This window comes from Ambystoma mexicanum, chromosome 3p (assembly GCF_040938575.1).
Source record: "Ambystoma mexicanum isolate Mex_15411 chromosome 3p, UKY_AmexF1_1, whole genome shotgun sequence".
Classification (NCBI taxonomy): Eukaryota; Metazoa; Chordata; class Amphibia; order Caudata; family Ambystomatidae; genus Ambystoma; species Ambystoma mexicanum.
This window is the reverse complement of record NC_090925.1, coordinates 36,963,753-37,035,841: the sequence shown is the minus strand read 5'-3', so window position 1 is coordinate 37,035,841 and position 72,089 is coordinate 36,963,753.

Here is a 72,089-nt window from a genome sequence, read left to right as displayed (position 1 = left end):
CACAGGTGCAGTGCCTGAAATATAGTTACACAGAAAAACTGCGGGCCTCATTATAAGGCTGGTGCTCCTGGAATGAAGGGGGCCGGTACAGCACCGGCCCCCTTCATTCCGGGAGCGCTGATTACAAGCTTCCCATCGCGGGACCCGGATCGCAAGCCTGGTAAAACCAGGAATGATTTCCGGGTCCCGCGAGGGGAAGAGGGAGGCAATAATGGGCCAGATGTAATCTGCCCGTTATTACCTCCCTCCCCATTCCCATTAAGCCCTATGGGGGCACAAATGGGAATGGGGATGGATGCCTGCATGGAGGATTTACCGGGTCCTCCTATCTCGGAGTAAACCGGTAAATCCCCATTACAGGAACCCGGTAATGGAGCCCGGAACGGAGGCAGCATTGGAGATAATAGCTCCATGGCTGCCTCTGTTCTCGCAATGAGGCACTGTGACTTTTGATCGCTTAGTTATTGTACATCACCTGCTAAACTAATCATATGGACACAGTCACTACTATATTATTAGGTGCTTCCAGATCTAAAGCGTTAAGATGGCTCTGTGCTGAACGAGGTATGTCTACCTCTGGAAAAAAAAAAGAATGAATCCCAAAAAAGTATAGATTGGGAAGAGAGTAGGATTGTGCTCTACCCTCTTATGATAGTGCAGAATCTGCTGGGGCTGCTCCCAGTAACAGAGAGAGAGGATGAGGAGGAGGATGCACAGTCCATGTATCATTGGTCTATTCTGACGCAGAAGTCATGCTACAGCGTAAGAAACAAAAGCTTAAACTCGCAGAGAAGGAGCTTGAGTTCAGCATGGGCAAGCTTACCTTGGAGAAGGTAGAGGGACAGAAAGATGGGGATCACCAATTGAAGCTTGCCAAGTTATAGGCCACCAATGGTTCCTTACTAGGGTCTGGGAATGGTTCTGGCGCCTCTGCAAATCGTAGGTTTCCTAAAGATCTGCTCAGAGTGTATGATGAAAATGGTGACATCATGGACTGGCTGACTGTGCTTGAGTATGCTTGTGAAGTACAAGAAGTAGTGGATGCTGATAAGAATGCACGGTTGCTCAGTCGATTACCACACTCTGGCTGCAGTGCTATTGTGGACATTACAAAGGCTGATAGAAAAGACTTTGCAAAATTGAAGCAAACTCTCATCTTAAAGTTTGGGACGACTCCTGCCCAATATTTGACTTGAAGAGATTTAGAGCATCCAAGAAAAAAGAAAGTATGACCGATATGACTTTCTTTGCACAGTCCTTAAAAAAAATCATGTGTGGCTGGATAGAGGGTTATGAAGTAACTACCTTTGAAGGCATGATTCCTTTGGTCATGCTTGAACACATTTTTTCTTCTTGTTCCCCAGAGCTTAAGCAACATTTGGCTGACTGTAAGGAGATTGGTCCTAAGAAGTTAGCCATTTCTGCTGACTTATGGGTATTACATAGAGTGTCCCATAAGTACAAGCCTGTTTGGGTAAGCAGGAGGAGGGAAAGACACAGAAAGAGATAGAGGGAGGGGGTGCAGATAAAACTGTGTCCAAGAAGTCCCAGAAAAGGTTTAATAAGGGGAAGTCACAGGAGCCAGTTCAGGGAAGTGGGACTAATTCTCCCAAGATTGAGAGTGGTTTCTCTAAGCCCTCTATGTGTCAAGGCCCATTGGGACTTTTTACAATTATGGAGCCAGTGACCAAGTCTAAGGTCAAGACCCTGGGGGGTCCACTCTGCAAATCTGGCCTTTCCTCAATATGTGGAAAAGGTGTCTGCACGGGTGTCCTTCCCTTTGGGTTCCTTCCCCACAGGTGAAGAATCTGAATTTCCAGATTCCTTGGAAACTAGAAGTGCTGGAGCTTCTTCTCCCATCCCAGTACTGTCCCTTAGTCATGTTTCTTCTGAGGATAGTGTTCAAGTAGCAGGTGTAAGTATCTCTATTGTTAGGAACACTGGGCCCATCCTACTTAGGTAGCTTCCTCCATGTTAAACCCACAGGCTTTTGCCAGAAGTCCTGTAGGAGATACTCAGTTGGCAGGTACCCCCTCTCTCGATGTTCCAGTAGCACCTGTCAGGAGGGCTGTGGATAGTGAAATGGTCAGGGCATCTGTCAATATTAGGAGAACCGTTCTTAGAAGAGTTCTGGGTGAGCTCAGCCTCCAGAGCACTGGGCCTCAGAATCAGGCTGCCTTAGTCAAGTCTATGTGAAAGCCTAGGCCTAAGGGGATACCCATAGGGAGAGGAGTCAGATAAATAGGCAGAGGGAAAGCAAATATTCCCCTTGTCATACCTACAACATCTGTTGAGGTAGTTTGTAGTGTCCTCGAAGCAATATTGGAAAAAGGAATGCCAGGAAATCTTGGATCATATGGGAATCTTGAACTACCCAGCTTGCTGGTAGAGGAGATCCCTAGGGGAGAGATTACTATGGGCTAACAAGGAAATAAACCATCCTTAAATAGGAGGGGTACCCTCCAGTGAAGCAAAGAATACAACAGGAAGGGGGGGGGGGTACTGGAGGATGGAGGTTCCTCAGGATGGGTGACCCTTCCTTCTACAGTTGGTGTATGACACTACCATGGTGGTTCTTACTGATGTCAGTATACCACCAGAGTGGTCTAACGTATGTTCTTGCTGGGCCAAGATGCGGGTTGCTTGCTGAACTGGCTGTTGCCTGATACCCACAGATGCCTCCCATCTTGAACTCTGTCGCAGGAGCTGCAAAGCATCCTGGAACCGACGGGAGCCTGTCGAGCATCAAGATCATCTCAAACACCTGGTACATTGTGGTTCTGTCCCCCTGGTGCTTCTCCAAAGGCCCCTAGGGACATATACGACCCCTTGATCCCTTGGTTCTGAAACCAAATAACCTTGAACAGTTAAGGCTGATTGCTTTACAACTACCTTCCTGTCAGTATCCAGAGTGCATCACTTTCCTTCATGAAACTGTCTGTCCTCTGTTTTCCTTTACAGGGTGGGATGTATTTTTCAGTGTGTTAGAACTGTCTGTTGTAATAATAATAATAAAGTAGATATGTGTATACAACCTTGACTGTACAGTCACTTTTATCATTGGGTAATAAATGTATTTTCGCTGTGTTGCAACTAAGCAACGATCCACAACCGTTCGGAGATAAGCCTGCTGTTCAGTCCACATTACCAAAATTGGACAAGGAGGTTTATAATTTACTTGTGATTCCAATCTGTTCAGATCCCTTCTGGTGTACTAGAGGTGTGGGACTGATTGATGGCTTACAAACTTATATTCATCCCTAGAACATTCACAGCCCAGGCATTGATTTGTCACAGCAGCACACTAGAACCTAACAGGATAATTGTGCTTTACAATATAATTTATATGTGGTCTAACTTAAATAAAATGTAGCACATTTCTATTGGGCAAAAGAATAGACTTGCACCGCACTCATTATCTCTAAATCCCCTGCGCACTTTCCCTTCTAACAATATTTTAGCACAACCAACATTTAATGAAATAATGTCTCAGCATATAATGAAAACCTTTTGTTTGCCACTTCATTCTGAGAATATCCCCATTCACTTTGGAGTTTCTTACTCACTATATAGCAAGTGTGTGCATTTAAATCAGTTATTTTCACTTTAATTAACACTGAAGGCACTTTTCTGCACAGTACTGGCAGAGAGATTCAGTTTACCATTTGGAACCCCTTCTGCTTTCATGCAGAGTTCGGGGAGTTTAGTTTAGTTTAGTTTATTATTTGTAGAGCGCACCTAACCCTGAGGTATCTGGGTGCTTGAGCATGGGTAGTTGGTACAGGTACATACATATAGGAACAAAGGACACATGGCTTGTTGACAAGGGTTACAAATTAGTCGACGTGCCATCATAGTAAAAATAAAAAAATTTAAAAAAACATGAGATACAACAAAAAAAGTCAGCCAAGATATAGCGTGGTCGACGAGTCAGGACCATCTTGGAGCAGAGGCCAGACTTGGGACCAGAAACAGCAACCTGATACGGTAGCAGTAGCCTGACACGGACCCTCTAGAAGGACACTGGTGCAATCGTTGCAGGAGATTAGGGGATGTGACAGGCAGGTACAGAGACAGTAGAGGTTGATTTTTAGTGTTGCTTGGCAAAGAGCCAGTCTTTCACTTTAGCTCTAAAAGACCAGAAAGAAGGTTCGGCTCTGATGTCTGTGGGAAGAGAGTTCCAGCACTTAGCAGCTAGAACAGGGAAACTACTTGCAGTTTTTAGCTTGTAATTCTGGATGCTGAGGCGGTGTGAGTATATGGTTCTGGAGGGTCTGACAGGTTGGTTCCTAGAGTACTTGCCATCCACGTATTTGGGGGCTGAGTTTGACAAACATTTGTGTGATAACTAGAGTGCACAGCTGGATTCTGTCTAGCACTGGGAGCCACTGAGTATCCTGTCTAATGACTGAGATGTGCTTGGATCGAGGAATATTGAGGGCCGGTCTAAGGGCATTGTTCTGTAGAACACCTAGAATAGGGTATTACAATAGTCCAGTTTCGTTAAAATCAGAGCCCTGGCTATCATAACGCAGCTGCTGGTAGACTAGTAAGGTTTGCAGGCATTAATCAATGTATTTGTGTATGCAGTAGTTTAGGCTGTAGCATTCACTTGTTTTTTGAGGGAGAGAGTGGAATCTAAGTAAACGCCTAAGGATTTGATCTTGTTGGTGACTTTAATGATGTTCCCATCAATACTGAAGGTCTTGTACCGTGTATCCAGTCTGTTTAGACGCGCTTGGGAGCCAATGATCAGGAGCTCCGTTTTATCGTCATCAAGACAAAGCCTCTGGGCAGCCATCCACGTCTGTATTTCAAGGTAGATATCATTTAGGTGTTTAGAATCTTTGTCGTAGTAGCGAGTGAGCGTGATGAGGACCTGGGTGTCATCTGCATAATTTGTGTAGGTGACACCCAGGTTATCAAGGTGATCAAAGAGCAGCTTTGTGAAAATGTTGTAAAGCTTCGGTGAGATGCAAGAACCCTATGGTACTCCGCAAAGGATAGTGACTGGATCTGCAGATGCTGATGATGCGAAGACCATTGTAGTTCAGTTAGAGAGAAAGGATTGGATCCAGCTAGCGGCGTTTGGAGAGAGCGCAGCAGCTGCAGACAAATGTTTGGTTAGGATCTGATGGTCACCGAGATTGAACGCTGCTGGGAGGTCCAGTAGGAGAAGGATGGCCAAGTTACCTTTATCTTTGGCTTCATCCATTTTGATTCTTAGGTCCAAAAGGGCGGTTTCAGTACCGTGCCTGGGTCTGAAGTCTGAGTGACACAGGCTTAAAAGGTTGTTATCCTCCAGGTGTTTTTGCATTTGAATATAGGCCACTCTAGAATTATTAGAAGGAATGGAACAGTTGTTATTGGTCTGTAATTGGTTGGTATGTTAGTATCTAGATTGTTTTTTTTTAAGGAGTTGCATAACCCATGCCTCCTTAAGATTGTTAGGGACTGAGCTGCTTTTGAAGGAAGAGTTAGTCAGGGTGGCAATGAATGGAGCTAGGACTTTTGCTCCTTCCTTGATAACTGAGGCAAGGCAGATATCTCCCTGACACTTTGAAGGTTTAGGGCCAAGGATGATGTTTTCCACTTCCTTATGGGTGACCGTAGAGAAGTGGAAATGGTGGCAAGACAGAGATTGTGGGTCAGGTGAGTTACCAGTATTGGTGCATGAGGCAAGGCTGGTCTTTTTAGTCTCTATTTTGGCTTGCAGCAAGGTTATTTTGTCGGATAAGGCCTTCTGAATATTGGCACACCAGGCTGCATCTTTGACGCAAGCTTCTGTAGGTGGTGCTGGGGACTCCAGTTCCCTTAGTATAGTAAAGAGTTCTTTCGTGCCAGATTTCGCATTTATAATTCTGATGTTGTAGATCTCATTTTTAGTGTTGAGGATGGCTGTTTTGTATGCAGTAGCGGCTGACGAGAACATTTCCTTGTTGGGGATTGAGGGTGATTTCCTCCAAGTGGTTTCACTGGCTCTTTTGGCATTGCAGAGGGTTTTTAGGTTAGCAGTGAATCATTTATTTAGATGAGCTGCAGGTTTAGCCTTTCTTAGTTTAACAGGGGCGATGTGGTTTAAGGCTTGTTCTAGAGTACAGTTATACAGGTCAACTAATGTCGCTGGGTCCAGATCAAGGTTTTCTGGTAGGTACGTAATTGGGTGGAGTAAGGGTCGTAGGTTTTCTAAAGTTATGTTGCAGTTATTTCTAGATAAGGTTTGTGGGGCAATGGAGGTGCGAGTTGTGGGGTGAGTGCTCACCGGAATAGTGAAGGTGATACAGTTGTGGTCTGGCCAGGCACAGGGTTCATTTTAAGTATTGTGGTAGTGCAGTTGAGGTCTGCCAGCCAATCCAATGTTCTTCCCTTGTTGTGAGTGGGCTCATTGATGCAGTGTTTGAAGCCGAGCTGAGAGATAGTGTTTTCAACAGAGGTGGCATTAGTGTCATTAGGGTCATGAATGGCAAGATCAATATCTCCCAGCAGAATGATTTGGCGTTTTGGGTCAGGAGAAAGGTAATGTCTTCCTCAAAGGAGCAAATAGAGCCTGGGGGCTGGTATATTAGGTGGAGTAGAATGGTACGGGTAGCTGGGAGGAGAAGTTTAACTGACAATAGTTCAGCAGAGGGGAAGCACACACTGGATACTGCTCTGAGGATAAGGTGCGTTTTTGCTATGAAAGCCACTCCACCACCTTTGCCAGAGTCTCTATTCTCTCGGATGATTGTGTAATCATCTGGGAGAGCTAAGAATGGGCTGGTCCTGCTGCAGAGTATAGCCACGTTTTGGTGATGGCAAGGAAGTCTAACTGGTTGGTGGAGATGGTGTCAGCAATGGCGAGGGCATTAGCAAACACAGAGTATGCATTGATGAGGGCTCATTTGATTGCTAAGATGTCTAGGCCTGGTACTCCATGTGTGGGAGTTGTAGACACAGATGGGCTAAGATGTGTGTTGGATTCCGAGGACAAAATAAGTAGGGCAGATGGCTAGGTGGGAGTTGGATTATTCAAGGTCGAGGTACCATGGTGCCTGGTTATGGGCTTATTACGCAGGAAGCGAGAACCCAGTCTCTCATTCCTTGAATTTACTTGGCATGGGACTAGTGGCGTGGGTTTGGGAGGCGAAAAGAAGGATCCATTCCACAGGGCTGAAGGGACAATGGTCATTGTTGTCTGGGAGTGAGTTGAAATCAGGGTGGAATGCGTGTGGGTGAAAGGGGGGTAGGAAATTAGTTGGTGTTATTGTGTGAAACAGAGGTAAGATTTTAGCCATGGTGATTGCTACTCTTCATAGGGTGGCCATGTGGTTGAGTGCAGAAAGGCCTAGGTTGGGATGCTGGGTCGTTTGGAGCAACACCATAGACTCAGTGTGACAACGTAAGGTAGGTGCAGCAAGAAATGATATGCAATTCAATCAGAATGCACCATGTTTTAGGTAAGGAGCACCTAGACAGCAGTTCAATGCTAAGATCACAGTGGGCTAAATGCAATACACTAAGTGTTGAACAATTCTTTTTTTTTTTTAGCTGAAGCCCTCCGATTAACAGGATTTTTGTGGTTGTCAAAAGTGGAATAGGTAATTCACAATTACTTTAAAAACGATATCATTATCTGTGCTGGGAGAGAGGGAATGGCTATGTGGGAATTAATTAAATTATTAATTAATATTTACAACACTAGCAATCTACTTATGTATGCCCATCACCAAATGTCTATATAGGGAAACATAATTAATTCAAATAAAACTTTACTAATGGTTTGTTCTGTTGGAATTATGTACTTATTTTAAATCTCTCTGGTTGTGTGCATAGGAGTAGTCACATGGCATCCTGGCCTCACATGGCATCCTGGTCATCTCATTAGAAGCAATGGGACCTGGTTATAGATGGTACTCCAAATGTCCTTCTGTTTACCTCTCCTGGTTTCTGGTTATGGATGGTCCCCAGCCTCTGCCCTTCTCCTTACTCCACCCAAATTTTAGTTCCACCTTTCTTCTTGTCTGATATGGTTGTCTCACTTTCTGAAGATCCCCTTTTCCACTGTGCGTTTGTTTTTATAATCTCCTAACCAGACCCATAAATGTCTAAATTAAAATATAGTGGCTCATTGGTTGATTATCCTGATTGGGCAATGCTTGCTCATCCTTCTAAACAAGACCTATAATCTTCCCTCTAATTGGTCCATAGGTCCCCAGGCCCCATTTGTGGGAGTTCTTGCTCGACTCATCTAAAGAATTGCATTTCTGAACAACTCAATATGAATTTCTAAATCTTCAACATGTCACTTTTTTCAATTCACTAATAAGGGTCATAACCCATATATTTCTCAACTGGTCTGATCATACTGATACCAATGAACCATGTCTGACGTCAACAGGTGAGTGGCTTCACAAATGACAGACTTTTGTGATTTACCCAAAATGGATTACCTTTAAAATCTTAATCTTTTACAGACAGATATCCGATTCCATTCGCAAAAATATACCTGGCTCTTTGATCTGTAATTTATTCTGGGGAGATCAAATCATATTTTGTCTTATAACTTGGGTTCCCAAGTCTGGATTCTGAGGGGATTCCTGGCAATGTATGTGCTTCCTAGGATGGTACGAACCATCTCTGTATCTGTCACAGTCCCTCCATTTATGAACAAAATATGATTCTCTGTATAATCCCGTCGGTCCCGTTTAAACATATGCATACATTTCACTCAATAAACCATTTCTGTTCCAAACACCTTGATGTAGAGCTGGGCATCGGCCTTCTGATGACATAATCTGTAATAAAGCCTTTTATAATTCTTCCAAGACTAATGACCTGTGCATGTGTTACCTTATCTCCTTGAGCAGAGGGGTATACCTCAGCCCCTGGAATCATGTGATATCCTCTGTTACACGTCAAAACTGTCAGCCAACTCAGCACCCCTCCACAAACTTAATTCAATGTTGTGTATTTTGCAAAGTTAAAGATCCGTGCGCTGCTTCATTGTTCACTCAGCGGTGGTCATTCCACTCTAATAAACCTGTGTCTCAGCCCAAGCTTATCCCCTTCCTGGCTATGCTGAGCTTCAAAGGGGTTCACCAAATGGTGATGTGAAGGAGTGTTGACCTTTTTAATATGATGGGTGAAGTTGTTCTTGTGTAGCCCAACACAGCCTTAATTCAGATCTTATGAACAGAAAACAATATGGTGCTTTAGAATGTTGGACTTTTCACATTAGATCTGCTTTACATCTCACATTAAATACAAGACGTGTCTCTTAATTTTCCCTCATGCTACTTATGTCAGTATTTTTCAACAGGCTAACAGAGTCACAACCTTCATTAAAATGTGCCTTTGAATTACTCCTGGAAATGGAGGTTCATCTTTTTAATGCCCATTGTTCCATCAAAGCTGCAGAATGCACATATTTCCCCATGCAGCTTTGTTTTAGCAAAGCTGCACTTTAGTGCATCTTTCAAATGTAGTGTGAAATAGGTCTCTGACTTTTGGCCTTGTCATTTGAGCACAGGGTACAATTAGTGTTCTTTTTTATTGTGTGAAAACAATATGTGTGTGTTTGGCAGTTGAGAGTTAAATGCTAGACATTTGTCTGGCATTCAACAATTCACTTTCCATATTCCTGCAGCATTCAGGCAGATGCAGTTCACGTATATCCTGGGGCGATAAAATACCCAACTCACTCCCTCAACACAAAACCCACACCTGCCACCCAACCTCCCACAATACAAGATCCATGCCTGTTGTCCTGGTGTCCCACTCTCCGAACACAAAACTCACACCTGCCATTCCAATGTTGGTAGATACTGCAGAGTGAAATACATGATTTGCCCAGTATCACACACTTTAATGAAGAGGTGATTCTGGGATTTTAACCCAGTCTGCACATGAGCGACTGATAAAAATATGTCTAAATGTCTGGCTTTAAAGAGCCAAAGTGTTACTGTTTTACAGAGATTACTTTAAACGTATTCAAATCACATCATAAACCAGTCTTGCTAATATGCTTATGAAGCTTTTGGTTACCTTGAATGTACAACTGAAAGTACCAGAATGCACAGCGCGGTCAAATTAAAAAGCTGTTCTCTGGGTTTTGCAACCGTATTTTCAGGCACACAACACAACGGTGTGACACGGTCTCATTGTGTGACTCAGACATGCAATTTGTAATCATGCCTGGCGTGAAGAAGATGTGATGTTCCATAAAAAGCAAACCATGTTTGTGTGTGTGTCAAACCAGTAGTTGCTATTAAAGAAACGATGGCACAGGGAATGCTAAGCACAGAACATGTTGGCAGGAAAAAGTCTCTCCCCTGAAATGCTGCTCAGGCGACTACTGCTTCCTTGTGCATGCGGTGGCGTTGCCTCCACTTGTCAATATTTCTGGACAGAAAATGATCAGATTAATAATAATTGAAACCTCAATAGAAAAACACAACAGACACAATTGAAGTTTAAAAAGGTTAATTGGCAGCTGGCGACACATGGCAATAGTTTTCTTTCAAGGTAATGTAGAGACATGCATACAGTTTACAAATTGAAGCCATTTGATATGCAATTTGAAATGCAGCATTGAGGCAGGCTTTTGCTTTTCTGTGTTGTGAACATTGCCGGTGGTGTGTAACTGTCAGGGTTGAGCGCAGAGCTGCCTGCCTCTTTGGCAACAGAGCAGGTGAGGCGCAGGCAGGGTGTCTGCCCTTATTCACAGTGGTGTGGGGGTGTAGCCTGGTTTATCCCATCCCGATTTCATATCCAGGGGAAGAGGAAGGTGGCGTCATTTGGGAGTGGCGCCCTTCAAAAATGCAAGACTAAGTACAGGTAGGTTTTGACAGAGAGAGGTTTGAGGCTGTGCAAAGGCTGCTTTTCAGTAGTGCTCGTTTTGCAAAATGAATGTATCTTTTTGTTTTGCCATGCATAAGTAGAAATTAGGTTCTGCAATTAGAAGATTGGTGTCTGATTATAATGTTAAAATCTTTTAGCATTCTCTATTGCTGTAAAATCTAGTGTAGTATTACTTTATGTTTATTTAAATAAATTGCACATGTGTACTGTTAATCTTGCTGACTTTATTCATCAAAAAGTCTTTTCTGGTGATGGATTGTCTCTGACTATGGAGTCATATTTGTAAATGCAGCACCATTTGGAATGTAAAGTTAAAGCACTATTTCTGACTCTCTTAATTGCTTTTGAGATCACATTACCTTTTTTCTTATTTATTCAGTAATACTGGTCAAAACTACTAGCCACATGAAGTAACTTATCAATCACTTCTGTCCCACACTAGCATTTTGTGGTTTTGGTTCGGGCAATGCCCTGTTGCCATATGGGCCAGTACAAGCCTACGGGCTCCCCACAGGTGCACACAGGCCCTCTCTGTACACAGCAGAAAGTGGCAAGAAGGAGGGTGGTGTGTTTGTGCTTGGGGGCAGCGGGAGGTGTTTGGTGACCAGTGAAGGAATTTTGGTGGTTGGGGGAGCGGGAAATTAGCAAAAATTCGTAAGGCAGCAGGGAGTGGGTGAATAAAGTAGCAGTCTGCAAGGTGGAGGGGGGCGGGACTGTGTATTTGAGGAAGTTAAAGAGGGAGTTGGGGTTCCGAGTGGAGGTTTTGTTGGGGCGGAAATGGGAAAAACCCTTATGCAAGGAAAAAAGGGAGGGTACATATTTTTGTTTAAAATACCTACATTGAGAATGTCAGGGTTGAAAAATAAATATTTTTCTTGAATTCATCATGACATGTGTTTCCTGGGGCAAGTAGTTTGCACTCAAGTCAACCTGGAGCCGACTTAAGTTGAGCTGGCCTGAGTCACACCTGGCTCACCCACCAGGCCGTCTTTAACTCACTGTCAGACACTGATACGCTTACGCAGATAGCAGTCCCCAGTGAAGTTACCTACTCAAATCTATTTTCTTCTCAACCTCTGACTGGAGTCCAGTGTCAGGGAGCCCTGAGCGGGACGCCTGACTCAGATGTGGGCTATTGGCAGTGGTTGCCCTCAGTATGCAAATTTCACTTGGTAACGATGTCTCGATGACATCCAGATAGCACACCTATTTAGTGAGGATGGCTTTATATCTTATATGACAAACTGGAGGGTAAACACCTGACACTCAGAATGTATCGGATTTAAATACACATATGGTGCTCTATTATGGAATAGAGGAATCTATTTAAGAAAAATTCAAGGTGCAGGGGAGAAAAAATATCAACCCTGGCATATGGGTTGTACAATTACACAAAGACCAAAAAAGAACCCTAATAGGGAACTCCCGTCCCCTGCACTCTATTAATCGCTGAAACAAGCTGAATGAAGGTATATTCCCAAGAGGGGAATAGGAGTACATAGAGTAAATCAATTGAAAGTTAAATGTAACAACATAGTAATTCAAAATAAGATACAATTGAGCAACAAAGTAGTTCACAGTATACGTTTAACGTCAAAGTCTATTAATCAGTTCAAAAGAGAGTTGGTTGTCCAATCAGGATTTATTTTTAAAGAGCAAATGCCCAACGCGTTTCGAGAAAAAATGTTCTCTTCATCAGGGGCTGTTGTTGTTCGTTGTGTCAATCACAGTAACTCTAGAGCAATATATACAAAATAATAATAATTTCAGTTTACATGATAATAACATAGACTAATTGTACAGAGACAGTAAATTATCCAATCATCATATGCATTTTTAAAGCAGGAAGTGGCTCACCCACTATAAGAGTCCACAATCTAGTTATAAAGCAACAAGGAGCTAGAGTTAGTATCATTTTAGCAGTGTCATCATTCTATCAGACAATTGTAATTTATAAAAAGAACAGTTACAAATACCCCTAGGTGTATCAAGTGTAAAAGGTGTAAAAGACATACCGTATGTTACATTTAAGGATGAACTGGGTCAAGTTGTTGCATAAGTGTGTCATCCCAACAAGGTGTAGCTGTCTGAATCCCCTATAGTGTAACAAAAAGAGGCAAAGATTGCTAATGGAGCATTGTGGTTTGGAGTGGGTAGGGGTAGGAGAAAAATCTGTGGACTTACTTAGTTAAACCGAAATCGCTAGCATCTGAAGCTCAGAAAGGTTCAGGTGTCATATTGATGTCAATGGAAGGCAGTAATATCAATCTGTGCGCGGTTCCTACAAAATGAAGACGCCACTCGTTACAAATAGAACGATTAAGTCAGTCAAAAGTTTCAGGAATATACGTCAGAGTTGAGTGAAAGTAGCGAAGCCCTGTTCTAGAGTAACTTACTGTGGTCATAGTAGGGCAGGTAAGCCAGGTAAGTGCAGCGGAAACCAGTAGTCGCAATAAACAACCGTTAAAAAATGGCGGCTAATATATACGTCATTGTTGTGACGTCATTACGCTGCAGCGCACCGTAGAACGCATGACGTCGCCAATGTCAACACTTTATACACGTCTGTTAAGTCAGTTACAAATAGAGCGACTGATACAATTACATAAGTATATATCAGGGTTAAATTGAAGTAGTGAGGCCCTGTCCTAGAAAAACTTATTGTGATCTTAGTAAGGCAGGAAAAACAGGTAAGAGAAAACGAGCAGTCGCTTCAAACACCGTCAAAGATGGCGGCTAATATATGCGTAATTGTAGTGACGTCATTATGTACAAGTAAACACTGTATGCACGTCTGTTGAGAGTGACTGATTCGGTCAGGGAACACGGGAAAGCACGTTCGAGGGGGGTCTACCCAGAGATGTAATGCAAAAACTATTGTCATGGAACATTCAAAGGAGAATGGCCCAAATATTTGTTTGAAATGATCAGAGAAGCTGTATGAATGGGAGTGTATTTAAAGAACTAGTGTCAATGAACCTTTCAAGATCCATAGCCCGAATATTTGTATGACATAATCATAGGAAGATGTAAATGCATTAGTAGCCAGGTATGTCATGTTATACATAGAAGACCTATACATTGAAAAATGTAAACACGGGGGAAAAAAAACATCCATAAAAATACAATGAATAAGTAATATCAATCTGATCAACAAGGCACATTGTACTCTGCCTCATGTCTAATGAGTGCACAATCTGTTGAGAAATGGATATGATTAGCCCAGATGTGAACCCTAAGCTAACTAATAGTAACTATAGGGGGAAGTGATAACCTAAGTTTAAGCTCAAAAGCTAGCAGTACGTGAAGCTTAGAAGGAAGGCGATTCAAAGGAAGGGCCCTAGATAAAAATCTTCATTCAGACCCTTAGGGTTAACCGAGTCCAGTTTGTGGATCCAGTACAGTTCTCTTTGTGCTAACTTCTTAGCAAAGTCTCCTCCTCTTGACAGGGAATGTACAGTTTCTAAAATAACCCATCTGAGTTGTGCGATGTTATGGCCATTCTCCTTGAAGTGTCTAAAGACTGGTGACTTGTCATTCTGTGTTCTGATATTAGACTTATGTTCTGTCCAGCGTTCTTTCGCTTTCCTGATGGTTTTGCCTACATAATATTTCCCACAGGGACATCTTAAGGCATAGATGATATTTTTGCTGTCACAAGTAGCATGATCTGATAGGAATATTTTTTTACCATTGCTGGGGTGTCGGATGTATTCACCTTTAATTATATTAGGGCAATGCTGGCAGTGTAGACATGGGTAAGTTCCAGGTTTTTGTTTTCTCAAAGTCGTTTGTGCTGGTGATGTTTTCTTTTCTGCTTTAACCAAACTGTCCCTCAAGTTCTTTCCTCTCTTGTATGCCAACATTGGCGGTTCTGGGAATAACTTGTTGAGATTAGAGTCAGCTTTGATGAGGTCCCAATTCTTAGTGATTATTCTCTTGATCTGGTAACTCTGACTGGAGAATTTCAGTGTATGAATGAGTCTAGTATTGGTCTTCTTAGGTTTTTCTTCCAGTAGGTTAGATCTTGTAAGGGTAGCGGTACGTCTGATAGCTTTATCAACGATGGCATCAGGGAAACCCCTATTGATGAACCTTTGTTTCATCTCATCATATTCACCTTGTAATTTAGTGGTGTCAGATGTAATCCTTTTAAGACGTAGCATTTGACTAAAAGGTAAGTTGTCCTTCAAGTGAGTTGGGTGAAAACTTTCAAATCGTAGTGTGCTGTTGCAGTCCGTGGGTTTCCTATAAATACTGGTTTGTAGATTGTTACCAATGATCCCAATGTTAATATCCAGGAAATGAATGTTGGGTGTGCCCATCTCTAGGGTAAAGGTAATTCTTTCATGGCAATTGTTTAGATAATGGAAAAACTGGTTGAGTTCATCTTTGGTGCCTAGCCAGATACCGAAGATATCGTCTATGTACCTTTTCCACAGAGCTATCTTGGTTTTCCACGGTTCAGTATTCAATACATAAGTCTCTTCAAAATGGAACATAAAAATGTTGGCATAGGATGGGGCCACAGGTGATCCCATCGATGTGCCTGCTGTTTGTAGATAGAATTTATCATTGAACCTAAAATAGTTATTGAATAAAATGATGTGAATAAGTTCTATAGCAAATACTTTATGGATCTTGATGTTTCTATGTTTCAAAAGAAACCATTCCAGCGCTTCTATCCCTTGTTGATGTGGGATGGAGGTGTACAGGCTATTAACATCCAGTGTAAATAGGATAGATGTGGAATTGTCGATTAGTGTTTCATTGATGACTCTCAGAAAATGAGCAGTGTCTTTCAAGTAAGTGGATGTCCGTTGTACCAATGGTTGGAGTGCTTGATCCAAATAAGTAGCTAAGGGGTGAAACACACTTTCAGTCCCCGCAACAATAGGTCTGAATGGTGGTTTGGTCTTATCTTTATGGATTTTTGGAAGAGCATAAAATACCGGGGTCACAGGAAATTTTTTAATTAGGAAATCACACGTATGATCAGAGATCCAATCCATTTCTGATGCTTTCTCCACGGTTTTTTTAATAATGTCTTTGATGGCCAAGATAGGGTCAGAGTCCAATACCAAATATGTGCCTTGGTCATTCAGTAAATTCAGACATCCAGAGTTGTAAAAGTTGGTATCCATCAGTACTAAGGCGCCGCCTTTATCTGCTGGTTTCAGTGTGATAGATGGATCTTCCGCCAATTCTTTTATCAATTTAAGTTGATGTTTCCTAATGTTGATTTTCTTAGGAGTATTGTATTTGAGTCGTTTTAGTTCTTTTGAGGTTTTAAACTTGAAGAGATTAATGACTGGATGGTTTAATTGAGGATGAAAAGAACTTTTATTTTTTAATTCAAGATATTCATGTTTCTTGTGTTGTCCAGTTGATTCAGGAAGTGAGTCAAAGAATACTTTGAGTTCCATTTTCTGTATAAGTTTGAATAAATTCACTTCTTCTTCAAAGTTGTTAGTGCTAGATGTAGGAATGAATGATAGGCCCAGGTTCAGTGTATCCATTTGCGATTTGGTTAAAGTTTTGGAGGAGATGTTTAGAATGTTGGAACTTATGGTTTGTTCTTTTGCCTTGGTTTTCTTTTGGCTTCTTCTGGTTTTCCTCCGCCTAAAAAAGGCGCTGTGGATGTTGTGGGAATGAATGTGTCCGGTTGTATGGGTGGTTCCGTGGGATCTAAAGGTATATTTGTAGGTGCGGATGAGTGTATTGGATTCAACGTATCTTGTTCGCCACTGGTTACGTCGCTGCTGTCACTGTTGTTGATTGGTGCCGGTGTACCCGGTTGTCTAAAGGGTCTAGTAGGACCAGGTCGGGTGTTGTTGTAGAAATCTTGCCAAGTGTAAACGATGTCACGAGCGTAGTCTAGTGTGTCCCGTCTGAACTTCCTAATCTTCCTTTGTTCGATGTCGCGTTTATAGCTCTCCAGTTTGCGATTGGTGTCTTCGAGGATGGTTGTTAGATCCTCTGCTGTTTTTAGTTTAGACAGTTGTGCTGTTAAATCCTCGATCTCTTGATTAATTGATGAGAGAGAGCCTGCTAATTCCTCAATAGTTAGAAGAATCAAGTCCAGTGAGCATTTGTTGAGTATTTGCTCCCAACGCTTGACGAATAATTGATTGTCCCTACACAATGTAGGTCTAAGGTAAACTCTTAATCCACGGGGGATTTTTTTACTTTTATAATATTGTGCTAAAGTGGTAGCATGCAATTTTTGAGATATTTCTCTTCTTATCAATTTCTCAAGTTTAAAAATTAGTCTTTCTGGGTTATCGTCTCCTGCCGTTTCGTTGTCGGTATCTTTTATTAGGCTAAGGATCCTTTTAGCCTCCTCTTCTGTAAATGCTAGTGTAGTAGCTTCTTTATTTGTTAAAGTGTTGATTTTAGAGAATGACATACTTTGGTGTTTGGTGCAGGTGTTAATTTATGCCAACCCGTAGAGGGAAAATAAACTAACAAACTGGAGGGTAAACACCTGACACTCAGAATGTATCGGATTTAAATACACATATGGTGCTCTATTATGGAATAGAGGAATCAATTTAAGAAAAATTCAAGGTGCAGGGGAGAAAAAATATCAACCCTGGCATATGGGTTGTACAATTACACAAAGACCAAAAAAGAACCCTAATAGGGAACTCCCGTCCCCTGCACTCTATTAATCGCTGAAACAAGCTGAATGAAGGTATATTCCCAAGAGGGGAATAGGAGTACATAGAGTAAATCAATTGAAGTTAAATGTAACAACATAGTAATTCAAAATAAGATACAATTGAGCAACAAAGTAGTTCACAGTATACGTTTAACGTCAAAGTCTATTAATCAGTTCAAAAGAGAGTTGGTTGTCCAATCAGGATTTATTTTTAAAGAGCAAATGCCCAACGCGTTTCGAGAAAAAATGTTCTCTTCATCAGGGGCTGTTGTTGTTCGTTGTGTCAATCACAGTAACTCTAGAGCAATATATACAAAATAATAATAATTTCAGTTTACATGATAATAACATAGACTAATTGTACAGAGACAGTAAATTATCCAATCATCATATGCATTTTTAAAGCAGGAAGTGGCTCACCCACTATAAGAGTCCACAATCTAGTTATAAAGCAACAAGGAGCTAGAGTTAGTATCATTTTAGCAGTGTCATCATTCTATCAGACAATTGTAATTTATAAAAAGAACAGTTACAAATACCCCTAGGTGTATCAAGTGTAAAAGGTGTAAAAGACATACCGTATGTTACATTAAAGGATGAACTGGGTCAAGTTGTTGCATAAGTGTGTCATCCCAACAAGGTGTAGCTGTCTGAATCCCCTATAGTGTAACAAAAAGAGGCAAAGATTGCTAATGGAGCATTGTGGTTTGGAGTGGGTAGGGGTAGGAGAAAAATCTGTGGACTTACTTAGTTAAACCGAAATCGCTAGCATCTGAAGCTCAGAAAGGTTCAGGTGTCATATTGATGTCAATGGAAGGCAGTAATATCAATCTGTGCGCGGTTCCTACAAAATGAAGACGCCACTCGTTACAAATAGAACGATTAAGTCAGTCAAAAGTTTCAGGAATATACGTCAGAGTTGAGTGAAAGTAGCGAAGCCCTGTTCTAGAGTAACTTACTGTGGTCATAGTAGGGCAGGTAAGCCAGGTAAGTGCAGCGGAAACCAGTAGTCGCAATAAACAACCGTTAAAAAATGGCAGCTAATATATACGTCATTGTTGTGACGTCATTACGCTGCAGCGCACCGTAGAACGCATGACGTCGCCAATGTCAACACTTTATACACGTCTGTTAAGTCAGTTACAAATAGAGCGACTGATACAATTACATAAGTATATATCAGGGTTAAATTGAAGTAGTGAGGCCCTGTCCTAGAAAAACTTATTGTGATCTTAGTAAGGCAGGAAAAACAGGTAAGAGAAAACGAGCAGTCGCTTCAAACACCGTCAAAGATGGCGGCTAATATATGCGTAATTGTAGTGACGTCATTATGTACAAGTAAACACTGTATGCACGTCTGTTGAGAGTGACTGATTCGGTCAGGGAACACGGGAAAGCACGTTCGAGGGGGGTCTACCCAGAGATGTAATGCAAAAACTATTGTCATGGAACTTTCAAAGGAGAATGGCCCAAATATTTGTTTGAAATGATCAGAGAAGCTGTATGAATGGGAGTGTACTTAAAGAACTAGTGTCAATGAACCTTTCAAGATCCATAGCCCGAATATTTGTATGACATAATCATAGGAAGATGTAAATGCATTAGTATTGTCACTTGAAGGACAACTTACCTTTTAGTCAAATGCTACGTCTTAAAAGGATTACATCTGACACCACTAAATTACAAGGTGAATATGAGGAGATGAAACAAAGGTTCATCAATAGGGGTTTCCCTGATGCCATCGTTGATAAAGCTATCAGACGTACCGCTACCCTTACAAGATCTAACCTACTGGAAGAAAAACCTAAGAAGACCAATACTAGACTCATTCATACACTGAAATTCTCCAGTCAGAGTTACCAGATCAAGAGAATAATCACTAAGAATTGGGACCTCATCAAAGCTGACTCTAATCTCAACAAGTTATTCCCAGAACCGCCAATGTTGGCATACAAGAGAGGAAAGAACTTGAGGGACAGTTTGGTTAAAGCAGAAAAGAAAACATCACCAGCACAAACGACTTTGAGAAAACAAAAACCTGGAACTTACCCATGTCTACACTGCCTGCATTGCCCTAATATAATTAAAGGTGAATACATCCGACACCCCAGCAATGGTAAAAAAATATTCCTATCAGATCATGCTACTTGTGACAGCAAAAATATCATCTATGCCTTAAGATGTCCCTGTGGGAAATATTATGTAGGCAAAACCATCAGGAAAGCGAAAGAACGCTGGACAGAACATAAGTCTAATATCAGAACACAGAATGACAAGTCACCAGTCTTTAGACACTTCAAGGAGAATGGCCATAACATCGCACAACTCAGATGGGTTATTTTAGAAACTGTACATTCCCTGTCAAGAGGAGGAGACTTTGCTAAGAAGTTAGCACAAAGAGAACTGTACTGGATCCACAAACTGGACTCGGTTAACCCTAAGGGTCTGAATGAAGATTTTTATCTAGGGCCCTTCCTTTGAATCGCCTTCCTTCTAAGCTTCACGTACTGCTAGCTTTTGAGCTTAAACTTAGGTTATCACTTCCCCCTATAGTTACTATTAGTTAGCTTAGGGTTCACATCTGGGCTAATCATATCCATTTCTCAACAGATTGTGCATTCATTAGACATGAGGCAGAGTACAATGTGCCTTGTTGATCAGATTGATATTACTTATTCATTGTATTTTTATGGATGTTTTTTTCCCCCGTGTTTACATTTTTCAATGTATAGGTCTTCTATGTATAACATGACATACCTGGCTACTAATGCATTTACATCTTCCTATGATTATGTCATACAAATATTCGGGCTATGGATCTTGAAAGGTTCATTGACACTAGTTCTTTAAGTACACTCCCATTCATACAGCTTCTCTGATCATTTCAAACAAATATTTGGGCCATTCTCCTTTGAAAGTTCCATGACAATAGTTTTTGCATTACATCTCTGGGTAGACCCCCCTCGAACGTGCTTTCCCGTGTTCCCTGACCGAATCAGTCACTCTCAACAGACGTGCATACAGTGTTTACTTGTACATAATGACGTCACTACAATTACGCATATATTAGCCGCCATCTTTGACGGTGTTTGAAGCGACTGCTCGTTTTCTCTTACCTGTTTTTCCTGCCTTACTAAGATCACAATAAGTTTTTCTAGGACAGGGCCTCACTACTTCAATTTAACCCTGATATATACTTATGTAATTGTATCAGTCGCTCTATTTGTAACTGACTTAACAGACGTGTATAAAGTGTTGACATTGGCGACGTCATGCGTTCTACGGTGCGCTGCAGCGTAATGACGTCACAACAATGACGTATATATTAGCCGCCATTTTTTAACGGTTGTTTATTGCGACTACTGGTTTCCGCTGCACTTACCTGGCTTACCTGCCCTACTATGACCACAGTAAGTTACTCTAGAACAGGGCTTCGCTACTTTCACTCAACTCTGACGTATATTCCTGAAACTTTTGACTGACTTAATCGTTCTATTTGTAACGAGTGGCGTCTTCATTTTGTAGGAACCGCGCACAGATTAATATTACTGCCTTCCATTGACATCAATATGACACCTGAACCTTTCTGAGCTTCAGATGCTAGCGATTTCGGTTTAACTAAGTAAGTCCACAGATTTTTCTCCTACCCCTACCCACTCCAAACCACAATGCTCCATTAGCAATCTTTGCCTCTTTTTGTTACACTATAGGGGATTCAGACAGCTACACCTTGTTGGGATGACACACTTATGCAACAACTTGACCCAGTTCATCCTTTAATGTAACATACGGTATGTCTTTTACACCTTTTACACTTGATACACCTAGGGGTATTTGTAACTGTTCTTTTTATAAATTACAATTGTCTGATAGAATGATGATACTGCTAAAATGATACTAACTCTAGCTCCTTGTTGCTTTATAACTAGATTGTGGACTCTTATAGTGGGTGAGCCACTTCCTGCTTTAAAAATGCATATGATGATTGGATAATTTACTGTCTCTGTACAATTAGTCTATGTTATTATCATGTAAACTGAAATTATTATTATTTTGTATATATTGCTCTAGAGTTACTGTGATTGACACAACGAACAACAACAGCCCCTGATGAAGACAACATTTTTTCTCGAAACGCGTTGGGCATTTGCTCTTTAAAAATAAATCCTGATTGGACAACCAACTCTCTTTTGAACTGATTAATAGACTTTGACGTTAAACGTATACTGTGAACTACTTTGTTGCTCAATTGTATCTTATTTTGAATTACTATGTTGTTACATTTAACTTTCAATTGATTTACTCTATGTACTCCTATTCCCCTCTTGGGAATATACCTTCATTCAGCTTGTTTCAGCGATTAATAGTGTGCAGGGGACGGGAGTTCCCTATTAGGGTTCTTTTTTGGTCTTTGTGTAATTGTACAACCCATATGCCAGGGTTGATATTTTTTCTCCCCTGCACCTTGAATTTTTCTTAAATAGATTCCTCTATTCCATAATAGAGCACCATATGTGTATTTAAATCCGATACATTCTGAGTGTCAGGTGTTTACCCTCCAGTTTGTTAGTTTATTTTCCCTCTACGGGTTGGCATAAATTAACACCTGCACCAAACACCAAAGTATGTCATTCTCTAAAATCAACACTTTAACAAATAAAGAAGCTACTACACTAGCATTTACAGAAGAGGAGGCTAAAAGGATCCTTAGCCTAATAAAAGATACCGACAACGAAACGGCAGGAGACGATAACCCAGAAAGACTAATTTTTAAACTGGAGAAATTGATAAGAAGAGAAATATCTCAAAAATTGCATGCTACCACTTTAGCACAATATTATAAAAGTAAAAAAATCCCCCGTGGATTAAGAGTTTACCTTAGACCTACATTGTGTAGGGACAATCAATTATTCGTCAAGCGTTGGGAGCAAATACTCAACAAATCCTCACTGGACTTGATTCTTCTAACTATTGAGGAATTAGCAGGCTCTCTCTCATCAATTAATCAAGAGATCGAGGATTTAACAGCACAACTGTCTAAACTAAAAACAGCAGAGGATCTAACAACCATCCTCGAAGACACCAATCGCAAACTGGAGAGCTATAAACGCGACATCGAACAAAGGAAGATTAGGAAGTTCAGACGGGACACACTAGACTACGCTCGTGACATCGTTTACACTTGGCAAGATTTCTACAACAACACCCGACCTGGTCCTACTAGACCCTTTAGACAACCGGGTACACCGGCACCAATCAACAACAGTGACAGCAGCGACGTAACCAGTGGCGAACAAGATACGTTGAATCCAATACACTCATCCGCACCTACAAATATACCTTTAGATCCCACGGAACCACCCATACAACCGGACACATTTGTTCCCACAACATCCACAGCGCCTTTTTTAGGCGGAGGAAAACCAGAAGAAGCCAAAAGAAAACCAAGGCAAAAGAACAAACCATAAGTTCCAACATTCTAAACATCTCCTCCAAAACGTTAACCAAATCGCAAATGGATACACTGAACCTGGGCCTATCATTCATTCCTACATCTAGCACTAACAACTTTGAAGAAGAAGTGAATTTATTCAAACTTATACGGAAAATGGAACTCAAAGTATTCTTTGACTCACTTCCTGAATCAACTGGACAACACAAGAAACATGAATATCTTGAATTAAAAAATAAAAGTTCTTTTCATCCTCAATTAAACCATCCAGTCATTAATCTCTTCAAGTTTAAAACCTCAAAAGAACTAAAACGACTCAAATACAATACTCCTAAGAAAATCAACATTAGGAAACATCAACTTAAATTGATAAAAGAATTGGCGGAAGATCCATCTATCACACTGAAACCAGCAGATAAAGGCGGCGCCTTAGTACTGATGGATACCAACTTTTACAACTCTGGATGTCTGAATTTACTGAATGACCAAGGCACATATTTGGTATTGGACTCTGACCCTATCTTGGCCATCAAAGACATTATTAAAAAAACCGTAGAGAAAGCATCAGAAATGGATTGGATCTCTGATCATACGTGTGATTTCCTAATTAAAAAATTTCCTGTGACCCCGGTATTTTATGCTCTTCCAAAAATCCATAAAGATAAGACCAAACCACCATTCAGACCTATTGTTGCGGGGACTGAAAGTGTGTTTCACCCCTTAGCTACTTATTTGGATCAAGCACTCCAACCATTGGTACAACGGACATCCACTTACTTGAAAGACACTGCTCATTTTCTGAGAGTCATCAATGAAACACTAATCGACAATTCCACATCTATCCTATTTACACTGGATGTTAATAGCCTGTACACCTCCATCCCACATCAACAAGGGATAGAAGCGCTGGAATGGTTTCTTTTGAAACATAGAAACATCAAGATCCATAAAGTATTTGCTATAGAACTTATTCACATCATTTTATTCAATAACTATTTTAGGTTCAATGATAAATTCTATCTACAAACAGCAGGCACATCGATGGGATCACCTGTGGCCCCATCCTATGCCAACATTTTTATGTTCCATTTTGAAGAGACTTATGTATTGAATACTGAACCGTGGAAAACCAAGATAGCTCTGTGGAAAAGGTACATAGACGATATCTTCGGTATCTGGCTAGGCACCAAAGATGAACTCAACCAGTTTTTCCATTATCTAAACAATTGCCATGAAAGAATTACCTTTACCCTAGAGATGGGCACACCCAACATTCATTTCCTGGATATTAACATTGGGATCATTGGTAACAATCTACAAACCAGTATTTATAGGAAACCCACGGACTGCAACAGCACACTACGATTTGAAAGTTTTCACCCAACTCACTTGAAGGACAACTTACCTTTTAGTCAAATGCTACGTCTTAAAAGGATTACATCTGACACCACTAAATTACAAGGTGAATATGAGGAGATGAAACAAAGGTTCATCAATAGGGGTTTCCCTGATGCCATCGTTGATAAAGCTATCAGACGTACCGCTACCCTTACAAGATCTAACCTACTGGAAGAAAAACCTAAGAAGACCAATACTAGACTCATTCATACACTGAAATTCTCCAGTCAGAGTTACCAGATCAAGAGAATAATCACTAAGAATTGGGACCTCATCAAAGCTGACTCTAATCTCAACAAGTTATTCCCAGAACCGCCAATGTTGGCATACAAGAGAGGAAAGAACTTGAGGGACAGTTTGGTTAAAGCAGAAAAGAAAACATCACCAGCACAAACGACTTTGAGAAAACAAAAACCTGGAACTTACCCATGTCTACACTGCCAGCATTGCCCTAATATAATTAAAGGTGAATACATCCGACACCCCAGCAATGGTAAAAAAATATTCCTATCAGATCATGCTACTTGTGACAGCAAAAATATCATCTATGCCTTAAGATGTCCCTGTGGGAAATATTATGTAGGCAAAACCATCAGGAAAGCGAAAGAACGCTGGACAGAACATAAGTCTAATATCAGAACACAGAATGACAAGTCACCAGTCTTTAGACACTTCAAGGAGAATGGCCATAACATCGCACAACTCAGATGGGTTATTTTAGAAACTGTACATTCCCTGTCAAGAGGAGGAGACTTTGCTAAGAAGTTAGCACAAAGAGAACTGTACTGGATCCACAAACTGGACTCGGTTAACCCTAAGGGTCTGAATGAAGATTTTTATCTAGGGCCCTTCCTTTGAATCGCCTTCCTTCTAAGCTTCACGTACTGCTAGCTTTTGAGCTTAAACTTAGGTTATCACTTCCCCCTATAGTTACTATTAGTTAGCTTAGGGTTCACATCTGGGCTAATCATATCCATTTCTCAACAGATTGTGCACTCATTAGACATGAGGCAGAGTACAATGTGCCTTGTTGATCAGATTGATATTACTTATTCATTGTATTTTTATGGATGTTTTTTTCCCCCGTGTTTACATTTTTCAATGTATAGGTCTTCTATGTATAACATGACATACCTGGCTACTAATGCATTTACATCTTCCTATGATTATGTCATACAAATATTCGGGCTATGGATCTTGAAAGGTTCATTGACACTAGTTCTTTAAGTACACTCCCATTCATACAGCTTCTCTGATCATTTCAAACAAATATTTGGGCCATTCTCCTTTGAAAGTTCCATGACAATAGTTTTTGCATTACATCTCTGGGTAGACCCCCCTCGAACGTGCTTTCCCGTGTTCCCTGACCGAATCAGTCACTCTCAACAGACGTGCATACAGTGTTTACTTGTACATAATGACGTCACTACAATTACGCATATATTAGCCGCCATCTTTGACGGTGTTTGAAGCGACTGCTCGTTTTCTCTTACCTGTTTTTCCTGCCTTACTAAGATCACAATAAGTTTTTCTAGGACAGGGCCTCACTACTTCAATTTAACCCTGATATATACTTATGTAATTGTATCAGTCGCTCTATTTGTAACTGACTTAACAGACGTGTATAAAGTGTTGACATTGGCGACGTCATGCGTTCTACGGTGCGCTGCAGCGTAATGACGTCACAACAATGACGTATATATTAGCTGCCATTTTTTAACGGTTGTTTATTGCGACTACTGGTTTCCGCTGCACTTACCTGGCTTACCTGCCCTACTATGACCACAGTAAGTTACTCTAGAACAGGGCTTCGCTACTTTCACTCAACTCTGACGTATATTCCTGAAACTTTTGACTGACTTAATCGTTCTATTTGTAACGAGTGGCGTCTTCATTTTGTAGGAACCGCGCACAGATTGATATTACTGCCTTCCATTGACATCAATATGACACCTGAACCTTTCTGAGCTTCAGATGCTAGCGATTTCGGTTTAACTAAGTAAGTCCACAGATTTTTCTCCTACCCCTACCCACTCCAAACCACAATGCTCCATTAGCAATCTTTGCCTCTTTTTGTTACACTATAGGGGATTCAGACAGCTACACCTTGTTGGGATGACACACTTATGCAACAACTTGACCCAGTTCATCCTTTAATGTAACATACGGTATGTCTTTTACACCTTTTACACTTGATACACCTAGGGGTATTTGTAACTGTTCTTTTTATAAATTACAATTGTCTGATAGAATGATGACACTGCTAAAATGATACTAACTCTAGCTCCTTGTTGCTTTATAACTAGATTGTGGACTCTTATAGTGGGTGAGCCACTTCCTGCTTTAAAAATGCATATGATGATTGGATAATTTACTGTCTCTGTACAATTAGTCTATGTTATTATCATGTAAACTGAAATTATTATTATTTTGTATATATTGCTCTAGAGTTACTGTGATTGACACAACGAACAACAACAGCCCCTGATGAAGAGAACATTTTTTCTCGAAACGCGTTGGGCATTTGCTCTTTAAAAATAAATCCTGATTGGACAACCAACTCTCTTTTGAACTGATTAATAGACTTTGACGTTAAACGTATACTGTGAACTACTTTGTTGCTCAATTGTATCTTATTTTGAATTACTATGTTGTTACATTTAACTTTCAATTGATTTACTCTATGTACTCCTATTCCCCTCTTGGGAATATACCTTCATTCAGCTTGTTTCAGCGATTAATAGAGTGCAGGGGACGGGAGTTCCCTATTAGGGTTCTTTTTTGGTCTTTGTTTATATCTTATATGACCAACTTCTCTATCATAGCCCTGCAAGAAACCTGGCTTACCGAACCGTTCGAATTTGATGGCCGTGCTACAGGAGATACACAGATGGCATACAGGCGTATATGTGGCAAAAGTGCGTCAACATTAGATTGCATATTTGTGAACAAGAGGGGAATGTCTTTTGTTAAAGACATGGCTATTGTACCTAGAGGTGAGAATGATCACCTTCCCCTTTGCTTACTCCTCACCAATCTTGAGGGCCCCTCGGAAGTTAGATCTTATGATTTTAATGGGGATATATATGTCAATGCTAATGGTAATCGCATCCGATGGAATGCATCAAAATTTACAAAGGCAAGAGGCGCAGCTGAGAACATCTTAGCTATATTTATATCTCTATTTGATGCCCCTGAAATACAAAAGTGTTGTTGAGCGGACGAATAAAATGACTAGTAAGGGGCTGAAGTTTAATGCTATGATTGCGTCAGCTAAGAAGCAATTATGAGCCAAAATCTCAGCTGTTCTATATACTAGCCTGTGTCTGTTCACTCCCCAGGAGACTAACTGCTAAATTAGAATGGCTAAACTAAATTACCAAAAATGGCTAAAGTTATATAAATTCAAATGTGCAGTGGCTAAATGGCAAGACATTGCCTACCTAGCCACAGAACAAGATAACAGCAGGATATGAGTCTATTGCGGAGTGATGAAAAGCAAGCTCTGCCAATAAACGGTGTGACTATATTGGGCCTACCACATTGCATTCACTTTTGTTATGATCGTCCCTAATGAAGATACACTTCCTCTCCCAGTTACACCCTGGGTCTGTCAAGTAGCTATCTTGGACATAATTACTATAATTGACCAGCCTAACAATTTGCGGGCTTCGGGGTTAATGGGATTTGTAATTCTCTGGTCATATCATCCTCAAGCCTGTGGGCCCATGCGTTACACCTGCTCTTCACTCATATAGGTGTCATCCCTGACACATGGCGTGAAAGACGTATATTACCCGTCCATAAAAAAGGTATGTGGATTGTACCAGCTAATTATAGGTTATTAGCCACGCTAGACATCCCGGCCAATATTTTTGCTAAAGTCCTACACCTTGAATTAAACCATTGAATCACTGAAAATAACATTATTCTTCCAAATCAGATGGTCTTTATTAAGAACCTAATGATCCTTGTGTCCTTGGATGAATATGCCTGGTCACGGCAAGAGACCCCTGTATACTGCATGTTCATCGACTTCTCTGCAGCTTTCGACTCTGTCATGCGTAACAAACTATGGCAGAAGTTGATTCAATGGAAAATTCCTCTTGACTTTCTCAAGATGTTGATGCTGCTGTACACAGACACAATCGTTAGGGTCAGACTGGTTGCAGAGTGAAAATTATCCAATCCTATGCTCACATACCGATGTGTGAAGCATGGATGTTTCGTTGCAGCAACCCTTTTCAGTGTATACTTGGCTGATCTCTCATTGGCCTTTTACAACCTACGCACCTGCCCCGTAAAAATGGGCCTCCATCAGACTAGTTGGCTGCTTACGCTGATGATCTCCTTCTCATAGATCATACTCCCAGAGGCAACATTGTTTGATCACAGCGTTAGGGGAATAAGCTGAACTAAATGGTCTATCTGTGAACATCGCGAAAAGCAAGACAACGATATTTTCCCCTGCATCGCGTCAGCATAAGAACATAGTATGCAGGCTAAATCGTTCTGAAGGCACTGACCTCTACAAACGTGTTCCAAAAATTACACAACCCGTCAGGGAATAAGACCAAGAGATAGGTTGCAAGGAAAACCATAAGGAAAGCGCTCTGCCAAAAATTTACACAGGCAGCACATTAAAAAGGGCAAACCCATCATCAGTGACCATTTAGTATAAGGAAAAAGTAATCTTGCTGTTTGGTGGGGTACATATAGCTGGGCCTACTCCATATGGGATGCCAGGTGCTGATTGGCTGCTGCTTCCCAGTCAATCTTGGTGCAACTGGGTCAGCTGGGCTCATCTCCACTGCGAAGGTCAGGTCAGGGGGTGACACATTCTAGCTAATCTAAGATAAACAGCAGGAACCAGTAATTCATAGGCAATGGCAAATACCTGAAGAACATATGAAAGGGGTACTTAGAGAAAAGAGAATAATATATAGACATGCTGACCCCCACATTCAGGGCTTTGTTGATACCGCAGTTCCCGCACCCAAGATCCTCCCCTGTGGGTTTTGATCTACCGTCTACCTTCCCTGGCGCCTCATGATACGGGCAGATGTGTGTTGCTATTGGAAGAATATATTGCTGCATAGGCTTAGCTCTGTGGTGGGTAATCTGGTGGGCTCTGATCTGGTGGGGCGGGCGTCATGGCGACACAGACAGTTTGGTGGAGATGGATGGGCATAGTGCAGGAGCCTGTTTCTGTCCCACACTCTTCGCAGAGCGAATTCTTTGGAAAACGATACTAGGAATTTGCAACATTGGGAAGACAGGGAACGGATGGACGTCCGTGGGAACAGGGCTCGTGCAGAGATGCCCTAATGTGTTGGTAGATTGGTCCCGCCGTGTGAGAGGCAGAGGATGCAAGTGCAGCAACCTCACAGAGTGGTGGTTTTTGGGCCTAGTAAAAAATGGCATCTGGGGTCTTTGCGCTGCGACATTGGTGATGTTATTCATCGAACTCTCTAGAAAATAGGGCTTTTACACATACCGTGGGGGTGGGGGTGTCTCCCCCCTTAGCTTTGATGGAGTGTCTTCACTTTAGCTGCGGCTAGGGGAGTGGGATAGGACCATCTCCTTCCCAACAGTTCTCAACTCAAATGTGCTACCTCCTACAAATACCTAGGTCTCTATGTTCAGAAGAACTTGAAATGGTCTTTGCACTGGACAGAAACTAAAGCTAAATGTAATAAGGCTGCCAGTGCTGTCAGTTGTTTCGTAGTGTGCCAAGAACCCTACGAAACCCTATAAAACCCTGCTGTTCACCTAAATGATGATGTTCACCTAACCACCCTCTTCCTATGAGTATTGTGTTCTCCATTCTTCTCAATGGAACTTTACCTTGCTCACTGCAGCCATGAGACAGTATCCCTCTGTAACTAAGACACTCGCCTGTATCTAAGAAAACCTCATATCCAGCTCACTGTTACCATGTGCCAAGTATCCTGATGTAACTAAGACAATGTGTGTATCTAAGTCGATCTAAGTAATTAAGTCAATCTCATGTAACTAAGATCATTTGTATAACCAAGTCAATCTCATGTAACAGCGCCTCGATGCCCGTGGGCTGCTAGTGCGCTTTAGAAATACAAATAAATACAAATACAAGGAGGACTATCCATTGTGACAGTTCTCCTCCTTTACTCTGCAGATTTACTTCTGATCCTTTTGTGTTATGTTGAGCTTTGGGGACATCATGTTGCAGCATTTTAACCCTTCGAAGGGTCAATGCTTTGTAGTCTATTTCGCATGCCACAAGCTTTATCCATCGAGTACCTGTACCTATATTTTGAATGGTATTACTTATGATTTTATCTTGAAATGTGTTATGTTTTATGAACACCTGTGTGTATTATACAATGGGGCAATTATGCTGAGCTTTTTAAGTGCATTTCTAGAACTTGACAAGTGCAAAGCCATGGGGACGTTGGGCACTTTGCTTTCACTGTATACTAAGTGGCATGTTGGCTGTATGAATCGCTCCTGGAGAGGCGAAGTATATTTAGTTAAATCAAGAATGAAATCAGCACTGACCACGATTAGTAAGGAACAACATTTAGCCACTCTTTCCACAAAACGTAATAGTACTTGTTACTGTCAATACATAACTAATTGTTTGGCAAAACCAGGGCCGGCTCCAGGAATTGTCATCTGCGTGTGCCAGGGTTATGATCAGGAGGACCCATTTTCCATTGGGTGTGGGTCTAGGAGTACCCTAAACAAAGTGCTGGCGTTGATCCAGATTTCCCAGATGCATGATCCAGCAAAACATTTCTTCCCAGAACTGCAAAAATACATCTGCACACCTCTATAAAAAACAGTACATAGCAAAAGAGAAGCAAGGAAAATAGTGTTGCAACATCAATCTACCGATCTTCCCTTCCCATGTGCTCTCCCCTTTCTGTTATATCTGATCCTCCTTCACCTTTCACCGTCCAGTCACCTTCCTTCAGCCTCCCTAACCACTGTTCCCATTGACCTCCCCTCCCAACTATTCACACCAGCACCCAGCTTGCCTTTCCTGGCCTGGCTTGGGAGAATTGAGGGTGATGTCTCTTCTTCCTCCTCTGAGAGGGCTGAGCTGTGAGGCCTCCAGTCTTTGTACCATCTCAGATGGTGTCCGCCAACAATACTTTCATGAGCACTGTGGCTACTCCCAGCAGGTTCTGGAAGAGATGCTTGTGCTCCCTCCATCTTGTTGTGAAAGATAGGACCCCCCTTAAGTGCAGTATCTTATTAGTGTTTGTATGGTTGACATGTTGTAAATCTTTTTTAATGAGTTAGATGGTCTGACTGTTGTTAGTTAGATACCCTTTTTACGTCTGTACTATTTGTATCTCTTTGAGTTATTTTTTATTTTTTATATCATGTATTTCCATGATCGCCAATACAAATCTCTTTCCAATGTGATTACTGTTTTCTGTCCTTTATGCCTACCTTGTATTATGTTGTATATACAAACCCAATTGGCTGTGAGTATATGAATAAATAAATACATAAATAATGATAGTAGTCACTGCCATCAATTGGCCAAGTAAGTTCACACGAATAAACAACCTTTGACATTTTGTCCACTTTAGAAACTTTTGGTCTAGAGGGTGTTGTAGAACTTAATCAACAAGACATTACTAATTATCAACACCTTAATTAACAATCAGCAAACTTTAGATGACTTCACTCCTGCAGCTGCAAAGCCACATTAGCCATGTACAGCTCTGAGGACCATGTCTCAGGGGGTCACAGGGTGAAGTAAAGGCGGCTCATGGCATTGAGCTGCTGGAGAAGGAACAGGGAGAGGGACCTTATAAAGATCCTGTTTCTAATGTACTCTAGTTGGTGTCAGTTTCTGCATCTGCGCTGCCCCTGGCTCTCAGCACAGAAGTGAGTCAGTTCCTCTCCTCTCCTGGAACTTCAGGCCATCTTTTCACTCCAGCCCAGCACGTTCTTTAAGTGACAGAATTTACGAACAACTCAGGTATCGGTTTGCAAGGCGGGGGTGTGTGCTTGCAAGTGACCATGTTACTTCTTCAAAGGTAGGTCGACATGTTTCTGATTCCGTAGTATTCCTGGATGGGGTGCTGCTCTTTGTAGCCTACCCCAACCTACAGAGAGCTCTCCAGATTCCCATGTCCAGGCGTGAGGAGTTCCTCCAGTCCTGTGTTATACCCTTTGGATTCTGAGACGTGTGTTTTTCCCCATTTCAAATGTATGATGACTAAAAAGTCCCAGAATTCCAAGCAACAACAGAACTGGGAGGCCTTCTCACAAATGGCCACAGGAAACTTTAGATCTATGCCTGCATCCTCTAAATCCAAACCTATCCACGGATCTGCAAGTTCTCCTTTCTGTCTCACAAATGCAATAGGAGCAGAGAGACGAGGGATTCAGACGGCTCTGCTAATGACTCAGGCATTCTGTGTGGTGGTTGCAGAGTCTATGGATCAGTCTGGCAATGTACTGCATATATTGAAGCCCCCCCAACCCCCCACACACACTATCTCTAGGCAGCCATTCACAGAAGAATGGTGGATTATTTTATGTTTCCGGTGAAATCATGACATTCAAAAAGAGAGGGTGAGGAGTGGGCTGGGTGGGAGCAGCAATCCTCTACTTTTTTTAATTAAGTTTACTGTTGTTATACTTTTTTTTTTTAAACTGTTCTGGAATGGTTTCGTTTTAAAGTAAAAGTGTAGGAAGAAGTTGAAACGTGCACTTCAGTGCACTGCACGTTCCCTTAAACAGCAGGTGCAGTTGTGTAGGAGTTTGTCCAGCGCGTGGGATGGGGGGTGAGATGGGGAATGCTGGGAGCGACTACACGCTAGCAGGGAACATAGTTCCACTACTTGGAAATGTACACTTCGAGCACTGGGACTCATGCTTCAGAACAGAGAGTGAGGAGTGGACACGAGTTTCACAAGAGACCATGAGGAGTGGGCTCAGGTTTCACAAGAGACAATGGCAAGAGGACAGTAATGTCAAAGACGGTGTAGGGGTGACAGAGGGCACCAGTGCATATTTGAAATTGATGTGTGATGTTTGACTGTGGAACCAGGTTTTCACTATTAACGATGACAAATTCTATAAGAATCTGTGATTGCCACTTATTATGCTTAATGCACAATGATGCTTTTTATTAAATTTAACGTAATTACCTGCATTTTTGGCTAGGAGTAACTAACCCCAAGTGCTGGGAACTTAATGGGTGGCTCTGTAGCTGGCTGCTCTGGGAAGTTCATGAAGCTTTCCTGGCAGCAGGATCAGGTCACCTTCCTGAAGGAAGTGTAATTCAGAAACGCATCATGGCGCCACCACCTTTAAATCAGGACTTCGCCATTTCACACGAGCCAGATAGCCATCTGTGAAATCCTGCTGTCTGGGTCACGTGACCGCGTCAGCACTTCTCAAAAGGGTTGCTTTCTATGTGTTCCATGGGCCAGTACCAGCACTGCTGTCATTTCAACCTTACAGCGTCAGCATTTCTCAGCAGAACTGCTCTGTCTTTTATGCGACTATATCGACACTTGATTATCATGCCTTGAAACACCTGTGTATAGGCGCGTTATAAATGTCATATCATTTCATATTATAACATAATGACCTGCATTTCTGACTAGAGGTAACTGACCAACAGTGCTGGAAACCTAAGGGGTGGCTCTGTAGCTGGCTGCTCTGGGAAGTTCATGAAGCGTTCCTGGCAGCAGGATCAGGTCCCCTTCCTGAAGGAAATGTAATCAGACACGCATCATGGTGCCACCACAGTGACACTGCCAATTTAAATCAGGACTTTGTCATTTCACACGAGAATGTACAAACACTCCTCAGCTGTTCTGCTGTATTTGTAATGCAACAGTGAGATAGATTAAGATGGATGTGAAGCAAAACAGAGAATTAATTCTGACAAGACTAGTAGAGACCATAAGTGAAAGGTGTGCAGAGATACTTGCAGTGTCAAAACAAGTGGATCGGTTGCTTCTAGTGCCAACTCAATGATTAAGTCAATCAAAACAAATATAGAAATGCAGTATGGCAATAGAGGGACAGTGCTTCCACTAGAGGCACATGGCAACTTCTGGGGGAGGCTAAGGGAAACACAAATAGGAGAATATTAAACCCAATAAATAAAGCCCTATGCAGTAAGAACATACAACTACATTTTCAATATGGTGTAAACGTTGATACAGCACAACAGGAGCCTTCAATGTATGATGTTACGGTGCACATACAAAGAGATGACATCATTTGGAAGAGTGGTAAATTAAAGGCACCGAACGCGCTTGGCCAATGCGAGCATTGTTTTGAAAAAATACGCTGAGAGGCGGTCCAGTATTATTGACGTTCAGAAAGGTACCCCAAGAGCGCAATGTTCCCAGGAGATGGAGAACAGCGATCTTGGTGCCTATTTCTAAGAAGGGCGACCACTGTGACCCCGGTAACTATAGACTTTTGTCTATGCCGGATATAACTGGGAAAATGTATGTGTCATTCATATTGGACACACTTCAGCAATGGATGGAAACAGCTCAACCTTTGGACAGGTTCCAAACGGGTTTCAGTTCAGGGTCAGCAACGATGCATAATTTGAGATTAATGGATCTATCGAACGAACGAAAGAGCAAGGTCAGAAAACACTCCTGGGCTGTATGCTCTTTTTATTGACTTCCAAGCTGCTTTCGACTCAATTTGCAGAGATAGACTTTGGCAAAAACGTGTGGCTAGCAGATGTCCAGGCCATATCCTGCATTTTTTAAAACTGCTATATACTAACACTACTGTTCAGGTCAGGTTGGATGGCGGGGGATCAGTGACGGGCCCCATACTTACCCCCATATTGACCACCAGGGGGATAAGGCAAGGTTGTGTTATGGCCCTCCTGCTCTTCAACTTGTACCTGGCAGACTTGCCTAAATGTCTAAGGGCCTCATCAGTGGTTGGGCGGAGAGGCAAAAATGCAGCAGTAAAGCTTATTACAATTGCATTACTGCTCCGCCCAATCATGAGTTTGAGCGGAAAGTTAGAGATTTACCTTCAGCTTTGAGCTGGAGGTAATTCTCCAGCTGTCCACCCATTTATGGTGCAATTACTGCCGCGCTATTGCCACCGGCGGTAATAGCGTCAAAAAATCACATAGAGTCCTATGGAAAATGGGGATTTACACCCATACTTCAACTTGGTATCTGGCACTAATAGCACCAGACCGTATTGTGGTAATGCTATTTGTGTTGGCGGTATTCTGGCACAATTACTGCCGCAATATCACTAGGGCTGTGATGAGGCCCTAAATGTGGTCTGGAACTGCCCGCCAAAGGTGGACTCAGAGCATGTTGCATGTTTATCCCACGCTCATGGCCTTGTGATTTTTAAGCATACTTTCTCCTGCTTAGCAGGATCTGACAGAGAATTGTGGAGGCATGCAGAAGAATGGCCGTGGTCATCAACAAGGGCAAAATGTAAAGTATGTTATTTTAAGTTGGAAGGATTTCGAGACCCAAATTGTTGGTTACCGGGGTAGACATTGAATATACCAACTGTTACAATTACTTAGGAATCAAAATATGTGTGTTGCAAGGGCTTTTTGATTATATTTGATTTTGATTAGATCTCTGCCTACATCCTCTAAATCCAAACCTATCCCCGGATCTGCAAATTCTCCTTTCTGTCTTACAAATGCAATAGGAGCAGAGAGACGAGGGATTTAGACGGTTCTGCTAATGACTTCAGGCATTCTGTGTGGTGGTTGCAGAGTCTATGGATCAGTCTGGCAATGAACTGCATATATTGAAGCCCCCACCCCCCATCCCCCCACACACACTATCTCTAGGCAGCCATTCACAGAAGAATGGATTATTTTATGTTTCCGGTGAAATCATAACATTCAAAAAGAGAGAGTGAGGAGTGGGCTCCTCAGTCGGAGAAATGGGGGGAGCAATGATCCTCTACTTTTTTGAATTAAGTTTACTGTTTCTATTCTTTTTTTTTTAAAAACTGTTCTGGAATGGTTTCGTTTTAAAGTAAAAGTGTAGGAAGAACTTGAAACGTGCACTTCAGTGCACTGCACGTTCCCTCAAACAGCAGGTGCATTTGCAGCAAGGCAGAGAAAACCACTCTTTTTAGCAGCACTAATTGACAAATTCACTAGGCAAATGGGGGGGTTCGGCCTAGAGGGCACCATTCGCTTATATAAGCAATGTTTTTGTCCAGCTATCTTGTATGGCTTGGAAGGTTTTTTATTGCTGCATAGAAAATGGCTACAAGTGGTGAATGGATGTTTTTGTTAAACAGTATTGGGTCTATCATAGTGTGTTCCCATGGCGATACTGCGACTGGAGCTGGGTCTTATCTCCCTGGAAACCACGGTTATGTTAAAATGAGGTTTAATATACGTCAAGGCAGTGAAAAATCTGAAATGCCGTGTGTTGCTTTGATTGGGCTCGGAAAGGAAATCTAGTGGGCGTGCCACAATCTATGCTATGTCTAACATTAAACTAGCGACCTGATTGGGATGCAAATTACTATGAGTTAAAGAAATGATTTGAAGTGAAATTGGAAAATGGTGCCGCAATTTTGCCCACTTAGCCAAATTGAAATCATACTTGCATGTTGTAGCAATGATGTACCAATATTAAAAGCCTCATCATACCTGTTCCTATGCCTCTCCCCACGGGTGTGCAGGTTTATTCTTCTAATGCAAATCAACCGCCTCCCGTTACTGACCATAACTGGCCTGCTTTAAAGCTGTCCCCTGATAAAAGAAACTGTTGTTTATGTCTGAAGCACAACATTCCTGAGGCGGCTAAACATGTGCTCACAGAGTGTAATGCAATGGGTTCCATTTACATTCGTCATTTGTGGACTTTTGTGCATATGCTAGATTCGATTAGGGTCCCCCCCTTTCTGGACATGTTGTATACATTCTAAGAAAAATAGACTGCACCTTGCACTTTATAGGGTCTTGTAGAGTCAATACCCAATACAGACATTTTTGGATAAAAACACACAAAGTGCAAGAAACAGAGAGATGTATTTTCTGCACGTCCAGCCGAGAGCATTTGTTCAATCCACTATGGTATAAGATGAACAGAACAACATCTCTAGGTTCTTCTATCTCTAACATACATTAATAACCAAACATATATGACACAGCAGTTCTTTTCTAACATGACTCTTACAATATAATTGGTCAGGTTTCCATGAGTAAAATACATTGCTCTTTCTTATTGGTTTCAAAGGTTGCATGAAATGCATCATTATTTCCTCTCCCAAGGACCTCATACTTTGCAGACCAACATAAAGCTTGTTTTTCCAATGCATCACAGAACTTGTTTTGAAACTTAGAGACTGAATAGAAGCGGTTCTGAGATGACACGGGCTGGTCAACCGGCCAAGGCCTTAAGGTTTGCTGATGCATTCTCATTGGTCATCTGTCTAGCTTATCTATTTCTTGTTTTACTGCTAATTTCATCTATAAAACAGTTCTTGAACAACACTGCTATAAACTGCCTATGCTACTATTTAATGCTGCCATATTGGTGTACCTAGGACCCTCCCTTTTTTCTACTATCTCAGTCCTGCTTATACCACTATGTCTGTGGCTTCAGCAGTTCTAACTTCTCTGAGGCTTAAGGCCTGTAATCATTTGTAATCCATGCTATGGTATCCATTTTAAATAAGATGGGTACATTGTTCTATAGCATTTCTAGGTTAATGAAATATATCCATATGTTATTCACGTTGTACACAAATGTATGCATTTCTTTATATATGCGTATTCCTATATGAATGTGTGCATATGTACTCCTTTCACCTATTCTTGCCATTTTCTACATTGTATCTGTTCCCTAATGCACCTGCCTGGGATGAGAGTAGTATGGCTGCCTCAAAGAATAATGCCTCTCACTTTTTCAATGTTGGATAGGAGAGTGGGGCACAAGCCCTAAGTGACATGTTCACCTGTCCATCACCAGAGTGGGAGGGGTAGACACTTTTGGTCTACTCCTCTTCATTGCCTGTTCTGGTCATAATATCAACCATACCCACATTGTTTACCCTCCTGTGCATAAGGTATATTTGTGTATCCCAATCTCAGCCCCCCCTCAACTCAGTGCTCTTCTCAATATGGGAGGTGTCATGGAAAACACTCCTAAAGGTCCAACAGTGTCTTCAAGCATGTTGAATTCTTATTTATTGTATATATATATATATATATATATATATATATATATATATATATATATATATATATATATTACACTGCCACGATAGTGCGATAGTGGCAGTGTAGTTATGGTTAAGTTGCTGTTTCCATAGGAAGAACACTTTTTGGGCGGCTTATAACTTCGCTCCCCATGGACGAAACCTCACCAAACTTTGAAAAAAAAGTATATGTCCCACTCTGAATTATTTTGCAAAGTTTGGTGAGGATTCGTGCAGGGGGGAAAAAGTTATAGGGGGGGTCCCAAAATTTCTGTTTTTCCCATAGACTGAATGGGAAAAATGTTTTGCTCACGCCTACAGCCCAAACCGCTGGACGGATTTTCACCAAATTTGGACCAGGAGCAGCGGCTTGGTCCCGAAAGCGTGCTTTTGTAGATTTGGTGAAAATCTGTCCAGTAGTTGTTTTTTAAATGACCAAAATGTAGGGCAAAAAAAATTAGTGATATATGTGTTCGGTCCGCGGACGGACTTCCCTGTTCGCTCCGCGGACAGGGCGGTGATTGGGCCAGCAGCTTGCGTGATGTCCGCGGACATCTGACGTGCTCTCTCATTGGATGCGTTGAAAGCGTGCAGTGCGTCTGGCTTCAGAGACGCCCACCATCTTTCTTTCCTGCATGAGAGGCTTTGTCAGGACAGCAGGAGCATGTCTGTCGCCTATTCCTCCCACCCCCGCTAATGCCCCGTGTCTACCCCACCCCCCGCTAAATGCCCCGTGTGTCCTTTCTGTCCCTCCCACCCCCGCTCATGCCCCGTGTGTCCTTCCTGTCCCCCCCACCCCCGCTCATGCTCTGTGTGTGTAACGCTCACCTGATTCCCGCAGAGGCGTCGGTCTTGACTGGGTGAATGCCGTATCTTCAAAGGTGATGTGTAACACACGGTTGGCTCTTTGGGCTGGACCTTTGTGCACTGTATGTCTGACTCGAAGAGTAAGATGTCTGCAGATAGAAAATATGGGATTAATGAACTGCGGTTATTGGGTGCCTCTCTCCTCTTCCCTTTCACTTCTCCTGTAGAACCCCAAAGGTTAACGCCCTCACCTTAGGTAAGTGAACGCTGAGCTCTCCATCTGCCTCGGGGCAGGGTGCCGTAACCAGTTTCTTCACTGGATAAGGGTGCAGGCCTCTTGACCTCAGAGGACTGCTGTCCGTCGTTAACTGCACGAATAGTAAGTTCTGGGCACTTCAAATGTCTTAAAAGTCTTTTGTAATGATATCTCTTGTTTTGCAGGGTTCCGGCGATGGCGGATGGCGGGCTGATGAGAGTTGAGGATCGAACCCGCGTGAGGAATAGAAGCAACTGGAAGCATGTAAGTAAGCGCTTGTAGCCTGCTTCACGATGCGCACTAACTGTCCCTTTTATCTTTTAGGTACAAGTTCGGAGCTTTAGAGAAGCTGAAGGGTGCTGGAATACCCACTGGATTCGGCGTGGGAAGGAGTAATGGCACGTGAGTAATAAAGTTACCCAATGTCTTTAAACGCACCTTCTTTTGTCTTTCAGATGCGGGATGCAGCCCCGAAGGCCTCCGGAGCGTGCGAAGAGCTGGTAAGCTTTTGTCTTTCAGATGCCGGAATGCAGTGCGAAGACCTCCGGAGCATGCGAAGAGTAGGTAAGCCTTTGTCTTTCAGATGCCGGAATGCAGCGCGAGGCGTTGGTGACAGCCGATGGACCAGCTAAGAGATGCGCTGCCACTGAAGACCGTAGTGCTAACCTGTTCTTTCTTTGTCTTTACAGGTGCTGCTGAAGACTGGATTCCAGGATGGTAAGCCTTTGTTCCCTTAGGTCCAGGATCAGAAGCAGAAGACACGATGAGCGTTCTGCTGCAGAGAATGCGGAATAACGCAAAGCAAGATTCATCCATCGGGTGTGGTTTAAATAGCCTCCAGTAGTGCTTAGGTGTCTCCTTTCACAGCCACGCCTAGGTAAGAAAAGAGTTCCTGCTTTCCAGAAGAGTTCCAGTGTTCTGAACCTAGGGAGTGGCTCCTGCCCCACCCAACAGGAAAAGTAGTCCCAAACAGAAGAGGATCAGGGGTTCAACTGGCAGGTAAGTAAGCAGCATGGTCTGCTGCAGGTAAGTCCACCCAAGCATTATGAGCCCGGCGCTTCCAGCGCTGGGACTGGGCATCTTTATGAGCCTGGTGCCACTGGCGCCAGGACAGGGTCCAAAAGGTCCCAATTGGGACTGGCTGGCACTCGGAACCGGGGTTATGGGTCTGCTTCCAAGGGAGTCGGGCAAGTCCTGATCTTTTGGAAGCAGAGATCATGACAGCGTGTCCCCTGTTCCTCCAGCCCCCCGCTCACGCCATCGCAAACGATGGCCAGCGGATGGCTGAGGAGCGGGATCTGCCGCACAAACTCATGTCCGTGCGGCATGTCTGTGTTTTTGTTTGTCCCGCCCACCCCCGCTCATGCCCCGTGTGTCTCTCTCCCTCCCCCCACACCCCGATCATGCCTTGTGTGTCTCTCTCCCTGCCCCCCACCCCCCGCTCATGCCCCGTGTGTCTCTCTACCTACCCTCCCACCCCCGCTCATGCCCCGTGTGTCTCTCTCCCTCCCCCCCAACCCCGCTCATGCCCTGTGTCTGTCTCTCCCACCCCCCACCCCACACTCATGCCCTGTGTGTCTCTCTCCCTCCCGCCCACCCCCCGCTCATGCCTCGTGTGTCTCTCTCCCTCCCCCCAGCCCCCACTAATGCCTCGTGTGTCTCTCTCCCTCCCCCCACCCCACCCTCATGCCCCGTGTGTCTCTAGCACTCCCACCCACCTCCTGCTCATGCCCCTTGTGTCTCTAGCCCTCCCACCCACCCCCCGCTCATGCCCCATGTGTCTTTAGCCCTCCCCCCACCCCCACTCATGCCCTGTGTGTGTCTCTCCCTCCCCCATCCCCTGCTCATGCCCCTTGTGTCTATCCCCCCACCCCATGCTCATTCCCCGTGTGTCTCTAGCCCTCCCACCCACCCCCCGCTCATGCCTCATGTGTCTCTAGCCCTCCCACCACCTCCCGCTCATGCCCCATGTGTCTCTAGCCCTCCCACCCACACCCCGCTCATGCCCCGTATGTCTCTAGCCCTCCCACCCACCCCCCGCTCATGACCCGTGTGTCTCTAGCCCTGCCACCCACCCCCGCTCATGCCCCGTGTGTCTCTAGCCCTCCCACCTACCCCCGCTCATGCCCCGTGTGTCTGAAGCACTCCCACCCACCCCCCCGCTCATGCTCTGTGTGTCTCTAGCCCTCCCTCCCACCCCCTGCTCATGCCCGGTGTGTCTCTCCCCCCCCACCCTCTGCTCATGCCCCGTGTGTCTCTATAACCCTCCCACCCACCCCCGCTCATGCCCCGTGTGTCTCTAGCCCTCCCACCCACCCCCTGCTCATGCCCCATGTGTCACGTCCGCTCCCTCTAGGGGGCGGCTAACTCCCTCTAGGGGGCGGCTCACGTGGATTTTCTGGCACAGGTGGAGACGAATTTCATGCATCGCCTCTACCTCCTCCAACATGGCGGTAGCAAGGAAAAGCAGCGCTCCAGCCTTCCGAATCCGAGAGTGTCGGATGACTCCACCCCCAACCTCGCATTATGGATTTCCTTCGGCGGCGTCTTCGGTCCAGCGCGTTGCTACTGTTTTCAGAGGCCACGCTCCGTGAGTTTGTAATTCTAGGATAGCTCTCTTTACCCTTCGTATACTCCGCTTGTCTGTAATCTTTCAACCGTCTCTCCCTTTTCTCTTTTTCCCTACCAGCTCTCCACACACTTACACCGAAGGCATTGGTTCTACACTCTGCAGTACGTATAGTTCCGTAACCCCCCAGCATACAACATACTTTAATTCATTCCATCACTAACCTTTCTCCATTCTTCAGTCTCTTCAGCAAGGACAGGGAGTTACTTTCTACCACGCGCTGAACAGAATATAACCTTCGTGCAAGCCGTCTTACACCCCCTCAACAGACATTCAGACTTAAAGGTATATCGCTCACCAGAGTCTTACTGCAGCAATCTCTCCCTTTTCTAAACACCACCTGGTTTCTCTCTTCAGGATAGTTTGCGATCGCAAGTCCAACTCCCGAAGTCACTCCTGGGAATCAAGACTCGCCCATCGCTTCTTTCGAGTTCCTGGCACAACAGGGTTTTCTCCCCCACGAGGGTTTCCCTGACTTCCCCTCCTCGACCTGGGTTTCTCCGGCGCGGGGAGAGGAGGTTAGGTGAGCTTTCCATTCTTCTCTACGAATTCCTACTGGACCAGGTTAGTGTTGTCTTGTTGTTTATCTGATATCTGCAGTAGGGACTGTGAACACCAAACCTTTGGAATAAAAAGGTACATAGATTGTAACACCATGTGTCTCTAGCCATCCCGCCCACCCCCCGCTCATGCCCCGTTTGTCTCTAGCCCTCCCGCCCACCCCCCGCACATGCCCCTTGTGTCTCTAGCCCTCCCGCTGACCCCCCGCTCATGCCCCGTGTGTCTCTAGCCCTCCCGCCCACCACCCGCTCATGCCTCGTGTGTCTCTCTCCCAAAAGCCCACTCCCCTCATGCCTCGTGTGTCTCTCTCCCTCCCGCCCCCGGCTCATGCCTCGTGTGTCTCTCTCCTACCCCCACCCCCCCTCATGCCCCATGTGTCTCTAGCCCTCCTACCCACCCGCCTAGCCCTCACACCCACCCCCTGCTCATGCCCTGTGTGTCTCTAGCCCTCTCCCCACCCCCCGCTCATGCCCTGTGTGTCTCTAGCCCTCCCCCTGACCCCCCGCTCATGCCCTATGTGTCTCTCACCTCCCCCCCACCCCTGCTCATACCCTGTATGTCTCTCCCCTCCCCCCACCCCCCGCTCATGCCCCGTGTGTCTCTCCCCTCCCATCCACCCCCGCTCATGCGTCGTGTGTCTCTCCCCTCCCACCCACCACTGCTCATGCCCCGTGTGTCTCTCCCCTCCGACCCACCCCCTGCTCATGCCGCGTGTGTCTCTCCCCTCCCACCCACCCCCTGCTCAAGCCCCGTGTGTCTCTCCCTGCCCACCCACCCCCTGCTCAAGCACCGTGTGTCTCTCCCCCCGCCCACCCGCCTGCTCATGCCCCGTGTGTCTCTCCCCTCCCAACCACCCCCCTGCTCATGCCCCGTGTGTCTCTATCCCTCCCACACACCCCCCGCTCATGCCCCGTGTGTCTCTCCCTTCTCCCCCACCCCCGCTCATGCCCCGTGTGTCTCTATCCCTCCCGCCCACCCCCTGCTCATGCCCCGTGTGTCTCTATCCCTGCTCATGCCCCTATTACACCCACCCACCCCCCGCTCATGCTCCTATCGCTCCCACCCACCCCCCGCTCATGCCCCGTGTGTCTTTATCCCTCCCACCCACCCCCGCTCATGCCCCGTGTGTCTCTATAACTCCCACCCACCCCCCGCTCATGCCCCGTGTGTCTCTCCCTTCACCCCCACCCCCGCTCATGCCCCGTGTGTCTCCATCCCTCCCACCCACCCACCCCCCGCTCACGCCCCGTGTGTCTCTATCCCTCCCACCCACCCCCTGCTCATGCCCCATGTGTCTATCCCTCCCACCCACCCCCTGCTCATGCCCCGTGTGTCTATCCCTCCCACCCACCCCCCCCACATGCCCTGTGTGTCTCTATCCCTCCCACCCCCCGCTCATGCCCTGTGTGTCTCTATCCCTGCTCATGCCCCTATTACTCCCACCCACTCCCCGCTCATTCCCCTATCGCTCTTACCCACCCCCCGCTCATGCCCGTGTGTCTTTATCTCTCCGACCTAGCCCCGCTCATGCCCCGTGTGTCTCTATCCCTCCCAGCCACCCCCCGCTCATGCCCCGTGTGTCTCTCCCTTCTCCCCCACCCCCGCTCATGCCCCGTATGTCTCTATCCCTCCCGCCCACCCCCTGCTCATGCCGCGTGTGTCTCTATCCCTGCTCATGCCCCTATCACTCCCACCCACCCCCCGCTCATGCCCCGTGTGTCTCTATATCTCCCACCCACCCCCGCTCATGCCCTGTGTGTCTCTATGCCTCCCACCCACCCCCTGCTCATGCCCCGTGTGTCTCTATCCCTCCCACTCACCCCCTGCTCACGCCCTGTGTGTCTCTATGCCTCCCACCCACCCCCTGCTCATGCCCCGTGTGTCTCTATCCCTCCCACTCACCCCCTGCTCACGCCCCCTGTGTCTCTATCCCTCCCACCCACCCCCCGCTCATGCCCCGTGTGTCTCTCCCCTCCCCCCACCCCTTGCTCATGCCCCGTGTGTCTCTCCCCTCCCCCCACCCCCTGCTCATGCCCCGTGTGTCTCTCCCCTCCCCCCACCCCCTGCTCATGCCCCGTGTGTCTCTATCCCTCCCACCCACCCACTGCTCATACCCCGTTTGGCTCTATCCCTCCCACCCACCCCCTGCTCACGCCCCGTGTGTCTCTATCCCTCCCACCCACCCCCCGCTCATGCCCCATGTGTCTATCCCTCCCACCCACCCCCTGCTCATGCCCCGTGTGTCTATCCCTCCCACCCACCCCCCACACATGCCCCGTGTGTCTCTATCCCTCCCACCCACCCCCCGCTCATGCCCTGTGTGTCTCTATCCCTCCCACCCACCCCCCTCTCATACCCCGTGTGTCTCTATCCCTCCCACCCACCCCTCTCTCATGCCCCGTGTGTCTCTCCCCTCCCCCCACCCCCTGCTCATGCCCCGTGTGTCTCTATCCCTTCCACCCACCCCCCGCTCATGCCCCATGTGTCTCTATCCCTCCAACCCACCCCCCGCTCATGCCACGTGTGTCTGTATCCCTCCCACCCCCTGCCCATGACCCGTGTGTCTCTATCCCTCCCACCCACCCCTGCTCATGCCCCGTGTGTCTGTATCCGAACCACACACCCCCCGCTCATGCCCCGTGTGTCTGTATCCCCCCCCCACCCCCTGCTCATGCCCCGTGTGTCACTGGCCTCCCCCCCACCCCCGCTCATGCCCCGTGTGTCTCGATCCCTCCAACCCACACCCCTCTCATGCCCCGTGTGTCTCTATCCCTCCCACCCACCCCCTGCTCATGCCCCGTGTATCTCTATCCCCCCCACCCACCCCCCACTCATGCCCTGTGTGTCTTTATCCCTCCCACCCACCCCCCGCCCATTCCCAGTGTGTCTGTATCCCTCCCACCCCCCGCCCATGCCCCGTGTGTCTGTATCCCTCCCACCCACCCCCTCTCATGCCCGTGTGTCTGTATCCCTCCCCCCACCCCCCACTCATGCCCTGTGTGTCACTCCCCTCCCCCCACCCCCCGCTCATGCCCCGTGTGTCTCTATCCCGCCCACCCACCGCCTGTTCATGCCCCGTGTGTCTCTATCCCTCCCACCCATCCCCCGCTCATGCCCCGTGTGTCTCTATCCCTCCTACCCCCCCGCTCATGCCCCATGTGTCTGTCCCCTCCCACCCACCCCCTGCTCATGCCACGTGTGTCTATCCCCTCCCACCCACCCCCTGCTCATGCCCTGTCTGTCTCTCACCCTCCCCTCCACCCCCCACTCATGCCCCGTGTGTCTCTATCCCCTCCCGCCCACTGCCCGGTCATGCCCCATGTGTCTCTCTGCTGTTGCCCCCCACCCTCCGCTCATGCCCCGTGTCTCCCTGCTGTTGCCCCCACCCCCTTCTCATGCCCCGTGTCTCCCTCCGGTTACCCCCCACCCCCCTCTCATGCCCCATGTCCCTCTCCTGTTACCCCCCACCCCCCGCTCATGCCCCATGTGTCTCTATCCCCTCCCACCCACCCCCCGCTCATGCCCTGTGTGTCTCTCTGCTGTTGCCCCCCACCCCCCGCTCATGTCCCGTGTCTCCCTGCTGTTGCCCCCACCCCCTGCTCATGCCCCGTGTCTCTCTCTCCTGTTACCCCCCCACCCCCCTCTCATGCCCTATTTCTCTATCTTGTTACCACCCACCCCCTCTCATGCCCCGTGTCTCTCTCCTGTTACCCCCCACCGCCTCTCATGCCCCGTGTCTCTCTCCTGTTGCCCCCCACCCCCCGATCATACCCTGTGTTTCCCTGCTGTTGCCCCGCACCCCCTGCTCATGCCCCGTGTCTCTCTCTCCTGTTACCCCCCACCCCCTCCCACCCCCCGTGTCTCTGTCCTATTACCCCCCACTCCCCTCTCATGCCCCGTGTCTCTCTCCTGTTGCCCCCCACCCCCCGATCATGTCCCGTGTCTCCCTGCTGTTTCCCCCACCCCCCTCTCATGCCCCGTGTCTCTCTCCTGTTACCCCAACCCCCCTCTCATGCCCTGTGTCTCTTTTCATTTACCCCCCACCCCCCTCTCATGCCCTGTGTCTCTCTCCTGTTGCCCCCCACACCCGTCATGCCCTGTGTCTCCCTTCGGTTGCCCCCCACCCCCCGTTCATGCCCCGTGTCTCTCTGCTGTTGCCCCCACCCCCCGGTCATGCCCCGTGTCTCTCTCCTGTTACCCCCCACCCCCCTCTCATGCCCTGTGTCTCCCTCGTGTTCCCCCACCCCCCGCTCATGCCCGTGTCTCCCTGCTGTTGCCCCCCTCCATTGTTACCCCACACCCCCTGCTCATGCCCCGTGTCTCTCTCCTGTTGCCCCCACCCCCCGGTCATGCCCCGTGTCTCCCTCCTGTTGCCCACCACCCCCGCTCATGCCCCATGTCTCTCTTCTGTTACCCCCCACCCCCTTCTCATGCCCCGTGTCTCCCTCGTTTTCCCCCCGCCCCCTGCTCATGCCCTGTGTCTCCCTGCTGTTGCCCCCCACCTCCCGCTCATGCCGCGTGTCTGTCTCCTGTTACCCCCCACCCCCCGCTCATGCCCCGTGTCTCTCTCCTGTTGCCCCCACCCCTCGGTCATGTCCTGTGTCTCCCTGCTGTTGCCCTCCCACCCCCCTCTCATGCCCCGTATCTCTCTCATGTTACCCCCCACCCCCTCTCGTGCCTCGTGTCTCCCTGCTGTTGCCCCCCACCCCCTGCTCATGCCCCGTGTCTCCCTGATGTTGTCCCCACCCCCCGCTCATGCCCCGTGTCTCCCCTGTTCCACCCCACCCCCCGCTCATGCCGTGACTCCCTCCTTTTTCCCCCACCCCCGCTCATGCCCCGTGTTTTCCCTGTTCCCCCACCCCACGCTCATGCCCCATGTTTCCCCTGTTCCCCCCACCACCCGCTCATGCCCTGTGTCTCCCTGCTGTTGCCCCCCACCCACCTCTCATGCCCCGTGTCTCTATCCTGTTACCCCCCATCCCCCTCTCATGCTCTGTGTCTCTCTCCTGTTGCCCCCCACCTCCCGGTCATGCCCTGTGTCTCCCTGCTGTTGCCCCCCACCCCCCACTCATGCCCCGTGTCTCTCTCCTGTTACCCCCCACCCTCCGGTCATGCCCCGTGTCTCCCTGCTGTTACCCCCCACTCCCCGCTCATGCCCGTGTCTCTCTCCTGTTCCCCCCACCCCCCCTCATGCCCTGTGTGTCTCTCCCATTGCTCCCCACCCCCCGCTCATGCCCCGTGTCTCCCTGCTGTTGCCCCCACTCCCCGCTCATGCCCCGTGTATCCCTGCTGTTGCCCCCGCTCATGACCCATCTCTCTCCCATGTTACCCCCAACGCCCGCTCATGCCATGTGTCTCCCTGTTGTTGCCCCCCAACCCCCTCTCATGCCTTGTGTCTCTCTCCTGTTAACCCCCACCTCCCTCTCATGCCCCTTGTCTCTCTCCTGTTGCTCCCCACCCCCCGGTCATGCCCCGTGTCTCCCTCCTGTTGCCCACCACCCCCGCTCATGCCCCATGTCTCTCTTCTGTTACCCCCCACCCCCTCTCATGCCCCGTGTCTCCCTCGTTTTCCCCCCGCCCCCTGCTCATGCCCTGTGTCTCCCTGCTGTTGCCCCCCACCTCCCGCTCATGTCGCGTGTTTGTCTCCTGTTACCCCCCACCCCCCGCTCATGCCCCGTGTCTCTCTCCTGTTGCCCCCACCCCTCAGTCATGTCCTGTGTCTCCCTGCTGTTGCCCTCCCACCCCCCTCTCATGCCCCGTGTCTCTCTCATGTTACCCCCACCCCCTCTCGTGCCCCGTGTCTCCCTGCTGTTGCCCCCCACCCCCGCTCATGCCCCGTGTCTCCCTGCTGTTGTCCCCACCCCCCGCTCATGCCCCGTGTCTCCCCTGTTCCACCCCACCCCCCGCTCATGCCGTGACTCCCTCCTTTTTTCCCCCACCCCCGCTCATGCCCCGTGTTTTTCCTTTTCCCCCCACCCCACGCTCATGCCCCATGTCTCCCCTGTTCCCCCCCACCTCCCGCTCATGCCCTGTGTCTCCCTGCTGTTGCCCCCCACCCACCTCTCATGCCCCGTGTCTCTATCCTGTTACCCCCATCCCCCTCTCATGCCCTGTGTCTCTCTCCTGTTGCCCCCCACCTCCCGGTCATGCCCTGTGTCTCCCTGCTGTTGCCCCCCACCCCCCACTCATGCCCCGTGTCTCTCTCCTGTTACCCCCCACCCCCGGTCATGCCCCGTGTCTCCCTGCTGTTACCCCCCACTCCCCGCTCATGCCCGTGTCTCTCTCCTGTTCCCCCCACCCCTCCTCATGCCCTGTGTGTCTCTCCTGTTGCTCCCCACCCCCCGCTCATGCCCCGTGTCTCCCTGCTGTTGCCCCCCACTCCCCGCTCATGCCCCGTGTATCCCTGCTGTTGCCCCCGCTCATGACCCATCTCTCTCCCATGTTACCCCCAACCCCCGTTCATGCCCTGTGTCTCCCTGCTGTTGCCCCCCAACCCCCTCTCATGCCTTGTGTCTCTCTCCTGTTAGCCCCCACCTCCCTCTCATGCCCCTTGTCTCTCTCCTGTTGCTCCCCACCCCTCGGTCATGCCCCGTGTCTCCCTCCTGTTGCCCACCACCCCCCGCTCATGCCCCGTGTCTCTCTTCTGTTACCCCCCACCCCCCTCTCATGCCCCGTGTCTCCCTCGTTTTCCCCCCGCCCCCTGCTCATGCCCTGTGTCTCCCTGCTGTTGCCCACCACCTCCCGCTCATGTCGCGTGTTTGTCTCCTGTTACCCCCTACCCCCCGCTCATGCCCTGTGTCTCTCTCCTGTTGCCCCCACCCCTCAGTCATGTCCTGTGTCTCCCTGCTGTTGCCCTCCCACCCCCCTCTCATGCGCCGTGTCTCTCTCATGTTACCCCCACCCCCTCTCGTGCCCCGTGTCTCCCTGCTGTTGCCCCCATCCCCGCTCATGCCCCGTGTCTCTCTGCTGTTGCCCCCCACCCCCGCTCATGCCCTGTGTCTCCCCTGTTCCACCCCACCCCCCGCTCATGCCGTGACTCCCTCCTTTTCACCCCCACCCCCGCTCATGCCCCGTGTTTTCCCTGTTCCCCCCACCCCACGCTCATGCCCCATGTCTCCCCTGTTCCCCCCCACCTCCCGCTCATGCCATGTGTCTCCCTGCTGTTGCCCCCCACCCACCTCTAATGCCCCGTGTCTCTCTCCTGTTACCCCCCACCCACCTCTCATGCCCCGTGTCTCTCTCCTGTTGCCCCCCACCTCCCGGTCATGCCGTGTGTCTCCCTGCTGTTGCCCCCCACTCATGCCCCGTGTATCTCTCCTGTTACCCCCCACCCCCCGGTCATGCCCTGTGTCTCCCTGCTGTTACCCCCCACTCCCCGCTCATGCCCGTGTCTCTCTCCTGTTCCCCCCATGCCCTGTGTGTCTCTCCTGTTGCTCCCCACCCCCCGCTCATGCCCCGTGTCTCCCTGCTGTTGCCCCCCACTCCCTGCTCATGCCTCGTGTGTCCCTGCTGTTGCCCCTGCTCATGACCCATCTCTCTCCCCTGTTACCCCCAACCCCTGCTCATGCTCCGTGTCTCCCTGCTGTTGCCCCCCAACCCCCTCTCATGCCTTGTGTCTCTCTCCTGTTAGCCCCCACCTCCCTCTCATGCCCCTTGTCTCTCTCCTGTTCCCCCCACCCCCGGTCATGCCCTGTGTCTCCCTGCTGTTGCCCCCGCTCATGTCCCTTGTCTCTCTCCTGTTACCCCCCACCCCCGCTCATGCCCTGTGTCTCCCTGCTGTTGCCCCCACCGCCCGCTCATGCCCCGTGTCTCCCTCCTGTTTCCCCCCACCCCCCTCTCATGCCCCGTGTCTCTCTCCTGTTGCCCCCCACCCCCCAGTCATGCCCCATGTCTCCCTGTTGTTGCCCCCCACCCCCGGTCATGCCCTGTGTCTCTCTCCTGTTGCCCCCCTATCATGCTCCGTGTCTCCCTGCTGTTGCCCCCCGCTCTTGCCCCGTGTCTCCCTGCTGTTGCCCCCACCCCTCTCTCATGCCCGTGTCTCTCTCCTGTTGTCGCCCACCCTCCGGTCATGCCCCGTGTCTCCCTGCTGTTGCCCCCCCGCTCATGCCCCGTGTCTGCCCTGTTCCCCCCAGCCCCCCGCTCATGCCACATGTCTCCCCTGTTCCCCCCCACCCCCCTGCTCATGCCCCGTGTCGCCCTCGTGTTCTCCCACCCCCGCTCATGCCCTGTATCCCCCTCCATCCCCCCACACCCTGCTCATGCCCCTTGCCGGCCTCCTTTCTCCCCCACCCCCCGCTCATGCCCAGTGTCTCCCTCCTTTCCCCCCACCCCCACTTGTGCCCCGTGTGTGCCCTGTTCCCCCCCACCCCCTGCTCATGCTCTGTGTTTCCCCTGTTACCCCTCACCCCGCTCATGCCCTGTGTCTCCCTTGTGTTACCCCCCACCCCCGCTCATGCCCCATGTCTCCCTTGTTACCCCCCACCCCCACTCATGCCCCATGTCTCCCTCGTGTTACTACCCCACCCCATGCTCAAGCCCCGTGTCTCCCTTGTGTTACCCCCCACCCCTGCTCATGCCCCGTGTCTCCCTTGTTAACCCCAACCCCCACTCATGCCCCATGTCTCCCTCGTGTTACTCCCCCACCCCACGCTCAAGCCCCGTGTCTCCCTTGTGTAACCCCCACACCCCACTCATGCCCCATGTCTCCCTTGTGTTACCACCCACCCCCTGCTCATGCCACGTGTCTCCCTTGTGTTATGTAAGAAGATTCAATCCAACACTACAGCTAAGTCAATGCCTAGTCTGGGATACTGAATGGAAACCCTTATTGATATATCTTTATGTCCAGTTCATGAGTTCTGGATGACTACCCCTATATAACACCCCTCTCTTAGAATCCCCCTGACCCCACTGAGAAGTAGTTCTGTTTTGCAAGTTTAAAAGGTTTATTTGAGAAATAAGACAAAATATAGATACCACGCTTTTATAATAAATTAATAATCGATATCGCCCTTATAAATATAATGTTAATCAACAATGGGTAATCTGACACTAGCACACTTCTTTATAATCAATGAGGAGTTAGTATAGGATGGATCAAGTAGCAAAAAACTTTTATGATTTCAAGGGAAAAGCAATGAGGAATAAAAGGCAGTACAGAAATACTTGAGATGATTTTAGCAAAAGATGATATAATCACTTTTTCTCTGGCAATTCACCCCCCTCCCCTATGCAATGTAAGACATGGAAGTAGATGGAAAGAGGAGCACACAGTTCTCAGGAATGCAATCAAATACAATACGAAATTCAGTTCCCCCCCAGCAAGCTTAGAGAAAACCGGTATGAGTTTTAAAACACAGGCCCAAGTGCTTTGAATGTGGTGGCAATGAAGTGAGAAATATGCTGAAAATGCTTTTAATTCCCTTTAGGAGGTTCAGGGTGAGTGAGAGATACTTGGGATGAGTTCAGGCTCACCTTAGCAATGATTCAGAGATGGTGATTAAGAGGCAAACGAATTTTTAGCAAGGAAAGAAATGACTGCTGATGGTTACACGTGGCTGGATTTTTAACCAAATCGCAAATCGCAGTAAAATTTGCGAGTGCGTGAATCGTGATTGCGGAAAAAGTATAAGGAAGTCGGTTCTAGACTTGTTGGAAAGCTTAGATTCTAAGCTTTCAGGGGAAAGTTAAACCAAGTTCATAGCCCAAACGGTTTCAGAGATATGAACAATTTTGTAAAGGTAGTTTTTTCAGATTTAAAGTAAACTCAAATTGACAAGTGACAGCTAAGCAGCTGCAGAATTGACAAGTGACAGTGGTGCAGGTTTACACAATGACAAGTGACACGATTTCTAGGAAGCTGTTCTACTTAGGTTAAAATAGTTTGGATTAGATTATTTTAACTAAGAGATTGGTTCTGCACAGTTCTCCTAGGTACTCACAATATAAATTTGAAATAGGCCTCGCCACGGATCTGGTCAGGTTTTGGACTGGATTCCGGTTCTGGTCTCGGCACTTCACAGTGATCTGGTCTCTGGGTCTGCGGTTCTGCACGGTCTGGTCTGGTCTGGCACTGGTCTGGTCTGTCCGGATACAGCGGTCTCTGCACGGCTCCTGGATCGCTGCACTGGTCCTGGCAAAAGTTCTTGGCAAGGGATTCAAGCAGCTTGCCCAGCTGTGAGTAGCTTGCAATGATTTGAGGCCTGCTGCAGGGAACTCAGCTTGTGGTTTTAGGCCTCTGATTTAGGTTCTAAAGTATAGGTTCTAGGTTCTGGAGTATATAGCTGGAGTCAGTCTGGAACTGGTATCTTCTGGATGTTGTGTGGTCCGGCAAAGTGCTCCGCAGCAACTGGATTTGAATCTCTGTACCTGTCCCAGCAGTCTCTTTTTATGTGTTTTTAAAATGGGTGTGTGCCTGGGCCTAGCTAAGCCTGCCCCTCTCTACTTGCCATTGGCCCAATTCTCCCCTCTCTCATGATTGGGGGAAGGAAATGTGAGTCAGAGTGATGCTGTAGGTTTTATGGGTCAGAGGAACCTCCCCAGTCAGTTTGCACACAAATCGGTGGGCCCTCTGAAAAGTTATTTTTTTAAAAAAATATTGTTTAAGTGTTTTTTTTTTACGTCCTTGCACTCAACCTTTTTTGCGGTTTCTCTTGTGTGGTTTTCCTCCTTCAATTTCTACTGAATTATGGTCAACGCTTCTTGTACAGTGTAAAAGAAAATGGTATTGCCAATGGCGTTCAAAGAAATGCCATTTGCATGGAAGCAGTGTATATTTTGCAACTTTATGCTCTCATAGTTGGTGGAGAACATCCCATCGGTGCACATAAATGCAGCCATGCTTCTGTATATAAGACATCTTCCGAGCTCTGGCTGGGGACAAATTACACCGGGATGGTCCCATACTCCTCTTGGTGGAATGGTTGAGAAAACAACTGTGTCAGTGGGAAAAATCAGCATCACTGCACTCATCAACTTCTTCAGGTGACGGAGCAACACATGACATATAACCCAAATGTAGACCTCCATAATGCACCACGACAACTTCAACAGTAACGATAGAGGCCAGATATCTGCAAAGTCGAACCATCCTGCCGAAAATGCATGCATAGAGACTGGCCCACAAAGCGTCCACTCCTTCCAAACAGAAATTAGCAGCAAAGCCTCTTTACATGACATATCTGTGCAGATCTTGTACAAATGTATTACCCACAATCATCATTGTGCATCTCTCCATGTACACCAACCTCATTTCACAGAGAGTATTGGGAAAAAGTAGTACCACCCCTTCCTGTGAACCACACCCTTATAATACCCACAGTTACATTTGCATGCCCACCATGCTGAGAATGGCAGGAAGTGGTGCATGTGCTTTCCCAGCTACAGCGAGGGCTACACCCCAGTAAAGTAGGGACAGTCCTTCTCCCCTATCCACTGTTCTTCTTCCAGCACTCCGTCATTGAGTACTGTGAAATATTCACGCAAGCATGCAGCAATCACAGCCAAGAACTTTGCATCCAGCACTATCATTTCTGTACAGCACTCCATATTTACTGTTGAAAACTCCAAATACATGTTGTGTGTGCTTCCAAAGCACCGTCAGTACAAAGGTCTGGACATAAATCCACGATTTCAGCATCCAAAATCATCCAGAGCGACACCCATCACACCTTTAACCATGGACACAAGAGTCTACTGCTTGCCCACACCCATCACAACATAATGGAGCCATGCATGTGAACATGTCGCCAGAAACCACAAACTACTCATAGGCAGCAGCACTTCTACACAACCCCAGCACCATGGCACAGCGATGCATGGAACCATGTAACAGTTAGCAGATTCCACAAACATAACACTGTCTCCGCCACTCCTACCCACTTCCATTCACAAAGAATTATATCACTGGCAATGAAACCACACAATCTTCACAACATTGGGCCTACTCCCAGGAAGCTACACAAGCCAGAATATCCAAGCACATATAAGAGTCACTTCAACCCTACCGTCTTCTATACTGACAGTGTTCCAACACTGCACCCAGTGGCACACTGCAAGACTTTTCCCGGCACAATCTCCAGCCATACACCAAAAACCGTAGGAAGCTCTAACAATGACCGCACCCATGGAAACAACAATACATGCATGTTGGTGCACGTCTGGTGCTCTATGAAGAGTTAAATGTGCTCCACAACCATTCTGTAAAGGTGACCACCCTCTGAGAGATGCAGTCAAAACTGCATTGCTGCAGTGGGTGTGGTGAAAGCCCTGGCTTTTGGTTTTGGGTGCATGGCCTATGGCCTTTGGCTATGCACCCAATAGTCTAAGCATTGGCCACACCCACCACAACGTAATCCAGCCATGCATGACAATATGTCACCATGTACCACAATCCACACACATACCACAGCCACTGGCACTCCTACCCAACCTCTGCACCGTTATACAGCTATGCATAGAAAGATGCACCTTTTAGCAGAATCTACAAACTTAACACAGCCTCCGGCACCCCTACCCACTTTCATTCACATACAATGCTGTTACTGCCAACTGAACCAACCAACAGAATATGCATGTCAGCTGACTTCTGGTGCTCTATCAAGTCTAAAATGTGCTCCACAACCATTCTGTAAAGGTGAGCACCCTCTGACAGATGCAGTCTAAACTTCATTGCTGCAGTGGGTGCAGGCAAGGCCTAGACTATTGGGTGCATAGCCTACAGCCAACGGCCTTTGGCCATGCAACCAAAAGTCTAGGCCTTGCCCACACCCACCGAAATGTAATGCATCCATGCATGGCAACACATGCCTAGGTACCACACTCCACACACGTACCACAGCCACCGTCACTGCTACCCAACCTCTGCACTGTAATTGAGCTATGCATGGAAACATGCAACAGTTAGTAGAATCTACAAACATAACACAGCCTCCGGCACCCATACCCACTTTCATTCACATAGTATGGTGTTACTGGCAACCAAATACATTTTTTTTTCGCAACAGTGGCCCTGCTCCCAGCACTCCATTCAGTACACAAAAGCAATATCTCATAGTGCAGTAGAGTAGTCAGCAATCCGTGCAATGGACACTACGCTATCCTCTGCGATATGCAGTACACCCCTATCCACTTATAGAACACACTATTTAAGTATTGCACCAACTTCACACACTGCAGTATCCATGCACATAGAAGATGCACTTCAACCCTACCCTCTTTTATATTGAAAGTATTCCAACACTGCACTCAGTGCACACACTGCAGAACTGTTCACACTGCAGCCATGGAGTAAACAGTGTAGGGTGTGCTAAGAAGCACCACACCCATGTAAGCAACAATGTATGCATTGCTGACGAACCACACACAGAAGACAACAACGTGAAACCTAACTGCAACCATGGCACATAGTTGTCACTGCAAGGCCGCCATCCGTGCATCAAATGGGCTACCGGCTTACAACATGCAACACTCTGGAGTACACGCTATTTTACAATGTGCATGTCATGCGCAATGCACTCCCCTACTGCAATAGAGCGCCCACCAGTCACCACGGAAAGAGGTCTCTGCGCAAGCTATCGAGCCACAACACAGCCTGTATGCATTCAGCACACATGGTAGTCGGCTGTGCAGAGACCAGTGCATTGGTGATGGATGTACAGATACTGCAGGCACATCAACATCTTCGTCCACCTATTGACATATCTCAGATGAATCACTTCTCACTCCCCCCAGCCTTTCCATGCCTTCTTCCCACCACCACATGGCATAATATATGTTTTGCAATGCACTCCCCAACTGCTATGCAGCTACCACCAATCAGCACGGTAAGAGGTTGCAGCACAAGCAATGGTACCATAAAGAAGGCTGTCTGCATTCACCACACATGGTATTCACCTATGCAGGGACCGGCGAATTCGGGCAGTGGACATGAATATTGCATGCACACCACCATCTTCATCCACCTAATAAGCACACATCTCAGATGAACCACTTCTCTCTCCACCACTCTTTCCATCCCTTCTTCCCACCGCCACATGCCGTTCATTATGTTTGTCAGTCCCTTTTGGCCCCACACTGTCCTCCGATACACCATGGCAGCATTTCCCAAAAACTTTGACGCACAGCACGCTTTCCTCCAGCCAACCACTGGCGGCTCCAAAGTTTGACAACATCACGGCATACTCCAAGGAAATGAGACGTTTGTCCCGCGGAGCGAACTGAGAAATGGGTCCGCGAAGCGGAGCAACATTCCACTAATATTTTGATATGTACATTTCGGTTCTTTGCAACAATTATACTGCTAGGATTTCCACCAAACAAACAAAAAGCATGCTTTCGGGACCAAGCCCCCGCTCCTGCCGCAAATTTGGTTAAAATCTGTCCACCCATTCGGGCTGTAGCCGTGCACAAAATTTTTGCCCATTCAGTCTATGGGAAAAAAACATTTTTGGGACCCCCTATAACTTTGCCCCCCCTACATGAAACCTCACCAAACCTGAAATGTACATACAGGGAAAGTGAAGTATGCAAAAAAAGCATCAGTAGTAGCAGAAAGGGTTCATAACCTAAGTGATTATCTCAATGCAGAGAAATTATTGCTCTGTTTCAAAGCTGCTACTTCCCCTATGTATATGTATTATATGATGTGATACGACCCTAAGGAAAGTAGTGTGAGTACAATGTATACAAATATGAGCATATACAGGGAAAGTACAGTAATAAAAAAACAATAGAACTATCATAAAGGGCTGATAACCCCACTGATTACCTTCATGCACAGAAAGAATTGCTGTCTTTCAAGCTTGTGTCTTCCCCTATGTATGTGTTTCATATGATATGACTGGACCCTAAGGGAATTACTGTAAGAACATACTTGAAGGATAAGTCTACAAATATAGTACCTTTTCAGTGTTTAGTTCCTGACTGTTACTGAAGAAAACCATGTGGCCTAGATATGTCAGTAAAGGCAAAAAGGGGGAGCCAGACATGTGATGTCATCAGTGATGTCATCCATGACATTTGTGATGTCATCTTTGATGTCCTGGGTGTTAGTCTTAGCAGTGCACGGTGATGGTGCGAGTTATGGTTGCTTAGTTTACCATAACTGGCAAATTTCAGGGGTTTTCGGTTTTACTTGGAACTATAACGTCCCTATAGCAACGTTTTTTTACTGAATTTCATAGGTTTTTGGTAGCGCAACTTAACCATAACATTCCTTTAACAGCGTTTTTTTGTAAGAGAATTTCATAGGTTTTGAATAGCACAACTTAACCATAACGTCCCTTTAACAACGTTTTTTTACTGAATTTCATAGGTTTGTTGTAGTGCAACGTAACCATAATGTCTACAAACATCTGACTTCATTGCACACCTTCTGGAGAATGGCACATGACCATGTGCTGGCGCACAGCATGATCACATTTCCGAGAACACGTACGCACTTCACACTAAGATCTGTGCTTCGTGGACAGTGTGGAACTACATTGTCTACTGATGTAGGATCTTGCAACTTTAACATTTCCCTTACACAGCTCCAACACCTATTCATACTCAGCCATTAACAATCTAGTACACAGTACATACTTTTAGCAAAACTGCTATTTATATTAAAATGACATCACCGAAGGCCATCCCTCCTCCCCAAGAGACACCACCACTGCTGTAATCAAACAGCATGAAAAAGACTGCGCCCTACCTTAGAAATAACACAAGTGCAAATTTTCCCCCATCCACCTGGCCCTCCATTTTAGTGTTTGGAGCCTCTTCCCCCAGTTCCCTCCCCAACTTTCGTTCTTAGCTCTCCTGCCAAAAAAAAGCCAACCAAAAACAAAATAAAGGTTCCTTTACGAACCACCTTTCACAGTAAAAATATAGAACTAAAAAAAAAAGATTAATCCAACATTTCCGTTTGCATTTTCTAATGGAAATATTGTGCCGTTCATCCTCAGTTCCAGGGACCAGCAGCCTAAGTTATCAGCCCAATGGAAGAGAGAGTGGATAACGAGGTCTCTGGACCATTACCCCCATTCCAGCCCCTAAAATGGGGGATGAATGCCATTAGCAGGCTAGGTTTCCAAAGCGGTAAACCGTGCTACTAAAAAGAGGATTTTTCGCACTATACCGGGATGCCTATGACGTCCCGATTTAGTAAGCAAAATCATTTTCCAAGATGGCCACCATGGAAAGAGAAGGCGGGGGTTCCATACAGACCCCTCTTCGCTTTCCATGGCAGCCTGCTAAAGGCAAAAACGAAGGCTACAGCCTTCCCCTCAGTCACTAAAGCTATACTGCTATTTTGTTTGACACTTGCCAAATAAGAAAACACTGCCACATTTGCAAAACCATGCTTCTCGAACGTTGCCAATGAGCCTTATGCAGATTTGCTGGAAATCCACCCACGTTTTATTTTTTCAAAACTGTCAAAAGAATACACAAATTATTCGTGATATAAGGTCTGCACAAAATCCCAACAAACTTTGTAAACTCATTCGAAATCACATCAGAAATATTCCACCCATCAGCATTAGCCCTCACCTCCCCAAACATTATTTCATAAGTTTCACAAGTACAACGCTCAGAAAATATTATTGACCCGAGGGTTCGAGCATGTATGTTTGTACATATGTTCGTCTATCGCAAACATATCCAATGCACCTTACCTCATTTAGAAACATACGAAAATTCGGACAACAGGGCGTGTTCATCTTGTGCTATTCTTATCCATTACTGCATCTACCTAAGGTCAACTGCCCTTACATCACTAAATCATATGCTCCACCCTAACCCTCACATAAGCAACACTAGTGATATTCAACACCTTTCTCAGTGACCTTCCTCTTCAGCGTAGGCAAATCCGCCCATAATCACCTACGTGCCGTGACCCAGAACCCGAAAATCTACACACATCGACTAACACCATAGCAATTCACAATTCAAAATATTAAGCTTGTCTTTAAAAGAAAACAACAACACTGTACAATTTGTAACATACTTTTATCTCACAATGAACTCTCCGAGACCATCAGACTATTCCCATATTCAATTTTGTTTTCTCGCTCATGATCAAATATGTTAATCGTGAGGCACAAGTTGTTCTTTTCCCATACACAAAGTGTTTGTTTTCGATAAAGGAACCGCTTTGGTTGCACAGTGAATTCCAGGGCGTCGGCATGAACTTAGGCCTAGACCACCATAAAAGATGTTGTGTTACTCCTAACCTCTAATGCAGCATATGGACACATGGGCCCTAGGTGGTCGTCCCGCAAAACAGTCAAGGTGATCCAGCCGTTTACCACCACGTACACCTGGCGAACGAAGAAGCCATCAGTTGGCATCTGGAATCCATGGCAATCGCAGTAAGGCAGCATGTAACTATTTGGAAAACATAACAGAACATATGTATCAATAGCCAACATTTATTACAAAACATCAATTGATTTCTTAATTTGGCATACAGTTTAAACTAACGATTAGCGCTCACAGCAACTAATCTCAAAAAGACAAGAACGTAGAATCTGATACCCAAATCAATATGGTCAACAATGACATTTTAAAGAAATATTAGCGTTGAACCTGGGTGAATCTAGTGATAGTGTACATACGCCTACATTCTGCACTCCCCATAATGACAACAAAATGGCAAACACACAGAAAGATAGTACTTCAGTTACATTGCCAAAATTAATGTTCAGATAAGAATAAATTAAAGCTCATTCCGGTGTACATTCGTCAAAAGCAAACTTACAGAATATTCACCGTCTCCATCTCTTCGTGTAAAGCAGACTGCAATGCTGGATGCGCTCCCACCAAACAATGTTCATCAACTGATTTTACATGTTCCTTACAAACTTTTGGAATGCATAACCTTATCAAATGTTCCTTATTCCAAACCTCCTCTCCCTGAATTGTTACTGAATATTTCCTTTCCGTCAGGTCAAAAAACAATTGACCCTTATAGTTTCAGACCCATGCGTGGGCTTGCTTAACTCGCAACCAAAAAATCAAAGCTGCTGACCTCACTCTGAATCCAAATACATTCTCACTTTGCAACAACATTGCACAACGCAATCATGATAACTCGTACTTGCATACACGTGCAGAGCCGCTGTTTCCATCGAACACTGCAGGTGGCTGCCTCGATGCCAAACTCTAGGGGGGCGCCAATCTGACAAAACACCTCTTTTTTACTTCTTGCTGCCACATCCCATCGCAGCCTCATCAACACTCACCTTCCGACACAGTATTTGATAAGTTTAACAAGTGCAATGTTGTGTTTTTTATATGTTTTTGCGGTGATGTCCATGGACATCAAAACACGGATGAAAGATGGCAGGCGCATCGGAACAATCTGACGCAATTCACGCTCTTCACCATCCAATGAGAGAACGCGTCACATGTCCGCGGATGAGCGCACGATTAGCCAATCATTATCTTGTCCGCAGAGTGAACAGGGAAGTGTGACCGCAGAGCGGACAGAGATATCACAAATTCTTTTAGACCTACTTTTTGATTGTTAAAAAAAAAAGTACTGGACGGATTTTCAACAAATTTGGAAAAGCACACTCCTGCTGCAAATTTGGTGAAAATCCGTCCAGCGGTTTGATCTGTAGCCGTGTGCAAAGGTTTTCCCCCATTCAGTCTATGTGGAAAAAAAGAAGTTTTGGGACCCCCCTATAACTTTCCCCCCCCCCGGACCAAACCTCACCAATCTTTGCAATTCAGAGTGGGCCATATACTTTTTTTGCAAAGTTTGGTGAGGATTCGTCCAGGGGGAGCGAAGTTATAAGCCGCCCAAAAAGTGCTCGTCCTATGAAAACAGCAACTTAACCATAACTATACAGCCACTACCGTGATTATATATATATATATATATATATATATATATATATATATATATATATATATATATATATATATATATATATATATATACATATATATATATTCACTAACAAAAAACATTGTTAAAGGGACGTTATGGTTAAGTTGCAATAGCAAAAACCTATGAAAGTCTATGGAAAAACATTGTTACAATTGTTACAGGGACATTATGGTTACAGGTAAAAGCGAGAAAAAAAACAAATTTGACAGTTATGGTAAGCTAAGCAACCATAACTCGTGCCACCATTGTGCACTGCAAGGACTAAAACCAATGACATCAAAGATGCCATCACAAATCTCATTCATTGAAGGGGCTGATGTAACGCGTCAAGTGATCAGCTACAGCTCAGCCTGAAAAGAACGCAATGAGTGCGAAGAGCATGCAACGCGTTACATCAGCCCCTTCAATATTGAAACATAGCCTATAGGATTTGAACCTCCACGCAGGAAATCGTCATTCCACTTGGACCTTTACTTAATACATTGTATCAAAGACTCTAGCCCACTGAGGCAGCCAGGTTCTCATCACGATCATCAAGTTGTCTGTGATCAATACAACTTTTTTCCCCCATCCACTCAAGAGAGGGTTACATGAAACTTTACCGTAGCAAAGGAATGCCTCTGATAGAGAGCAACAGGACATGGCTATACCATGTACCACACTTAAGCTCCATCATCAGTTTTACCCTGGGCCGAAACACAATAGTGTCAACAATTTATCCACAAATTCAGTGATATGTATTTCTTGTTCACCAAAAACTGTTGTGTTCACATTGCATTTGTAAGGTTAAACATGTCGATCAACAAAAACAAAACATGTTCTTTGTCCACCAAAATCCAGTCCGATTGACTGGGTTGTACCTACTTGTAGTGTATACAAACTGTACATAGTAAAGTGTCTTTGGGTTCTGTCTTTTCACACTTGAGAAATATATGTAAATTAAAAACTCATGGTCATAAATCTCACTGATCTTGATGAAACTTGAAAAATAGTGTTTATTCTGTGTAGTAGTACAACAAGAAATGTGTGTGTGATTTCTCACTCTGATTTATGTGATTCTCTAAATATAGAGACTTGCAACTATAACTTACTAAATAGTTCGAAGTGAGATATATTTGTGAATGTTTTCAATTTTTCCTTTTTTGCCTTTTGAGCACCAGAGATACAACTTATAGTTGACATGCGCGATCTGAGTGACACAAGGTCTAGTGAGATCGTTCTTTTGTCCTCCCTCTGTTTCCCCCTCCTTTTCTTGTCACGGCTAGAAACACTTCTGTACAGGCGCGTTATAAACGCCACATCATATCATATCATATCATATCATATGCTGGGGACTGTGTACCTTTCATTTCGGCTATAAGGTGGCACTTCAGTGCTACCTATAAGCCGAAACTAATGCTTTGGAGTACCGCTTAGACGGAGATGGCATGTGAAGAGGAACACACAGCCTGTACATTGGTGTACAGAGTGGGGGGCAGAGCCAGACCGGGACATTGGCAGGATAATGAGGGTGCCAAGCAGGAGCACAGTGTTCCTGCTCAGCCCCTTTATTGTCCTGGCAACAGGACACCTCCCGATCAGCACCCTCATTGTTTGGGCTCTGGACAGCAGAACAGCTCTCTTAGGAGCCTGACACGTTGCTCTGTGTCAACAGAGCATTACAGCGGGAGCCATTAGGTACTGATGGGAGGAAGGGGGACAATTATCAGGGACAGTTATCCCTTAAGAAATGTGAATGGCGTGATCAGAAGTGAGAAGGGTGTATAAAGCTGCATGCTTTATGAAATAATGACTATTGCTTTAAAACCAAGGGGGGGTTTGTTAGGCTCGCATTACTCTGCATGATGCTATTGTAATCTTGCATGCAGGATGGGGAAAATAAAACTAAACCCATACTCTTATTGCTCAACAAATTTCTAAGATATTGTATATAGTGTAAAGTTAGTTTGTTATGAAACACAAGTTTACTATGTAATGTGGTTTGCTTCCAAGGCCTTGCTATAAAGAAAGAATTATTTAAGCCCAGGAAGGCAAAGCAACACCTTAATAAATATCTATACCAACTAAGCCTGGGAAGATGTGCACAGTTGCGTAAATTGGCCACATCACAGTTTCACAATTTAACCAAAGTGTGTGATCCTGGGTAAATCATTTAATCGCACTGCGTCTTCTCTGCTGCTCCATAAGTGATTCACCTATTAGCTTATTTTAATATATCATGCTATTATAAAAAAACTTACTAACTATAGAGTTGTTACATATATTATATAAGTGCAATTTAGATATTTTGCTTTACAAATGTATTTGACACTCAGCTTACTTATGGCATTCTAAAGTCACTTCTATGGTGCCTCCAAGTATCAAAGACTGATGATGCTCCGTGCAATGTCCTTTTCTGTGAAGTCACTGCTGTTGGTGCAATACATATACAAATAAGGAGGCTTGCAAGTATTTCGCCCGAAAGAGCCTGGACAGCCTCTAATAGATGAGTTTCCTGCATCTGTAAAGGTGCTGCAGTTTTATTTATTTGTGTTATGTGTATGTGTGAAAATGCCATCTGCCACCATTGTTACCATAAAAGTTGACTACTGTGTGTGTATGATACCGTAGGGAATCGCACGCACTGCTGGGTGCTACTGATGCACAAAGTGTCCTGCAAAACCATTTTGTAAAGTTGGCCACCCTAACACGGAGGCGGCTGCCATTCGAACAGGAGCACACAGCAAAGAGGTTCCCATGTCCCACCCCGCTCTGGGCCACTGCAGCAACTGTAGCCTGGAGTTGTGCAGGACACAGACACCAGACAGTACTGTGCGGTCTGCCTTCATCTCCAGTACTGCACGCATTCACTAGTCTGGCTTCAGAAAGAAGTCAAGTAATTTCTTTCTTGAGACGGAGTGCATCTAACTCCGGAAATACATTATCAGACTTCTTTCTGAAGTTGGACTAGCGAATGCACTCAGGGACTTAAGAAAGTAACATTCTAGTTGCAACGCGAGCGCCGCCCCCTACATATGGTGGGCAGGAATGACGCGAGCGCCACCCTGCATCATATGGTTGGCAGAAATGACGCGAGCGAGCGCCATCCTGCATCATATGGTGGGCGGGAATGACGCAAGCGAGCGCCGCCCTGCATCATATGGTGGGCAGGAATGACGCGAGCGCCGTCCTGCATCATATGGTGGGCAGGAATGACGCGAGCGCCGCCCTGCATCACATGGTGGGCAGGAATGACACGAGCGCCGCCCTGCATCATATGGTGGGCGGGAATGACGCGAGCGAGCGCCTCCCTGCATCATATCGTGGGCAGGAATGACGCGAGTGCCGTCCTGCATCATATGGTGGGCAAAAATGACGCAATCGAGCGCCGTCCTGCATCATATGGTTGGCGGGAATAACTCGAGCGAGCGCCGCCCTGCATCATATGGTGGGCAGGAATGACGCGAGCGCTGCCCTGCATCATATGGTGGGCAGGAATGACGCGAGCGCCGTCCTGCATCACATGGTGGGCAGGAATGACACGAGCGCCGCCCTGCATCATATGGTGGGCGGGAATGACGCGAGCGAGCGCCTCCCTGCATCATATCGTGGGCAGGAATGACGCGAGTGCCGTCCTGCATCATATGGTGGGCAAAAATGACGCAATCGAGCGCCGTCCTGCATCATATGGTTGGCGGGAATAACTCGAGCGAGCGCCGCCCTGCATCATATGGTGGGCAGGAATGACGCGAGTGCTGCCCTGCATCATATGGTGGGCAGAAATGACGCAAGCGAGTGCCGTCCTGCATCATATGGTGGGCGGGAATGACGCGAGCGCCACCCTGCATCATATGGTGGGCAGAAATGACGCAAGCGAGCGCCATCCTGCATCATATGGTGGGCGGGAATGACGCAAGCCAGCGCCGCCCTGCATCATATGGTGGGCAGGAATGACGCGAGCGCCGTCCTGCATCACATGGTGGGCAGGAATGACACGAGCGCCGCCCTGCATCATATGGTGGGCAGAAATGATGCGAGCGAGCGCCGTCCTGCATCATATGGTGGGCGGGAATGACGCGAGCGAGCGCCTCCCTGCATCATATCGTGGGCAGGAATGACGCGAGTGATGTCCTGCATCATATGGTGGGCAAAAATGACGCAATCGAGCGCCGTCCTGCATCATATGGTTGGCGGGAATAACTCGAGCGAGCGCTGCCCTGCATCATATGGTGGGCAGGAATGACGCGAGTGCTGCCCTGCATCATATGGTGGGCAGAAATGACGCAAGCGAGTGCCGTCCTGCATCACATGGTGGGCGGGAATGACGCGAGCGCCACCCTGCATCATATGGTGGCCAGAAATGACGCAAGCGAGCGCCGTCCTGCATCATATGGTGGGCGGGAATGACTCGAGTGAGCGCCGCCCTGCATCATATGGTGGGCAGGATTGACGCGAGCGCCGCCCTGCATCATATGGTGGGCAGGAATGACACGAGCAACGCCCTGCATCATATGGTGGGCATGAATGATTGTGTGTCAGTTTAACATTCATTTTCCAAGGTACATTTGGGGGGGGAAGTAGCAGGAGTCTTTTGGTGGCTCATTTTTTCCCCACTCTTGCAAAGCTGGATACCCCACATGGCCTGTAGGGGTTGTTTGGTTATTTACCCACCCATTGACTGCCCATGGCAATACTATGTCCTATGCACCCCTCTCCTGCCCAGCACCTGCCCCTCCCTGCTCAAAACACATCACACCTGAGCTATCTTTATCAAGCAGTAACTTCAAACTTAGATTTGTCAGTATTATTTCTAAGCTGTCTGTTGAGAGTTAATGGCTTAATTGTAGGCTTAATTGTAGTTGTAAAATGCACTACTAGTGTAATAACACTGTCTTAACCAGCTGTGCCTTGAACCCCTTGTTTTGCATGTGTTATTTGCACTGAAGCTCTGTTCAAAACAAGCATTGCCAAAAAGCCAACTGATTTAAATGCCTTTCTCTGCCTACTCTGTCCTGACATGGGGCAGCATGAGAGCTGTAAAGTCATGTGATTTCATTTGACTGTTACCTAAGGAATCTTCTCCACCTTACAATGTGCTGATCCAGACATGCTTTCTGGGTACAAGACTATGTTCCGATGTGTGATTTCTCATGAGTAGCTTTACACCATTGCTGCCCATTGCACGTCTATATTACATTTTATTGCGCAAATGTGTTCTTTACATCCAAACATTTATTGACTGGCCAGCACTTTGTTTCTCAATAAATAAGTTGTATCCAATAAAATATCCAAATGACTTATTCACTCATTATCTTTGATACATGAATATCTTTACTGCTGTTGGTCAGCCGCGTTGGGTGCACATTATCCTCTAGATCTTCCCTGAATGATTAATGTACAAATTAAAAAGTAGACCTGAGGAACTAATTATGAATGCCTGCCCTTACCAGCTTCACCAATAGAAATCCCCAATGGCCGATGCTGTGCCACCCAAAAACAATAAAGTGCAAAAATCGACACACTTTTCCCACGCAGGCGGTATGTGGAGATGCAGGTAAACAGGCGAAAGCGGCGGGAAACACCATGAGACGTGATAAGGGGGGGTACTGCTGGAGAGCATGCGCAAGTGGGTGTTGTAAGTAAAGTTGTCACATGATAGCTCATGCTTGTGTGTGCTCAATCATGTGACCGAGTATATAAACAGACGGTGCATGGGCCCCAGTTCCGAGCATCAAACCTGGCTCCTGCGTGTCATTGTGTGAGAGGGCGCAATTGCATGTCATGGACCCCTCTGACATTGTAACAACTTGCAACAATGGTTTGAGAGCACAGTGTGCAGACCGGCAGCCCTGGTGCACACATACATGGGCGGCCACAGCACGCATCCCGAAAAACAAAGTAGGATGACATCTGACAACCGCTGGCACCACCGGCGAGGTGCCGCATTTGGGCCGGCGCATGCTGCGGGAGGCTCACGCGTATGTTACTGCTGACCAGAGGGGGAGTTCAATGCGGAGACATGTACCTGCAACACCAGGGAGGCACAGAGTGTCCTGGGAGACAGAGTAGTGGTGTGCCAGTCCTCACCCACTGCGGCCCGCCTCCTTGCTCGTGCGGTGTGGCCCAAGTCCTCATGGGGGCAGGCTGCTTTAAGAAGGACCGGTGCTCTGGCCAAGAAGGAGGAGGCCAACCAGCCGCAGCTCTTACCCAGAGAGTGCTTGTGCGGTGTGGTCCAGTGGCCTTTAGGTGGCCAGGTTAAAGAGGGATGACACTAAAAGGACAAGGATAATACTAATCCTATGTTTAATGGGAACAGGGGAGCTCCAAGCAGTACTTCATTTAGCACACCAGGGCCCAGCAACTTTCTGGGGGATCAGCGGAGGAGCAGATCTGTCCAACCCCAAAGTGCTCTGTTCCACAGCCATCCAGTGCCAGAGTTTGATGTCAAGGGGAGCCCTGCATCCCTGGGGGTCAACTGGGTGCATTGGTTGGAGAGCTTCGAAACTTTTTATGATGTAGCTGAGATAGTGGAGGATGCTTGGAAGAAAACACTATGCCAGTTGCAATGTCCACAAAAAGACATTGCCCCAAAGAACTGGAACATACCGGTTGTGGGTCAAAGGATCGACAACCAAAGGGTCGAATGGTCAAAGGATCGACACCAAAGCACTGAAAACCAAAGGATTGAATTTTTTTTTTTGACATTTTTTTTTGGGGGGTCCCCCCCCCATCCCTGTTTTTTCACTAAACGAAAACCCCCGAAAAATATATATAATAAAAAAAAAATTCGACCCTTTGGTTTTCGATCCTTTGGTGTCGATCCTTTGACCATTCAACCCTTTGGATTCGATCCTTTGACCAGACACCGAACATACCAAGAGGTGAAACAGGCGCTGACAGATTACTTTGCGCTGATGGTGACCATTGACATCTAACGCTTCCACCTGAGGCAGGCGACTCAAGGTCTGGATGAGTCTCTGGACTCTTATACCACTAGGCTCCACTTACTGTCAGCCACATGAGCCTGAGGTCAAATTATAGCAGCCTGCCGCTCAAACAAGCTGCAGACCCAAATATTAAATGAACCAGGCATGCCCCTAGCAAGGATGCTGGAGCTCAGAAAAGCCCATGAGCTGGCCCCTGCAAGATCGGCAGTGATGGAGGAGGCTATCAAGGGGCTGAAGGTGGGTGAAGCAGTCACAATCTGTACCCATTTTCCAGGTGTTAATGGTTAATCTTCTGAAAGGCAAATGTTTTTTGTGGGGGTGGGCAATCCTCCCAAACTGCTCCCCTCCCAATCACTGGTGGGGCCCACAGCAAATAATTTTCATTTCAGGCACTGCCCAAACACCCAGCACCCAGTATTTACATCATACTTTCCAAACAAGAGCCACAATACACTTGATATATTCTGTTTGCATGCAAACTCTGTTAAGTTACTCAAACAGTATTTGGTTATTGAGTCAGTACTTTTCTGTTTGAATCATGAAAGGTTCTGGCAGTTCAGGCTAGGCTTCAACACAAACAAAGAAACATTCTATTTAGGTTGGAACTCGACTGGCAATTACTCATGAGAAGAGGATCTGAAAATGGTAGCCTTGTCATTTTCAGGTAGAGGCTTGTTGGACCAACTCGGTGAGGTGTAGATTAATTTCCTAGGCATTGCAAATGAAGCACCCACATCTGGGCATATAAATGTTCACTTCGGGAGGCAAACTGAAACCAACATGCATTGAGCAAAGCTAACAGCTTTGCATGGATAGGCTTGTCCCAGGCACCGCAACAAGGGTATCACCTGGCCATAAAATGGGAACAGTGCAAGTACCTGGGCATATGATGTCATTGTCTGGCAAATGTCTATTTAATACCTATACGCAAGGTAAAACTGCTGGCTTTGCGATTGCTTGTTTTATTTAGTTATTTTGTATATAGTTTTGAAACTTTTACAAATTAAGAACATCAAAGCATAATTATACACATAAAAATAAAAAGGAGGTCAAAAATACAGCTAAAATGAAAGGTAATGCGTCACATGATCCATATTACATACACAGTACAATTCTCCCAAATAAAAAGGCAGTCCACTCATTCCCACTTGTAATCTTGAAGACAATCAGATCTAATCAAATCTTATAGCAGCAGGTGGTAGTTCAAGAATAATGATCGTCCAAATAGTGAGTCACTTACAAATATTGTGAGGGGTACCCTAGCAATTTAATGGCTCCAATATAACAATTTAATAACTTTAATCTTTACAATCTTTAATATTATACATACTAAAATGCACTAGTCTATCAATTGTGCAATTAAATGTAGTTCATTACTACTACTTCAAGGAATCCACCTCATTAATATCCATTATAAAGACACACACAGGCTGATCCCACAGAAGTCTTTGGGTAACAATTTCTTAATAATACACCACACTCTGTACAAGGCTAACTGTAACCTAGCCTTGTGTACCACTCTGCGTATTGAGACAAACATTCCAAAATGGGTCCAGCTTTATAGATTCATATCTATACACAAAGCCGCCCATTGTGGTCATAGTAGCAGGTCCTAGGTATAAGCACTCGGTGAAAAGATCTTTAGCAGTCTCAAGCCGGTCCCGACTATTGCAGGTACGACAAGTCCTATGCTGCAACAGGATGTTATACTGTGCCCCACAGGATCCCAACAAAGGGAGTTGGTCGATCCTTAATCTAAGTGAAATACACCTGACAGCTGGACTAGGGCACTGTCTCAAATATATTTGTGCTGTAAGGTATGAATGTGTGACATTTGCAACCTGTGAATAAGTGCTCAGTGTGGAGAGGTGTGTATAATTGTTAGTCCATTCCCATTGTAGCACTTTTCCTTTAAATAAATATTGCAAGGTGGGGGGGGGCGCTGTTGATCAGCCCAAAGATGGCTGCCTAGACTTTATGCTCCATGCCAAGCCAACATAATATCACAAACAACAGCGATTTCCCGTAACTGCTAGCCCTGTGGAGCATACCACTGGCTGGTGAAGGTGCTGGGCTACTGCAGTTCGAAATTGGTGCAGATTGCTCGCTCCATCGCCAAGATCAAGCTGCTGCATGGTGTGAGGGGCGGCGAGGAGCACCACGGCTGCCCTGAACTGTGCGCCACTGGGCGAGTTGACCATGCTCTGCACGCTAGAGCCTGGGTTTTGAAGACTGGCGGCGCTGACGCAGGTGCCCGCCGTGACATTAAAATTAGCCCTGACAGTGGCCGTGAGCACCCTTGCCTTGCTGCTGTCCGGGCCTGGCGGAGGGTGCCGGTTGCTGGGACCTCATGTGCGGGAGACCGTGCTGCGGACGGAAGCCTGGCCTGCCTGCACCTGCGATGCGGCCGGGTGGATCCTCCCACCTCTGCTTGCAGCTGAGTGGTGGCTGCCTTGTTGTGCCACCCCGCGGGCCTTCGCCTGTGCTGCAGCTGTGCCGGGAGGCTGCAGATGCGGCTGGCGGCCCCTGCGCCACTTGGACGACACTCCAGTGGCAAATCCCTCACAGAGGGGCTTCAGAGAGCCTGAGCGCTGCCGGAATCTGCTCTACACCACAGCTGCTGACTTGCTTAGGAACATCTCCTCCACCGGGGCACCCACACCTCGATGCTGGGTTGGTACCGGTCGGAGCACCTGCCCCTCTAAGGGGCCTCTATTGTTGGTGTCTTGCCCCCCTGCTGCCGCTGAGGGCGAGGACAGGAGCACAAGAAGATATCTGGGGAGGAGCAGGGGGATCCAAACGGACACCCCGGAATTCAGGCTGCCAGTGCTGAACGAAATTTGAGGGGCCCATAAGTCAATCCAAGTAAGCGCAAAGGGTTGGAAGCTGTCTGGCGACCCTAAGACTATGTGGCTCACCTGGGACTGAGAAGAACTAGTTACAGAGGGCCTGATATACTTGTCTGGGATGGTGCGGTTACTACACGCACCCCTCAGGAGGGGAGCTCCTTCAGACTGCCACATAATTGCTGTGTTCATCAGTGACCACATTAGGTACACATCCTGGTCCAAAGCTGTCCCCCACACTAAATTGAACCGGTGACCTCGCCCCCATCAGAGCTGCGCTCCTAACCACATTGGTACACTTCGGCTGACTGCTGAGGCCCACTCTTCCGGGTCCTGGCCATTTGTATTGAATCTGCTGGACACTTCATCATCCACCACAGGGTCCTGGAATCGTTGTCATCTGATGCAGTCCTTCCAATGCTGAATAACAGATGGCGTGCTTCCACATTAACCTACATACCTGTACAGTGGAGATTAACCACCCTGCTGCATCCCTCTAGCACTAGAAGCCCTCAGAATGGTGCTGGCCAACACCAGCACCAGCACTCCACTGAACGGTGCTGGCCAACACCGGCCTGCCCTGCTCTGATCTTCTAGAGGCGACTGAGACTGATGTCGCTGCTACTGTAGCACCC